This window comes from Salvia splendens, chromosome 5 (genome assembly GCF_004379255.2).
Source record: "Salvia splendens isolate huo1 chromosome 5, SspV2, whole genome shotgun sequence".
Classification (NCBI taxonomy): Eukaryota; Viridiplantae; Streptophyta; class Magnoliopsida; order Lamiales; family Lamiaceae; genus Salvia; species Salvia splendens.
Genome location: NC_056036.1, coordinates 35,629,316 through 35,700,556, shown reverse-complemented (window position 1 = coordinate 35,700,556; position 71,241 = coordinate 35,629,316). Strand labels below are relative to the sequence as shown.

The 71,241-nt window shown below is 38.0% G+C and overlaps 7 protein-coding genes across 9 annotated transcripts in view; 3 read left to right on the top strand and 4 right to left on the bottom strand.

The window, feature by feature from the left end:
• Positions 1 to 6,529: 6,529 nt before the first annotated feature.
• On the top strand, positions 6,530 to 11,574 carry LOC121805638 (vacuolar-sorting receptor 3-like). The gene is made up of 12 exons (XM_042205580.1): positions 6,530 to 7,274; positions 7,723 to 8,415; positions 8,492 to 8,580; positions 8,685 to 8,754; positions 8,829 to 8,912; positions 8,987 to 9,063; positions 9,135 to 9,216; positions 9,867 to 9,949; positions 10,033 to 10,099; positions 10,706 to 10,834; positions 10,916 to 11,025; positions 11,196 to 11,574. Exons 1-12 carry the CDS (start codon positions 6,965 to 6,967, stop codon positions 11,292 to 11,294), a joined length of 1,893 nt encoding a protein of 630 aa, XP_042061514.1. The 5' UTR covers positions 6,530 to 6,964; the 3' UTR covers positions 11,295 to 11,574.
• Positions 11,575 to 13,031: 1,457 nt separating this feature from the next.
• Positions 13,032 to 28,540, bottom strand: LOC121803003 (RNA polymerase I-specific transcription initiation factor RRN3-like). 2 transcript variants are annotated; one of them, XM_042202703.1, is made up of 16 exons: positions 28,299 to 28,540; positions 28,137 to 28,220; positions 27,978 to 28,049; positions 27,838 to 27,898; positions 24,640 to 24,650; positions 22,311 to 22,538; positions 16,116 to 16,226; positions 15,928 to 16,041; positions 15,691 to 15,813; positions 15,538 to 15,606; positions 15,304 to 15,407; positions 14,536 to 14,619; positions 14,346 to 14,433; positions 14,034 to 14,153; positions 13,675 to 13,859; positions 13,032 to 13,547 (listed from the first exon to the last, which is right to left on the bottom strand). In XM_042202703.1, the coding sequence occupies exons 1-16, from the start codon at positions 28,383 to 28,385 to the stop codon at positions 13,292 to 13,294; spliced, it is 1,797 nt and encodes a 598-aa protein (XP_042058637.1). In that variant the 5' UTR covers positions 28,386 to 28,540; the 3' UTR covers positions 13,032 to 13,291. The 2 variants fall into 2 exon arrangements, with proteins under 2 accessions (XP_042058637.1, XP_042058636.1); XM_042202702.1 differs by lacking the exon at positions 24,640 to 24,650 and having other exon boundaries at positions 27,829 to 27,898; positions 28,137 to 28,153.
• A 6,339-nt stretch (positions 28,541 to 34,879) lies between these two features.
• On the bottom strand, positions 34,880 to 36,057 carry LOC121803004. Of its 2 annotated transcripts, XM_042202705.1 has the most exons (6): positions 35,816 to 36,057; positions 35,654 to 35,737; positions 35,495 to 35,566; positions 35,346 to 35,415; positions 35,225 to 35,269; positions 34,880 to 35,112 (listed from the first exon to the last, which is right to left on the bottom strand). In XM_042202705.1, exons 1-5 carry the CDS (start codon positions 35,900 to 35,902, stop codon positions 35,244 to 35,246), a joined length of 339 nt encoding a protein of 112 aa, XP_042058639.1. In that variant the 5' UTR covers positions 35,903 to 36,057; the 3' UTR covers positions 34,880 to 35,112; positions 35,225 to 35,243. The 2 variants fall into 2 exon arrangements, with proteins under 2 accessions (XP_042058639.1, XP_042058638.1); XM_042202704.1 differs by having other exon boundaries at positions 34,880 to 35,269.
• An 8,245-nt stretch (positions 36,058 to 44,302) lies between these two features.
• On the bottom strand, positions 44,303 to 45,762 carry LOC121804201 (transcription factor bHLH84-like). Its single transcript, XM_042203730.1, has 5 exons — positions 45,472 to 45,762; positions 45,131 to 45,397; positions 44,676 to 44,741; positions 44,537 to 44,602; positions 44,303 to 44,435 (listed from the first exon to the last, which is right to left on the bottom strand). Exons 1-5 carry the CDS (start codon positions 45,760 to 45,762, stop codon positions 44,346 to 44,348), a joined length of 780 nt encoding a protein of 259 aa, XP_042059664.1. The 3' UTR covers positions 44,303 to 44,345.
• A 12,031-nt stretch (positions 45,763 to 57,793) lies between these two features.
• On the top strand, positions 57,794 to 59,131 carry LOC121804200. The gene is made up of 2 exons (XM_042203729.1): positions 57,794 to 58,655; positions 58,875 to 59,131. The coding sequence occupies exons 1-2, from the start codon at positions 57,794 to 57,796 to the stop codon at positions 59,129 to 59,131; spliced, it is 1,119 nt and encodes a 372-aa protein (XP_042059663.1).
• Positions 59,132 to 59,146: 15 nt separating this feature from the next.
• LOC121804199 lies at positions 59,147 to 69,874 on the top strand. The gene is made up of 2 exons (XM_042203728.1): positions 59,147 to 59,639; positions 69,708 to 69,874. The coding sequence occupies exons 1-2, from the start codon at positions 59,147 to 59,149 to the stop codon at positions 69,872 to 69,874; spliced, it is 660 nt and encodes a 219-aa protein (XP_042059662.1).
• A 1,224-nt stretch (positions 69,875 to 71,098) lies between these two features.
• The window catches only part of LOC121804198 (xyloglucan galactosyltransferase XLT2-like), a 1,350-nt gene continuing 1,207 nt past the window's right edge, over positions 71,099 to 71,241 (bottom strand). The window contains exon 1 of the mRNA XM_042203726.1: positions 71,099 to 71,241. This exon is cut by the window's right edge and continues 1,207 nt beyond it. Coding sequence (XP_042059660.1) covers positions 71,099 to 71,241 — 143 coding nt within the window.

Sequence of the window (71,241 nt, the reverse complement as noted above, 5' to 3'; positions counted from 1 at the left end):
GGCCGAAAATCCAAATAAAAAAATGATTTATAGCGAAATCCGAACAAAAGTATGCCACGTGTATGCATATACAACTAAAAGGTTAGAAATTTTAATAATTGCGTAATAATTAATTAGAAAAAGTTTTGTGAGAAATAGAAATAACAGAAAATAAGAAAATACAGTAAGAAAGGAAAGTTTCGAATTTATATTTGGTTAACAATTATAAGTACAAGTACAAAAGGTAGATCTCCTGAAATCAGTGCCACAAAATGCAGCAACAAAATTGGATCCTCCAAGACCACTTTTCTTGCACACATTTATACATGAATTTGGATCTTTTATATTACAAGGAGCGGTCAAATCAAACGAACAAATTTTCCCCCCACGAGTCAAACAACCTGCGGTCAACAAATATATTTAATTTAATTTAATTTAATTTAATTTAATTTAATTTAATTTAATTTAATTTAATTTAATTTTAACTACGTATTTTGGTGTCTTGAAAATAATTGATCACTCATAGGATACAAATATACTCGTATAAGTTTCACTTACAGAATAATACAAAGAAATATTTACAGTAAGACTCATTAATATAATAAAATGAGATTTCTAATGCGAGACGAAGAGAGTACACGAAAAAAATTTGATTCTTAGTAGGCAAAAACATGTGTATTACATGAATGCACGGTACATCCACCTCGGTTAGGATTCACCAATTTTCAATATATAATTTACTATAATTAAAATGTACTCCAATATACATATATTCTTCCAAAAGTAATTAATAATAAACTTGTACCTGTAATAAGAGTGAAGCAAATGATAAGTGCGAAGAAAGATGCCTCGAGCCTTGCCATTTGTATGTTGAAATCAATCTGTCTAGTATTTTGGTTTCATGTGTGTGTATATATAGTAGTGACCATTAATTGATTATTATCATATAAAATAGTTTCTTGGCATGCATATGATCATTTATTTAAATTATTTCTATATCTGTAAATACCACACCATGAATTCATGGTTATAATTGATAGAAATCCATAAATTCCATGATTCTATCCAAAAATTAATTGATGATCGAAAATCATTTCAGTTTTCAGTATTTTGCTTTCATGTGTAAATATATAATAATGACCATTAATTGATTATTAACATATAAAAAAATCTCTTGCCATGCATTAAGATCATTTATTTAAATTATTCCTATATCTTCTTTAAATATTCCACATGCCACAATCATGGATTCTTGGTTATAACTCACGGATTTCCATGAATTTCATGACTGGTCTATAATATTTATATAATAATTTCAGTTTTATCTTAATATTAATATAAAATAATTATAAGTATGTTACTTTTTTAATTTCAATAGGACCAGCTACCCAAATTTAAGCTCAGATATATTATTGGGACAATCACTTTTTATTATTATTTCAATCCTAATATATTATTGGGTCAGTTAAAACTAGCATATACCATGATAAAAATATATGTGTTACATCCTAATTAAATCAATCGGTGATAGAAGAAATGACTCATAGTTTCAGTTTTCTTTTGATTTTGATATGAGATAGTTATATGTTAGCTAGTATCTTCTAGTTTTAATTACCAAACAATATCTTATAACAATTCATTTTATAACTTTACTGAAATTCGGTTTTTTAACTAATGAGTCTTTTGTACTTTCATAACTTTTAGTCTATTATTCTCAATTTTATTTATCTTAATTAATGTAAACTAGATTTGTAGATCGTTAAAAACTTATACTACGAACGCGCGCGCCAATGACAATGTAACTACTACAGTCGTTATTTAATTAATTTGAACAAGGCAATGAAACTGTACTCGGTTAATTTCTTAATTATATATGAAATTATTAATCACATACGAGATAAAGAAATTTCCATAATTCGTATTAATATTCCATTTTGTCACTGTAAAGACATTTGTGATCCATATAAATTTAATTTTACGCACATCATTTCACTCAAATAGAATCATGGAAGGAAATATTGGAAGATTATTTCAATAATACTCTTTTTCCACTCAAAAAGTGAAATATTTTTTTTCGTTATTAGATTATGCTAGAAATGTTATTGAATTTTTTTTTATACTCCATATATCAAGTCAACAAAATTAAAACGGGTGGAGAACGTGATTTCCCCTCTCAACGTCCACCGCCACGTAAGCCCTCATAAGTGGTCACAGTGAGCTAGCAAAAGAGATAAGGTGGAGTATCATTTTATAATTTTTATTTTTAATTAAAATTACAAATGAAGACACCATTAGCATTAGCAATGGGGCGCCCTAAGGGACGCCCTAAAGCCCACCCTATGCACTGCTACGTCAGTATTTTCTCTTCCTACCCTTCCACCTGCAGTGGGGCGCCCTATAAGCCGCCCTATAGGTTTCACTATTGTTTTGTTAATTAATTTAAAAGTTTTCAAATATGTCAATGCAAAATAAGTAAAAAAATACCACGATTAATTAAAAACGGCAAATCCTACATTGATTAAAATTTGTTTTTTACACGAGTTAGAAATGAAAAAAAAGTTGACTACTCTACAAAAGTCTCAACTTGCGGCGCAGCTCTTCGATCATCCCCTGGAGGTATTCGGCTTTGGCCGGGTCCTGACATTGCATGAGGGCGTTGTGCGTGTCCAACAACGTCCTCCGGTTGGCGGCCACTGCCAACTCCGCATAGGCAAGTGCCGCCGGGGTCGGGATCGGTCGGGGTCGGGATCGGCGATGGGGGGCAGCCGCGGCTTGCGAGGAGGATGTCGCCTTCGTATTCCCCTTGTTCTTCGCAGTCTTGACGCCAATGGGATGTCGGGAAGACACCGGTGTGACGGAACTCTCCTCCTCCCCGTACATCGTCCGATTGAGGTCCACCGGATATGCGCCGCTTTTGCTGCTTGTGTAAGCACCGGCTTCGGTGGTCCACGTCCTCTTTGGCGCAGCCGATGGCAGAATCCCGCCTTGGAATTTCTGCTTGTCATTCAAGAGCGCCCAGATGTTGAAATGCTTGAAATCGCCGTACATTGACTGGTACGACAACAGCGCTCTATCGCGCACATCGCTCAAGCTCTCGCCGCTTCCCTGCTCCCTCGAGCACTTCTCGTACTCCGCCGAGAACAGGTTGAATTGCTTCTTCACCTGATCTCAGTGCTTGCGGAGCTGCTCCCTATGGCGCTTGTACGCGCTCGGCGGCTTCGCCTCATTGTAGCGCTCGGCGATGCGCTCCCAGTACGCAACCTGCTTTTGGTTGTTCGCGAATACCGGGTCCTCTGAAATATCCACCCAACACCTCGCCAAGATGAGGGTTTCATCCGGTTGGTAGTTCGTCCTCCTGGGGGCGTACTCTTCATTCGTTTCAGGAGGTGGCACCTTGTACGCCCGGTGCCGGTTCCGCTTCTTTCTGGCGGGGGTGGGGGCGGAGGAGGGCGCGGCGGGGCGAGTTGGAGACGGCTCCATGTCAAACAGACTACGAATCCGTGCTGAATTCGGGATCGTACTGCGTGTTGGAGTCGAACGGCCGATATTCGTCAGGGTCTGTACTCGGCCAACGTGCACCACCCCAAAACATCGGACTATTCGGACATGGGCATTCACCGGAATCCATTTTATATTGTAATTTGAGTGTGGAAAAGTGAATGGAAAGGTTACAAATGGAGGTGGGCTAGGGGGTATTTATATAAATAAATTTTTCGGAATTAAAAATAAAAACGTTTTGCATCGTCCGCGTCACCCGAGGTATCGGGCGGCCTATCGTCCGCCCCATTGCGGATACTCTTAAGGGTTTGAGATAAAATTAATGAGATTTTTCTTTCACATTTGTTAATAGATTGGTTCATCGAGGGTATGTTACGGAAGCCTCGACGTATATAAAATTTCATGTTTTAGTTGTTCTGTAGAAAGTGTGATTCAATATTATTTTTGTTATCATTATTGCTAGATTTTTTTCCAATAATCCTATCATTCTAATGAGATATGAATTAATCAAAAGTTGAATCATCATATCAAGAACAAATGAATACATATTCTATAGTACTAATATACTCAAATAGTCTATACAATTAATAAGGGTTTAATGTATAGTATTACATGGTGTGAATGTGACATTAACGAATTTTACTTAACTAATATTGTTCGATAATTAGAGTGCAGCACACCAACAATATTTTATACTAGTAATATTTTCACAGATCTTGTAAAATTGTTTTAACCACGTCAATTCATAACTGATTTTGAAATTTTCCCAAGACAGAGACACGAGTCACACGACCGACACGTAACGAGAAACACGTTGAAACAATTAATTATAAAAATGTAGATAATATATTAAATCCTCGACCATACGATTTATTGGGTATAATATGCTTGAACATTATTATATTTTTAGGGTTTTGAATATTAATTCAGTCGGTATCTTTAAGACTTCTATTGGTCCCGTCGAACAATTATGTACAAGGATGGGCCCATTTCTTTTCTTTTTATTATTATTATTATTATTATTATTATTATTATTAGTATTATTATTATTATTATCATTAATATTAATTTAAGCGGTTTGTTTGATTCAAAAATATAAATTCAACTACTAAATCTCATATGATTTGTGTTTTCAAAGTAGTCAAATAATAATAATAATCAATCAGGAATAAGGAATGCTCTAAAATAGCTACCGCCTAACAGTAATGCAAAAGCAGTTTTTTTACACATCATAGTAGTTCTATATAGTCACCTATACTATTGCTTATTTACAAAAATAAAACTTAAGTGAAATCACTAATATACTTTAAAAAAATCAATAGGAACAACATAAAATCAGTACTGCTACACTTGTGTAATGGGTGGTTACTGGTTAAGGTATAATAGACTTTTTTTTTATTTAATTAGGGTACATAGTAGTACTATAATATAAGCCCTCGACCAAACAAAATCCAATTAATTAACAACTCCATAAAATTAGAATTAGATGTGATGGGGACCACACTATTACCCCAAATCATTTATTTAGATAAAAATTTATAGAAATGCGTCTCTTATTTTTCCATTTCTATTCGTGGTGTTTGAATTGATGATATATTATCTATAGGCTTAATATCACACGCTTGGTTGTTATTTAAAGCCAAACTATAGTAGTAAATTCTAAAACTATATATGACTTTTTCTATATATATTTCCAAGGCCGATGGCTCTATTAGTAAATTTCACGTAATTTAAGATTAATATAATGTTGCACATATTATTATCACTCAATTTTTCATGATAATAAAACACCATTTTTCAGCCTTAATACAACGGGCCCTTGCTCATTGAGCGAGCCACACAAAAAATTTAATCATATATCAAATATACTAGATTGGACCATTAAATACACTTTAAATGTATCTACCAATTCAAAGGCAGAGTTGTGATCATATGATAAACCCTAAATCACGTAATAACCCTATAACCAAATCTGAACCACACATATTTTCTAATCTTGTGGTTGAGATTCAAACTTAGATTTACTTCATAAAAAAAGCGCGGGGGTAAATATGTCATATCCCTCATTTAATTTCTGAATTTCGCCAAATATCACGTAAAATGATAAAATGATATATGTTAGGTTTATTGCATAGAATGATAGTTTTGCCGGATAGAATGATACTCTGAGTTGATAAAATGATACTTTTGACTGACTGATAAAATGATAAAATGATATATGTTAGGTTTATTGCATAGAATGATAGTTTTGCCGAATAGAATGATACTCTGAGTTGATAAAATGATACTTTTGACTGACTAATAAAATGATAAAATGATATATGTTAGGTTTATTGCATAGAATGATAGTTTTGCCGAATAGAATGATACTCTGAGTTGATAAAATGATACTTTTGACTGACTGATAAAATGATATATGTTCGGTTTATTGCATAGAATGATAGTTTTGCCGGATAGAATGATACTCTGAGTTGATAAAATGATACTTTTGACTGACTGATAAAATGATATATGTTAGGTTTATTGCATAGAATGATAGTTTTGCCGGATAGAATGATACTCTGAGTTGATAAAATGATACTTTTGACTGATAAAATGATACTTAAATAAGATTTTACGTATTTAAATGAGCGAAATTTGTATATCATGGGAAATAAGATTTTACGTATAACTGAACCTCATACATACGTGTAACTGAACCTCATAGATCTATATATCATGGGAAATAAGATTTTACGTATTTAAATGAGCGAAATTTGGATACGTAAATTTTATCATGAGCGAAATTCAGAAATTAAATAAGCGAAATGACATATTTACCCTCTGCACCTTTTTTATGAAGGAAAGCTAAGTTTGAATCTAGATCACGTGATTTTAAAAATGTGTGGTCCAGATTTAGTTATAGGGTTATTACGGAAATTGGGGTTATCATTATAATGCACCCCTTCAAAGACATCCTTAATTTTAGGTGAAATGAAATTGTATTTTTATTCATCACAAATAAATAAGTAAAGCTTTAGAAAAAAAAATCTTATGTCGTCGGTCATCACCTGTCACACATTCACGATATTCTGCTAATTTCCCTTTGTTTCCGCTTCTATATTTTCACTTTGTTTCTTCTGATGAAGAAAATCGATAATGATGTACTAGGAGTATTATTTTCTTGATCAAAATGCTTAAAAATTCTTTGGTGATAAGATATTATGTGCAGCACAAAAACGTTTTATGTATTTTCAAGAAAGAAGAAATAGACAACTCCAGCATATAGGAGTAATAAAATATCGTCAAATTCGTTTCAAATTGTACTCTTAACACTTTCTGAAATCACTGCTCAGACTTGCACCATTTTCAAGTCTCAACACCATAGAAATCCCACGCATAATACTCACTGCACTGCGTGTTTTAGTTGAAGCAAGAAATCTAGCAAAATTTCCTTCCAAAGGAAAGAGCTGAACCAAAATCTTGGCCTTCTTGCTTGTTGAAGGAAATGGGGCGTTGTGGAACATCGAAAGTTGCAATCTTGCTGCCTTTTCTAGTGCTGATTTGGGTGGAATTAGTGGCGGGTAAGTTTTTGGTGGAGAAGAACAGTCTGAGAGTGTTTACACCGGAGAGCATTAAAGGAAATTACGATAGTGCCATCGGCAACTTTGGGATTCCACAATATGGTGGAACCATGGCTGGAGCTGTGGTGTATCCAAAGGAGAATACAAAGGGCTGTCAGAAATTTGAAGCTTCTGGGATTTCCTTCAAGAGCAAGCCTGGAGCTTTACCCACCTTTGTGCTTGTTGATCGTGGAGGTACTTTTCTGTGTGTGTGTGTGTAATATTATTTATTTAGGTAGTAGAGAGGATAAGCTTGCTCTAGATTTGATATTGCATTGTGATGTGCTTTTACGGGATCTTTCTTAATTAAGGCTGGGTTTGTTAATGATCATGTATGCCTCCTTTAAATTCGATTTAATTGGGGGGATGGGGAATTGCATTTGCATATGAATTTTAATTTTGCGCCTGACGGTTTAAATTAGGTAATTTATTTTATTTCCTAATCTACCCTTGTGATTGTTGGGATAATTTCTGTGTCAAGCTGCTTGTGATTGTTGGGACATTCTTGTTTTTTCTGTTGAGAACTTTCTTAATTTAGAAGGTTTTTCTAGCTAAGTTAGCTTAAGGGTAAAGGAGTTGGAGAGTTTATTATGTCTGTCAGTTTCTTCGAAGATAACACTTGCATCTATCATCTATGTTGCAGATTGCTTTTTTTCTTTAAAAGTGTGGAATGCCCAGAATGCTGGTGCAGCTGCTGTTCTAGTGGCTGATCACCGTGATGAACCGTTGATCACGATGGACTCACCTGAAGAGGGTCATGCATCTGCAGAATATATTGAAAATATAACAATACCTTCTGCGCTGGTTGATAAAAAATTTGGTGAGAAACTAAAGAATGCGCTGAGTAAAGGAGATATGGTGAATGTAAACCTCGACTGGAGGGAAGCCGTCCCCCACCCGGATGATCGAGTGGAATATGAACTGTGGACTAACAGCAATGATGAGTGTGGGGTTAAGTGTGATATGTTGATGGAGTTTTTGAAGGATTTTAAGGGTGCAGCCCTAATGCTTGAGCAAGGTGGCTATACCCAGTTTACTCCGCACTATATAACGTGGTACTGCCCTGAGGCATTCACCGTGAGCAAACAATGTAAGTCCCAGTGCCTCAACCATGGGAGATACTGTGCTCCGGACCCGGAGCAAGATTTCACCTCTGGTTATGATGGAAAAGATGTGGTGCTTGAGAACTTGAGACAACTATGTGTTTTCAGAGTGGCCAATGAGACCCGAAAGCCGTGGGTCTGGTGGGACTATGTAACTGATTTCCATATCAGATGCCCCATGAAGGAGAAGAAATACGGCAAAGAATGTGCTGAGGAGGTTATCAAATCTTTAGGTAGATTTTACTCTTTCTTCATAAACATGTTGGTTTAGCACAACATGAAAGTATTATATGGTTGCTCTCATGCCAGGTCTTGATCTGAGTAAAATCGAAAAGTGCATGGGCGACCCTGATGCTGATGCTGACAATCCAGTTCTGAAAGAAGAGCAAGAAGCTCAAGTGAGTATTTGAACTTCTTTTTGGGGGAAAAATGTTTGTATTCTTTCATTTATGTTATGGTTTGTTAACAGTCATTTCAAATGCCTAAAATGTGAATTTTGTAGATTGGTAAAGGATCGCGTGGTGATGTGACCATTTTGCCTACGCTTGTCGTGAATAACCGCCAATATCGAGGTCTGTTTGCTGCCTTATGTTGAAATGCATCATAGTATTCAAATGTCAACTTCCCATAACATGTCTACTTTCAGGAAAATTGGAGAAGGGTGCTGTCTCAAAGGCTATATGTGCTGGTTTTGAAGAAACTACAGAGCCATCTGTTTGTTTAAATGGCGGTATGCTTTTTCTGAGTAATTAAAAGGTTGAGTGTAATAACTATAAACTCGTAACTGATACTCTCTAGCTGCAGAAGTAGAAACGAATGAGTGCTTGCACAATAATGGTGGCTGCTGGCAAGACATGGTAGCAAATATTACAGCTTGCAAGGTGAGGATTTTTTTAAACAAACACTATTTTGTGTCAACGTTTATCCTTTTCTTACTTTTTTTGGAGTTCAGGACACATTTCGAGGAAGAGTGTGCGAATGTCCAATAGTTAATGGTGTGCAATTGAAGGGAGATGGTTACAGATCTTGTTCTGGTATGCCGTATGCTGAGGATTTTATGTGTTAATTTGTTTACCAAGTAGTTTGGGATGGGATAAAGATCTCTTAACTTTTAGAACATTGAAAACTATTTTTATCTTGGCCACGATGGTGGTTGAGATCTGAAAGGAAAGTCAAGAAACGTAAGCATCCGTACGAGACATTGTTCAACTCATTCTTAAGGTTCCAAGAAAGTAGACCACTAAAATTCCTCAGTCACAATGACAAGTGGTAGCCTAAAGTAAGCATGTTTTACTGCGGTTACATAGGCACAGATCACCCTTTAAATGTCTGATATTGGGGATGGATTTCTGCTCATCTACTAATAAAACTTTGCCATTGTTTTGTTGTCATTCCTTGCAACCATTTTCATTCTAAATTAATAGTTCAAAAACACATCGCAATTTGCTACATATTCTTCAATATATTCTCTAACACGTGTTTCACGTAGCCTGTATAACCGCTGCTATTTGGATGTAATAGGGGAAATCTTAAATTTTAAGTTATCTATCTTGTCTCATACCTTTGTAGCATAAAATGGGAGTAGTATTTAAATTCCTTAGTTTTTCAGCTGGAACGAGTATGTTGGTTAAGCCATTGAGGTAGTGTTATTAGAATATTATTCAGATTCATTCTGCATGTGCAGCAAGTGGCCCTGGGCGATGCAGAATACATAACGGAGGCTGCTGGCATGAAAAGAGGGATGGGGTCACTTTCTCTGCTTGTTTGGTCAGTGAATCTTAAAACTTTGTGTCCTCATCCAAAGCTTAAACTTGGATACGAATGAAATTGTTCAATATGTTTTTTAACAGGATAGCGAAGATGGAAAATGCACATGTCCTCCAGGATTTACAGGTGACGGTGTTAAAAATTGTGAAGGTACAGAACTTTCTGCACAACATTCTTTTATAGCTTTGAAGCTCAGTTACCATGGTAGACGTTTCTGTTACCTGATACAACTATGCGATACAAAATGGATAAAGAATTTACAGTATTTGCTAAAAATTGCAATCTTTCAGAATATATGATGGCTTCAATATTGTTCAAGGTGAGATCAATGGAGGTTCTCCCTTTATCATGTCAAGCACTCAGATGAACATCCTTTACAAAATCTGAGCAATATGTTTTATTTGAAAACTTGACTACCTGGTGATGCCAAAATAATAATATTTGTGAGTATCTAACAAATAGTAGTAATATATAAAAGAAAGATGTGAATTGGTGAGTCGCGTTTTAAAAGACTTGGCGTGCTAGATTGCTAGAAATCATTATTCATCTCTTTGTATGCTGTTTTGAGCAATTTTGATTTTGTTTTTCATGTTATTCTTCAAATATTCAACCCGTATTGTGAGTTAATCTATCATGTAAAGTAAACGGCCTCTAACAAGATATTGTCCTTTTTTTTGCTCTTTGAAAAGATGCGAAAATGGAGCCAAAAGATTATTGTGTAGCATGTATAACCTTGGTTTACCTTTTAACATTCAGATATTAATGAATGTAAGGAGAAGAAAGCTTGTCAATGCAACGAATGCAACTGCAGAAACACATGGGGCAGTTACGAGTGTACTTGTAGCAGCGGCCAGCTGTATATGAGGGACCATGATACCTGCATCGGTTAGTTCAACTTCAAGATTTGTTCTTACGATTTATCTGTATGAATTTTCCTTATTTTATTCGTATTCTATTGTTGTGCAGGTCACAGTGCTTCAGAGGTGAAGTATGGTTGGGGTGCTGTTTGGCTTGTTCTGATTGTATTAGGTTTGGCTGGTGGTGGTGGCTATCTCGTGTACAAACAGAGGTTGAGGGTAAGTTTTCGATCTGTACATCAGTAGTACGAATCTCTCGTTGAAATACATGTTGGAGAGGTTCAGTTTCATACAAATTCCTGCTTCATGCTTAGAACTATATAGTTGAAACATATATTGAATCTCAACTCGTTACCATCATAACAATTTTCCCATAATTGCGTTTTCAGTCGTATATGGACTCAGAGATTAGGGCTATAATGGCTCAATACATGCCTCTGGACAGCCAGAATGAAGTAGCAAATCACGTAGATGAAAATCGTGTTTGACTAGAGATTCTCAATGCAACGGTGCTGTGGGGGCTCGTGTACCTCACCTTGGATAGAATGAGAATCAACATGATGTCTTTAAATATGCGACATGCCTGTGACAGGGGTGCTGCATAAAATATTAGTCGGAAACATGGACATTGTTGTAGCCTGTTACTGGCTGTGCCCAGAAACTGCATTTGATCTTTTTTATTTTTTTTCGATTCTGCAACGTGTATCTTCATCGTTTCTTGATGCAAGGAGAGTGGAACCATATATTATTTCTAGCATTAGTTGATAATGGTATGTTACCATATGCCACGGATTAAATCAATGTTTTAAAAACCGGACCGGCCGGTTCGACCGGTTCAACCGCGAACCGGTAGGTGGTCCGGTCCGGTAGCACTATAAAACCAGTGACATGTTCAACCGCCGAAACCGGCCGGCCGGACCGGTCAAGCTGGGAACCGGAAACCGGTGCAAATGCTTTTCAAAATTTTATTCTAAAATTTTGGCCTTGATAGGAGTCGAACTCAAGACCTCCCGGTGAACTTACCGACAATTCTACCACTACGCTACAAGGACTTCTTGATAGTAATATGAACATAAGTTATTTTCATATGTTAAACACGAAATATTTTATCTATATAAACTAATAATTCGTGTTTAATACGTATATATGTATATTAAGAATATGTGATTAATTATATTAAAAGTTTACTACTATTTGATTATATACTAGGAGTATTTACTAAATACTCCCTCCGTCCCCTAATAGGAGTCGTTGTTTGACCGGGTACGAGTTTTAAGAAATGTAAAGAAAAGTTGGTTGAAAAAGTTAGTGGAAGGTGGGACCCACTTTTTTATATTGATTTTATAATAAAATGTGAGTGGAGTGAGTTAGTGAAATGTGGGACCTACTACCATTTATGGTAAAAATGAAGAGTGACTCTTAATGGGGGACGGCCCAAAAAGGAAATTAGCGACTCTTATTCGGGGACGGAGGGAGTATATGTTTTTAATTTATGCTTATTCATATATCTTTGTGTATAATATTATTTTGCCGCATTACTTTTTGAAAATAATACTATGAACTTATTTATTTTTATACATAAATATTAAATTTTTTATTTACAATAACTTACTACTAGTATAATTTATATTTTTAATTATATTTGTTGATAAAAAATTAATAAAATTCTATCATTCACTAAAACTATATTCTTTTTAATTTTATATTCTTTTAAGAAAATTCATTTTAATTTTATATATTCTTTTAAGAAATTGTTAATTATAATATATTTCTTATATTTTAATTATACTTTTACAATCACTAATGTTTTATAATATAGGAGTTTATAATTATACATAGAGTTTAATACTAGTTTTTAATATTGTGTATTATAATTTATTATTGTATTTAAACTTAACTTCATTAAATATTCTAATATACCAGTAATGACGCCGGTTCGCTTGCCGGTCCGGTTTTTAAAACATTGGATTAAATGGTGTTGGGTATGAATATGATTTTATTTGATGAAATAACGTTCTAAGTATTGTTGCTATTGGGGAAGCGACTTGCTGTAGATATAGTGAATATAATGGTGTCATTCTGCTTATTTTGATTTTTTTTTTATCAATGTGATGTGTAATTGACCTGAATTTCTGACTTGTGCACAAAATCGGCCGAATCCAGTAATCTTTGTGAACAAAATAGTAGTAGCAGTAGCAGCAGCAGCATAAAATAATGTAGGCTGATTGATTACAATTATGCTAATATTTGAATATAAAAATTCACACACATTCAACATATTTCGCTCATGTCCATCCAGTTCCTAAAATCAGACATGAGAGAGAGAGAGAGAGAGAGAGATGGGCTACCAATAATTGTTTGAAGACATTACATTCATCAATATTCAATAGTGGATGAATATACCAAGCACCATTATTATATTGCCTACACTAGATAACAAAAACATTATGGTGTTGTTTGAGGAGGAGCTCAGAGTAGAGCTGAATCACAACGACTCGGGACTCATCGAAGGTCTGATCTTCGAGGGCATTCGGCCCCCAAATCTGTGACTTGAATCCCTAGGGGTAATTGACATCTTTTCAAAACCAGGAATAAACTCATCAGCATCAGATTCTTCCTCATCTGGAATACTCATTCCATCTTCACGATCATAGGCATCAGCAACATCTTCATCACTAGTGCCTTCCTCATCATAACTACTTCTCACCATTGACCAGTAAACATAATTTGGTCGAATGTATCTACAAACCAATACAAAGAAAATAAACTCCTAGTTCAACATGCTCATAAACGGTATTTCCTCAAAATATATAGCCATATTTGTAGAGCAAGAAGGGGAAAAAAGAATCAAATAAGACAGGAACGTACCTGTCACAATTTGCCAATAGGATGGGATCAAATGGGAAAAACATTCCCTGTTTTTCTATCCCACCAAATACAGTAGAATGTTCTGATTCCAGGAAATCTTGGTCAGCAAGCCTTTCAGGAAGAAAACATACGCGATTTTCTTTCACCTGCCGTAGAAATTCATCTACAATTGATGGCAGGCATACCTATACGGGAAACATAAGTGTGAAAAACCAAAGTCACAAAACACATGAAAAAGAATAGATGCAGAATAGATGGATAAAAATAAATTTTCCATACAAAATCCTTCATCCCCAAAGGGAATAAATTCATACAAATTGGCAGAGTATTTTAAAAACTAAGAAAATGCAACTTTTAACCTGAAGTGGTTTCAAAGGATGCCCAAGGATATCATCAATCTGCATGAGCTTTAGTTGGGACTTCAGCCGAGGAAGAGCAAGCATTTGTTTCATGCGGAAACAAAGCACATACATCGTGGCCTGTGGAACAGTATCTGATCATTAATAAAGGTCCTACTGGCACATTGTATGGCAAAATAAGTGAAACAATAAGCGGTAGGAATAACTGAAGAACTGACGTGCAGCCTATGAAAACATAATCAGTTGTCAATAAATGACAAACCTATAAAGAAGAGTTCATAAATAAAAGAGAAAAAAATACAAGCATCATACCTGGCATCCAGCATAGAATACTTTATGAGCTTTTGGATTAATGTCACTGCCCCGGTTTTTGCAATATTTGGAACACCAGTCCACTACACTGAAACATGAAATAATAACACCGATAAATAAAGATGGAAATGTTTTCAGTACATTCTTCTTAATTTTAGTTGAATATCAACAAAATGAGATGCAGAACAACCGTTCCAGCATTGTAGCAATCAAAGGGATAGGAAGAAATTTGGCACGAGCCAGATAACTTGCAAGGTATGCCACAGCACTCATTCTGCAATACAAGTAATAAAGTTAATTCAGTAAAGATCTTCAGCAAAGTGATTGGACAAACATGCTAAACATGGAACTACAAATCACAAAAATAAGAAGTAAAGAAGGCGAAGGGGGAATATATTCCAGCCATCCCATAGTTGGCAGTAGAAATTGCAACAATTATTACCTCTGGGAAAACTGAACACTTAGAATAAAGCAGTCGCAAGACTAATATAGTTCAGGGCAGCTTAAATTAGTACATGATTTTGCTATGAGACTAGGGAAAAGAATAATTATTCATGAAAGCTTAGTATCTTAACAAGATGAAGAAAGTAGAGCCCCCCCCCCCCCCCCCCAAAAAAAATACTCCCTCCGCCCACGAAAAATAGTCCCATTTTGCTATTTTGAGATGTCCACAAAAAATGGTCTCAATTCTAAAAATGGAAAGCTTCTCTCTTATACGTTATCCACTTTTTCTCCCTTCTCTCCTACTCTACCTCTCTCTCTCTCTCACTTTACCAGTTTACCCACTTTTCTCCTTCTCTCTCTTACTTTACCAATTTCTCATTAAAACCCATGCCGTCCACAAATGGGACAATTTATTGTGGACGGGGGGGAGTATGTACAAAAAATCAATCTCTAACTAAAAATATACAGCACAAAGAGTTACAAATTAAACCTTACAAAATCCTTGTGTATTTACCTCCATTCAGGATGGACGCCATTCACAAAGATATCTGCAAGTGCATCGGCAAATAACTTTCCACAGTTTTCAGGATCCAGTGAGCAAGCATAGAACATGACAAACTACAAAAACAGGTGGGAATAACATGCCAGTTAGTAAAAGTGAGAGCAATAAGAAGAAAAATGTCACACCAAGCAATAAAAAGAGCAAAAACACATCTATTCTTTTGCACAAATACAAATGTCACAATACCTGAGCGAATTTTGATTTGTACGCGGTCAAAACTGTTATCCGAAATGATTGGAGGAGGATCTCAAAAACCTAAAGCACCATTAGAACATAAGCAAATCAAGAGACTCACAAGTACATCACAAACCAGAACAAAAGGCAGAATGAACATTTTACCTGAACCAGACGACCGGTCTCATAACAGCATTGAAGGTGTTCAAAAGTAAGCACCATCAAACTATCTAACTTTTCTGCATGGTTTCCCGTACAAAACCTTTGCATTGACGCTTCTCTAGTATACTGGAAAAATGAGTTGTGTTACCAAATATAAGATGAAGACGAAATTCCCTAAACTAGCAAGCTTTACTCTTTATTTAATCTTATGAAATAACTATAGGTAAACATATAACACACGTCTTTGTTTTCTTGATTGAAATTATCTGCAGGTCCCGCAAGGTCTTCTAGTTCAAAATCAAAGACATCCTTTTGGAAGTCATCCTCCAAAATATCCTTCCATGCAATTTCCACCTACAAGACAAGAATATGAAACCTGGACAGGATGCATAAAGTCTTGACAAATACAAACTCTAATAGTAACTTACATCCAATTCTATTAGTTTATCCATTAACACAATCAGAGCCATGCTTCCAACAAGTTCACCCATAGCACCGCTCTCCAATCTCAGCATACTCTCCACATACATCACAATGGGCTGCACAGATAATGAGTAACATCAAAACAAGTTCTACATTAAAATTTAAATCATGCACCTTTAACTTTTTAGATCCAAAGTTTAAGAAGACAGTTTTATTGCATGCTAAAAGAAGAGTAATGAAGTAGTATCTTATAATGCACACACAAGATAGAGAACACTAAACATCTCTTGCTTGAAAAACAATGCATCTTATGTGTTATGCAAAGCTTTCTGACAAAACATAATCCTCGTGATGATGGTATATAATTCATACTGAGAATACAGCATAAGCACAAGTCACAACTACACTCATAGGGTCCCTCAATTACATAAGAGACTTCTCATGCCTTATCACAAAGAGGCACATAATGGCAGAGCCAACCCAAGAGGAGGGGGAATGGGCATATATGATATTAGTGACCAATCACAACATTGTAACACGCCACATGAATGGAAAAAGTACACTTCTGAAAGGAGCTGTGTTGAGAAAAGGGGAAGTATCAATAAGCATTAAAGAAGAATAGAGTTCCAAGAATGGAGTTCCAAGAAGCATTGAAGATGTGCATGCATTGTTCCAATAGTAGTGTAGTTCCATGAATATACATTTATTGTAGGATCTCAAAAGTCACCAACATCCCTATAAATATATGGGTGTTGAGTACCATTTCATCATTCAATCAAAATACAATAATCTTCTCTCATTGCTTTCTTCTCTAAATATGTTGTCTATACCATTTAACATGGTATCAGAGCGGGTTTGGACTCAGATAAGGTATCATCATCGTCCTTTATACCTTTCTCGGCCACTTCCCGTTTTTTTGTTTTTCCTTTTTCCGCTGTACCTATAACCATAAGCCAAAATGTCAAATGACAACTATATAGTAACCGAAACCTCAGATTCATCTATGGCAGATGAATTTGCCCGGCAATTTGCCAACTTTATGCGCAATAGTTTTGCGATGAACCAACCAAATCCACCAGAAACAGCTGCCATGCCATTCAGAATTGACACGCAGCCCCTCCACATTGGTGGGAATAAGTTGAATGGAGAAAATTACGCCCTTTGGTCCGTATTGATGAAGACAGCAATAAGCGGTCGGGGAATGGTATCTCACGTCACCGGAGTGCCTCCTTCCCCACCGCGAACCGATCCAGCCTTCATACAATGGGAACAAGCCGATCACTGTGTGATCACTTGGTTAATACAAAACATTGAGCCTCGACTGGTCAGTCGAGTTTTACAACATCCGACGGCAAAGCATATATGGGATGCGTTGGCCGTCACATATGGGAGCGGAAGAGATAAAATCCAGGTGTATGATCTTCAGTTCAAAGCAACCACACTGAGACAAGGAAGCAGTTCATTGGAAGAAATATGGAGCCGGTTGGGAGAGATCTGGATTTCAATCGACCAAAAACAGACGAACCCAATGAAATGTCCAGAGGATATGGAGATTCATAACAAATTCATACAAGATCAGAGAGTATGTCAGTTTCTCTATGCAATTGATAGCAAATATGAAACAACCAAGAGGGATATACTGAAAATGGACCCGCTTCCCTCCGTCGACTATGCGTACAACCTGATTCAGCAGGAGGAGACACGACTCCGAGTGTTACAACAGGCAAACACCGGTGGAGCAGCTGCCATGGATGGAATTGGAACTGGCCTCGCCATCCGAGGGTGGCAGAACCCTACCGGCGGCTCTCGGGGTGGCGGTCGCGGCAGCAACGGTGGTGGTCGCGGCAGCAACAGTGCTGGTCGCGGTAGTGGCAATGATAGAAATCGGCAAAGTGATGAAGAAGACAAGTCAAAATTGGTGTGTTCCTACTGCAAACGGAAAAGACACACAAAAGATTCATGTTTTGAACTAGTTGGATATCCAGATTGGTGGGAAGAGAAGCACGGCAAGCCGCCGCAACCGCAAACACCCTGGAACCGTGGCGGGCACGCCGCCGCAGCAGTTGGAGGCGACGGAGGCAACGCCGTGCAGGGGGTCGCGCAAACTGCCGGTGCTGTCCAGCCAGGAGGAAGGACCAGAAATGAAGCTGCTCAGCCGGCGAATACAACCGGGGCAGCAAACTTCGTTGCCAGCGGAAGTGGGAGTGTAATTCACGATTGGAGTGAAGAATTGATGAGGGGAGAGGCGGCGCCCGATTCAGGTAGATTAGGGTTAGGGGGCTCTTTTATTGGAAACCCCCAAATCTTTGGGAAATTGCAGGTTTTACCCCACCAAAATTCTCAGTCACAATTAGCCCCCAAATCTTCTGAAAATTCCATAATTTCCCAAACCACTTGCCAAAATCGATTTCAGCCTCTCGAGAAGCTTGGAGTTGTGTGTGCAGTATCTAATGGCCATGAGAAAAATGATAAATGGAATTTTGACTGTGGGGCAACCGATACCATAACATATGATGCCTCAGACCTTACCAACCTTCAGAAACCTCTAAAATCTCATATCCAAACTGCCAATGGGGAATTTACGGTGGTTGAGGGGGCTGGAACCGTTAACATTTCCCCAACTTTGCAGTTATCAAATTGTCTATATATTCCTTCGATGTCTCATAAGTTATTATCCATTAGTCATGTCACAAAGGAATTGAATTGTACGTTACTAATGCAGCCACAATTTTGTCTGTTGCAGGATATCCGAACCGGAGAGATAATTGGGCGTGGCACTGAACGTGATGGGCTTTATTATGTGGATGAGATAGCTCAAAAAGGGACTGCCATGTTAACTCACGGATCAGCTGACCGGAAAGCTTGGTTTTGGCATCGGTGCTTGGGTCATCCATCTATCGGTTACTTAAAATTGTTATTTCCTAGTATTATTCCTAAGCATGACATGTACTGTGAAACTTGTCTTTTATCCAAAAGTCATCGGAACTCTTACCCATTAAGTAATACTCGTGTTGAAACCCCATTTGCCTTAGTACACTCTGATGTTTGGGGGCCCGCACCAGTTATTGGAGGGATATTTATTAGTTTTTGTGGATGATTGCACTCGCATGACCTGGATATGTTTCATGAAACAAAAATCTGAAGTTTTGTCACACTTTACCCATTTCTATAACCTTATCCAAACTCAGTTTCACAAAACCATTCAGGTCCTTCGGTCAGATAATGGGGGGGGGGGAGTTCGTTAATTCTACCATGAAACAACTCTTCCAAAACAAAGGCATTATACACCATACCACATGTGCTCATACTCCCGAACAAAATGGTGTGGCTGAAAGAAAAAAACCAACTCTCCTCGAAATGACTCGTTCTATGCTTATAGAGTCAAAAGCCCCGAAACACTTCTGGCCAGAAGCCATTGCCACCTCAGCCTATGTCTTAAACCGATTGCCCACAAGTATTCTCAAACACAAAACTCCTCTACAAGTCTTGTCCACCTTCACAAAAATTCCTCCGCCCTTGACTCTTGAACCTCGTGTCTTCGGATGCTCCGTTTTTGTCCACATTCCTAAACATGAAAGAACTAAACTATCCCCATGCGCTATCAAATGCGTTTTTGTAGGATATGGGGTAAATCAAAAGGGGTATAGGTGTTTCGATCCAAAGTCCAACCGGGTGTTTGTTACAATGAACTGTAACTTTCTTGAAACTGAGTACTTCTTTACCCATCTTAGCGGTCAGGGGGAGAGTAATGTTAGGGATAACAATGATACGGACCCGCTAAGTTGGATCTCAATGCCACTGCCAACGCCAAGCAATCCTGATGCGGATCTATCAGAGAAAACAGTAAGTAATTCCGCTGAGCAAGTCTCTGATGTGGTACAGTCCATCGTAGAAAGTGGCATCGCCTCAAATATTTCTCCGTTAAGGTTATCCAATGTAAGTAATCCTGTGGATACAAGAATTGTTTGGCTAACACTGTAAGTGCAGAAGAAAATTCAATTGAGGCCGAAGAAAGGGAAATTGAGGAAGTCGAGGTCGAAGGAGTTGACCCTGACACTGGGAGGTACATACTTCCACCAAGGTCAAACAGAGGAGTTCCACCCAAAAGGTATACGCCAGAGAGGATTGACAAGAAAAAACGGTACTCTGTTGTGAACCTAGCCAAAGGCCATTTATCAGAGATGGCTCGGGCTTTCGAGAATGCACTATATGAGGAAGAAGAAATACCACATACATGGGAAGAAGCTATGAAATACAAGCATTGGAGGGAAGCAATGAAGAAAGAGATTGATGCACTGATTCGAAACCACACATGGGAGAAATGTGCTCTACCAGAAGGGAAGCGACCAGTGGGTTGTCAATGGGTCTTCACTATCAAAAGAAGACCTGATGGCTCGATAGAAAGGTACAAGGCACGACTTGTCGCAAAAGGCTATACTCAGACATATGGAGTTGACTATTCTGAGACCTTCTCTCCAGTAGCTAAGATGAACACAATTCGGGTGTTGTTATCCATTGCTGCTAATAGGGACTGGCCATTACACCAGTTTGATGTGACGAATGCCTTCCTACATGGAGAGTTGAAGAAGGAAGAAGAAGTTTACATGGAGGCACCCCCAGGTTTTGCAACAGATTTTAAAGCAGGTGAAGGGTGCCGATTGAGGAAGACCTTGTATGGATTGAAGCAATCTCCAAGAGTATGGTTTGGGAAGTTTGCTGGGGCAATGATTAGCTATGGACATACACAGAGCAATTCAGACCATACGCTATTTTTTAAGAAACATGGTGATAAGATCACATGTTTAATCATATATGTTGATGACATGATTATTACAGGTGACGACCTAGAAGAGATTGAGGAATTAAAGAAAAATCTTTTTCAGGAATTTGAGATGAAGGACTTGGGGAATCTCAAGTACTTTCTTGGGATTGAAGTGCTAAGCTCAACCAAAGGAATTTTTCTGCGACAAAGGAATTATATCTTGGACATCCTAGCAGACACTGGCCTACTGGAATGTAAACCAGCAGACACTCATCTGGCAGTTAATCACGGATTACAAATCAGAGAAGGAGCCAAGTTGGCTGACCGTAGTCGATATCAGTGACTAGTCGGAAAACTCATATATCTCTCGCACACTAGGCCAGATATTGCCTATGCAGTTGGGGTCGTAAGTCAGTTCATGCATAAGCCGCAGACAGATCACATGGAGGCAGCACTTAGGATTTGTCGGTATTTGAAGGGAACTCCAGGGCATGGAGTGTTGTTCGCTAAAAATGGGCATCTTGAGATTCATGGTTATACAGATGCTGACTGGGCAGGGAACCCAAACGATAGGAAGTCTACAGCAGGCTACTTTACCTTTGTTGGAGGTAATTTGGTAACATGGAGAAGTAAGAAGCAGAAGGTGGTGGCTCTTTCGAGTGCCGAAGCAGAATTTCGTGGGATTAAAAGTGGGTTGACCGAGATTTTATGGTTAAGGAGAATGATGAAATAGATTAATCTCCCTCCAAGCAAGTGCCAGTTGTATTGTGATAACAAAGCCGCTATAAGCATCTCACAAAATCCAGTACAACATGATCGAACGAAGCATGTGGAGGTTGACAGACACTTCATCAAAGAAAACATTGAGAATGGGATTGTCGAACTCCTTTTTGTTCGCTCTGAGGATCAACTTGCCGACATCCTAACTAAAGCAGTCAACTCAAGGAGCTTTGAAGATGTGCTTTCCAAATTGAGTTTTGGAGATCCCACCACTCAATTTGAGGGGGAGTGTTGAGAAAAGGGGAAGTATCAATAAGCATTAAAGAAGAATAGAGTTCCAAGAATGGAGTTCCAAGAAGCATTGAAGATGTGCATGCATTGTTCCAATAGTAGTGTAGTTCCATGAATATACATTTATTGTAGGATCTCAAAAGTCACCAACATCCCTATAAATATATGGGTGTTGAGTACCATTTCATCATTCAATCAAAATACAATAATCTTCTCCCATTGCTTTCTTCTCTAAATATGTTGTCTATACCATTTAACAAGCTGAACATGTGGTATTGATAAGTAGAGAAACAAAACACATTTGAGGATTTTGAATTACCTCTAATGGTTCCAATCTTTTATAAGTTGTACTGAAGAAGAAGGATAATATGCACACTTAACATACCAATTTTCTTAAAAGAACCAAAACCCCAAGATATGATCCTACCTGTTCTTTTACGTATACATGGGGCATTTTATCTCTTACTAACTTCTCGAGTATCATCGGTGAAAGAGGAACTACATTTGCAATGTCAATTAAAGTTGAATGAACACGATCAAGAACTTCACTCTTTTTAGATGGACCTCTGTGTTTCTCAAAGTATGCAGATGGAGGCACGAAATTGCTTACAAGCATCTCCAAGCACAAATTAACATGTTCCCCATTTGATGAAGCCTGTATAACCAAGGTTTAAGGAGAGGAGGGTGTTAGAAGAAATCACGGAAGATCACAATTAGAAGATACTGATTTATTCTATACCATATTTAGAAGATATCAAATCATGTAATTATGATAATTAGGTTTTCCTTATGTGGATATTCCTAATTCTATATAAACCCTGTACCTATGTAAATCAAAGTAAGAAAATAAAAGATAAAAACCTTCTTCTCGATTTTGATCTCTTTATCATGGCATCAAGAGCAGGTTTCGAATCCGATTAGGGCTCAGAAAAAGCTCATCACCGCCCAAATACCAATCCCGACCAAACGGCATAGATCAAGCCAGAAAACCAAACTCCTATCAAAACCAACCAGCAAAGATCAATAGAAACCATGGCAGAAGATGCTAAAAATGATCCAGAACGGCCAACAAGGTTGAAAGATAGCAAGAATGTCGTTGTGGCATTCAAACTCGACGGAAAGAATTACCCACTATGGTCAAGACTTATGAAAGTCAAGATCGGAGGCCGAGGAGCCTATTCGCATATCAAAACTGAACCCCCTGCACTGGGGAGCAAAGGATACGACGACTGGGAAGAAGACGATCTGGTGGTGTTTTCCTGGATCGTTGACAACATGGAGAACGAAATCATCGCTGATTTCGCTCATCACCAGACATCAAAGGCACTCTGGGACAGTCTCGCGGTGACGTTCGAGAACAAGGCGGACAAGTACCTGATTTATGACCTGGAAGAAAAGGCAATCGAGTTAAAACAGGGGAACCTAGACTTGGAAACATACTACCGACGGATCCAAGGGCTGTGGATCAACATCGATCGCTGCCAGAAGCAACCCATTACGTGCTGCGACAAAGGAGTTAATCAATACAGAGCACATTCAAATGAGAAGAGATTGATTAAATTTCTAACCGGACTCAATCGAGAGTATGACTCGATCAAACGTGACATCCTCAAGGAAGACCCCTACCCATCAGTTGAATCGGCCTACGGGTGGGTGAAGACGGAGGCAGCTCGACGTCAAATCATGCCACCGGCATCGCCTCTGCCCACCGTAGACACCACCGGCGATAACACCGGGAATTCATCACTTGGGGAAATCGGACTTGGTCTCGCCGCCCAGAGCAGTCGTCCGCCGCACCGGAGCAGACCACCTCAGCACCCCGCCACTACCAACCGACCGGGAAATCGCCCCGATACATCCAAACTGTGGTGTTCCCATTGCGGGAAACAAAAACACACTCGGGAAACATGCTTTCAGAGGGTAGGATACCCTGAATGGTGGGAAGAAAGACAGAAGGCGAGAGAGGCGATGGCAAAAATCGCCATCGCTGACGGAGCAGGACAACCACAGCCGTGTCAAATCGCAGCCGGGAACAGAGGGCCAACCAATGGGGAACGCAATTCCGGTGGGGGCAGCGTGCGGGGTGCCGAAAATTTGGCCGAGAGAACGGAGATGATGACCGAAGGAGCTGCGATGGGAGAACCCTCTCAAAGGGGGGTAAACGGCGAAAGAGGTATAGGGTTTGGTTATCAACCAGATAACCAAACCCTAAGTCAATTTTTGCAATTCGGTCCCCTAGTATGCTTAAATCCCAATTGTTACCCCATTATATGAATATCCGACCCCCAGACTTCCAGAAATTTGAAATTGAACCCCAGACTCTTGAAAAACGTAAATTAGCCCCTAGGTTGAGTATATTTGAGTCAAACAACCCCTTTGCACCACTAGAACATTTTTCCGCTGCACTTCATGTTCAAACCGGGGTTGAGGGCACTAATAGGGGGTGGATTTTTGACTGTGGGGCTACTGATACTATGACTCCGTATAAAACTGATTTTAATAGCCTGGGTGGAATCACAAAATCATATATTAGAACTGCAAGTGGAGATTTGATCCCAGTAGAGAGGTCGGGCACCGTCGAAATATCCCCCACTCTAAAACTCTCGAATTGTTTATATGTCCCGACCTTGTCACAAAGATTGTTGTCTATTAGCCATGTAACGAGGGAATTGAATTGTACACTTCTAATGCAACCCAATTTCTGCATTCTACAGGATATTCAGACGAGGAGGATTATTGGGCGTGGCACTGAGAACCAAGGACTCTACTACGTGGACGAGATAGCTCAAAATGGTACTGCAATGCTGGCTCACGGATCCACGAGACAAGAGACTTGGCTGTGGCACCGAAGACTAGGACACCCCTCTCCTGGTTACTTTAAGCTTCTTTTTCCAAAACTTTCTATTCCTTCTGATTTTTGTTGTGAAACATGTGTTTTGGCTAAGAGCCACAGACAATCCTTTAAACTCACAAACACCCGTATGAATTCCATATTCTCTTTAGTGCATGCTGATGTGTGGGGACCTGCACCTATTATTGGGGGGAATGGCTTTCGTTATTTCGTAATTTTTGTTGATGATTGCACAAGAATGACATGGATATATTTCTTGAAACATAAATCAGAAGTAGTTGATAGGTTTATCCATTTCTTTAAATTGATCCAGACACAATTTCACACCACAATCAAAACACTCAGATCTGATAATGGGAGGGAATTTGTGAACAGTACTATGACCGATTTCTTTAAGGAGAAAGGCTTAATCCACCAAACCTCTTGTGCCTACACACCCGAACAGAATGGGGTAGCTGAACGGAAAAATAGGACAATCCTAGAAATGACCCGTGCCCTTATGATTGAATCCCATGTGCCCAAACATTTTTGGCCTGAAGCTGTTGCTACCTCCATCTACCTCATGAATTGACTACCCACAAAAATCTTGAACAAAAAGACCCCTCTCGATACCTTATCTAAAATGGCCAAAATTCCTGATCACCTAAACCTCTCACCCAAAGTCTTTGGATGTACAGTATACGTCCACATTCCAAAACATGAACGATCCAAACTATCCCCGTGTGCAACAAAATGTGTGTTTGTTGGGTATGGGCAAAACCAGAAAGGATACCGCTGCTATGACCCTGTCACTCGAAAAATCATCACCACCATGAACTGCAATTTTTTGGAAACCGAATTCTTTTACCTCACCCACCTTAGTAGTCAGGGGGAGAGTGATTCAGGTAGTTCTGCGGATTATCTAAGTTGGGTCGTGCCATTGCCAAGTCCCTCTATCGAGGAACCAACCGAGCCAGTGGTCGTCACTACCGCCGAGCATGTCTCATCTCCACCTGAGTCATCTCATCCATCACCCACCGATCCTCCTCAGACGATATCCGAGGTAACTCTAGACTCAATCTCTGGTGAGAATTCAGTTTCCACTAATCTTGTTGGCACAGAAGAAGACAACACTATTGATAGTGATACAGGACAGTACAGACTCCCACATAGGACGACTCGGGGAGTGCCACCAAAACGGTACTCACCTGAGAAGATCGGAAAGAAAAGCAGATACGGGGTGGCACACTTTGTACAAGGAAATCTGACCAAGATGGCCCGAGCCTTTGAGGCGGCACTATATGAAGATGAGGAGATCCCACAGACAGCAGAGGAAGCCACGAGGCACAAGCATTGGAGAGAGGCGATGTTTACTGAAATGAAGGCCTTGTTGAAAAATGTTACATGGGTGAAAAGCAAGCTACCAGATGATGCAAAGACTGTGGGATGTAGATGGGTCTTCACGATCAAACGGAGACCAGATGGCACTATAGATCGCTACAAAGCCAGACTCGTGGCGAAGGGGTACACTCAGACATACGGCGTAGACTATGCCGAAACTTTCTCACCAGTAGCAAAGATAAACACAGTGAGGGTCCTGTTCTCCATTGCAGCCAACAAGGAATGGCCGCTGCATCAGTTCGATGTAACTAATGCCTTTTTACACGGAGAGCTGCCAAAGCCAGTATATATGGAACCTCCGCCTGGGTTTACGGAAGAGTTTCAGGATGGGGAAGTCTGTCAGCTGAAGAGAACATTGTATGGTTTGAAACAATCTCCGAGAGCATGGTTTGGGAGATTCACTGAAGTAATGAAGAAGTATGAGTACAAGCAGAGCAACTCAGATCATACCTTGTTCCTCAAGAAAAGGGATGGCAAGATTACTTGTTTGATCATCTATGTAGATGACATGATTATCACTGGAGATGATGAAGAGGAGATAGCTGAGCTAAGGAAAAATCTTTTTAGAGAATTTGAGATGAAGGATTTAGGGCAGCTTAAGTACTTCCTAGGGATTGAAGTCCTGAGATCTAAGAAGGGAATCTTCATCAATCAGAAGAAATATGTACTTGATCTTTTGGCAGAAATAGGGATGCTGGATTGCAAACCCGCAGAGACTCCAATGGTACAAAATCATGGACTTCAAATTCGCGAAGGAGGAAAGTTGGCGGACAGGGGGAGATATCAAAGGCTGGTAGGGAAATTGATCTATTTATCTCACACGAGACCCGACATTGCCTATGCCGTAGGGGTAGTGAGTCAGTTCATGCACCTGCCTCAAGAAGAACATTGGGAAGCTGTCCTAAGGATTGTCCGGTATCTAAAGGGGACGGCAGAACATGGGTTACTGTTTGAGAAACATGGTCATATGGAGATACATGGTTACACAGATGCTGACTGGGCAGGAAATCCGGTTGATAGGAAATCGACTGCCGGATACTTCACCTTTGTTGGAGGAAACCTTGTTACATGGAGAAGCAAGAAACAAAAAGTGGTAGCCCTATCCAGTGCTGAGGCTGAATTTCGAGGAATCCGAAGTGGACTGACAGAAATACTATGGCTAAGAAGACTGATGACAGAACTAGATCTCCGCTCGACACAATCGTGCCGACTCTTTTGTGATAATAAGGCAGCAATCAGCATCTCAGAGAACCCAGTGCAACATGATCGAACCAAGCATGTGGAGGTGGACAGGCATTTCATTAAGGAAAATATTGAAGCAAAAGTGGTGGAGATACCATTTGTGAAATCCGAAGATCAACTGGCTGATATTTTGACAAAGGCTGTGAACTCAAAGTCCTTTCAAGAAGTACTGTGCAAGTTATGTATCGGTAATCCCGTTACTTAACTTGAGGGGGAGTGTTAGAAGAAATCACGGAAGATCACAATTAGAAGATACTGATTTATTCTATACCATACTTAGAAGATATCAAATCATGTAATTATGATAATTAGGTTTTCCTTATGTGGATATTCCTAATTCTATATAAACCCTGTACCTATGTAAATCAAAGTAAGAAAATAAAAGATAAAAACCTTCTTCTTGATTTTGATCTCTTTATCAGAGGGGATATCGAATCAATAAATAAGGAGCATAAAATATAGCAGCACATACCAAGGCAACGAGCATCAGTCAATGCATCCATAACATCAGTTCCATAATCCCACAGACTCATTCTTAATATCTGTGATGTCAAAAAAAAGCCTTAAAACAAAAATGGAAATAATGAAATAACAAATTCAGTGAAATGGCTTGTTACTAACTGCAGCAAGTAGGGACTTATGATGACTGATATCTATACAAGATACTGCTCCAGTCAATGCTTTCAAACACGTCTGCAAAGTTAGAACACAAAAAATCAAGATTAAGCAAATTACTGGATAAAGTAGTGATAAACTTAGTAGCGAAAAGCCACAACATACCACAAGAAGGGCGACGTCTGCAGCAGAAAGACGCTCTTTACGATGCATCACAGCCACAAGTTGATTGTAAAAGTCGCAGTCACCCTTGAAATCAGGAAAACAAAAAAGTGTGCAGAAGTTCATCCATACGAGCTAATAATGATTGCTAAAATGCCTAATTACCTGAATAGCAGATTTGAGCGCATCCTTAACATAATAGTGGAGCTGAGAATCAGTGAAACTGAGTTCATCCATGTCAGGCACGCCCATTGAAATCTGAATTTGAAGAGCGACCTAATTAATCTTCTCCTAAGGTGGTAGAAGCTCAAAGCATAGGACGGAGTTAATGTTCGGTGCAGAGCAGCTACTACCGACGCTAGTAGCTGCCTCAATATACCGTCGTGAATGGAGGATCGGTGGTGGAGGGAGGGAGGGATGGAGGCGCTGGTTAGGGTTCCAATCTCTAAGAGTGTCCACAGTGGTTGCCCTTGAAGGCCACCAAATATGGTCCGGTCACCATTCGTGGCTCTCATGTGGCCCTCCAAAATAATAAAGTAAAAAAATTAACAAAATTAACAAGGGCATGTGGCCCTCTATAAAAATATTTAAATTTGTTTTCCTTTTTTAATGTTATTTTTAATTTAACTATATTAAATTTTATTAGACTTTAAATTTATGATATTTATAAGTTAATTAAAATAAAATAATTTGGATTGTAAATAAAAAAATTCACAACCTAAAACCAAAATGTAACAAGAACTTCGTTGTATTATATTAAAATAGGAAAATTATACAACGAAAGTTTTCTAATTTAAAAACAACAACCTGAAAACCCATATCACTCTGCGGCGCCCCTTCTACGGTTCCAGACCTCTTCAACCATATCAGCCTGCAGTGATATATGCGATATTTGGCTCTGCATATCGGTGTACCGCTGGATCAAGTATTCATTACTACGTGGTACACCCATCTGCAGGGGCTCCATGGAAATACCCGAGCTCGAACTAGCACCATCTTCCGGTGTCCATCGCTCTGCAGCAACTCCTTCGTCATCTATTATCATATTGTGCAATATGATACATGCAGTCATGATGTCTGCGACATCATTTCCGTGCCATTGTCGAGCCGGACACCGTATAATGGTCCCTCAATTACATAAGAGACTTCTCATGCCTTATCACAAAGATGCACATAATGGCAGAGCCAACCCAAGAGGAGGGGAAATGGGCTTATATGATATTAGTGACCAATCACAACATTGTAACACGCCACATGAATGGAAAAAGTACACTTCTGAAAGGAGCTGTGTTGAGAAAAGAGGAAGTATCAATAAGCATTAAAGAAGAATAGAGTTCCAAGAATGGAGTTCCAAGAAGCATTGAAGATGTGCATGCATTGTTCCAATAGTAGTGTAGTTCCATGAATATACATTTATTGTAGGATCTCAAAAGTCACCAACATCCCTATAAATATATGGGTGTTGAGTACCATTTCATCATTCAATCAAAATACAATAATCTTCTCTCATTGCTTTCTTCTCTAAATATGTTGTCTATTCCATTTAACATGGTATCAGAGCGGGTTTGGACTCAGATAAGGTATCATCATCGTCCTTGATACCTTTCTCGGCCCCTTCCCGTTTTTTTGTTTTTCCTTTTTCCGCTGTACCTATAACCATAAGCCAAAATGTCAAATGACAACTATATAGTAACCGAAACCTCAGATTCATCTATGGCAGATGAATTTGCCCGGCAATTTGCCAACTTTATGCGCAATAGTTTTGCGATGAACCAACCAAATCCACCAGAAACAGCTGCCATGCCATTCAGAATTGACACGCAGCCCCTCCACATTGGTGGGAATAAGTTGAATGGAGAAAATTACGCCCTTTGGTCCGTATTGATGAAGACAGCAATAAGCGGTCGGGGAATGGTATCTCACGTCACCGGAGTGCCTCCTTCCCCACCGCGAACCGATCCAGCCTTCATACAATGGGAACAAGCCGATCACTGTGTGATCACTTGGTTAATACAAAACATTGAGCCTCGACTGGTCAGTCGAGTTTTACAACATCCGACGGCAAAGCATATATGGGATGCGTTGGCCGTCACATATGGGAGCGGAAGAGATAAAATCCAGGTGTATGATCTTCAGTTCAAAGCAACCACACTGAGACAAGGAAGCAGTTCATTGGAAGAAATATGGAGCCGGTTGGGAGAGATCTGGATTTCAATCGACCAAAAACAGACGAACCCAATGAAATGTCCAGAGGATATGGAGATTCATAACAAATTCATACAAGATCAGAGAGTATGTCAGTTTCTCTATGCAATTGATAGCAAATATGAAACAACCAAGAGGGATATACTGAAAATGGACCCGCTTCCCTCCGTCGACTATGCGTACAACCTGATTCAGCAGGAGGAGACACGACTCCGAGTGTTACAACAGGCAAACACCGGTGGAGCAGCTGCCATGGATGGAATTGGAACTGGCCTCGCCATCCGAGGGTGGCAGAACCCTACCGGCGGCTCTCGGGGTGGCGGTCGCGGCAGCAACGGTGGTGGTCGCGGCAGCAACAGTGCTGGTCGCGGTAGTGGCAATGATAGAAATCGGCAAAGTGATGAAGAAGACAAGTCAAAATTGGTGTGTTCCTACTGCAAACGGAAAAGACACACAAAAGATTCATGTTTTGAACTAGTTGGATATCCAGATTGGTGGGAAGAGAAGCACGGCAAGCCACCGCAACCGCAAACACCCTGGAACCGTGGCGGGCACGCCGCCGCAGCAGTTGGAGGCGACGGAGGCAACGCCGTGCAGGGGGTCGCGCAAACTGCCGGTGCTGTCCAGCCAGGAGGAAGGACCAGAAATGAAGCTGCTCAGCCGGCGAACACAACCGGGGCAGCAAACTTCATTGCCAGCGGAAGTGGGAGTGTAATTCACGATTGGAGTGAAGAATTGATGAGGGGAGAGGCGGCGCCCGATTCAGGTAGATTAGGGTTAGGGGGCTCTTTTATTGGAAACCCCCAAATCTTTGGGAAATTGCAGGTTTTACCCCACCAAAATTCTCAGTCACAATTAGCCCCCAAATCTTCTGAAAATTCCATAATTTCCCAAACCACTTGCCAAAATCGATTTCAGCCTCTCGAGAAGCTTGGAGTTGTGTGTGCAGTATCTAATGGCCATGAGAAAAATGATAAATGGAATTTTGACTGTGGGGCAACCGATACCATAACATATGATGCCTCAGACCTTACCAACCTTTAGAAACCTCTAAAATCTCATATCCAAACTGCCAATGGGGAATTTACGGTGGTTGAGGGGGCTGGAACCGTTAACATTTCCCCAACTTTGCAGTTATCAAATTGTCTATATATTCCTTCGATGTCTCATAAGTTATTATCCATTAGTCATGTCACAAAGGAATTGAATTGTACGTTACTAATGCAGCCACAATTTTGTCTGTTGCAGGATATCCGAACCGGAGAGATAATTGGGCGTGGCACTGAACGTGATGGGCTTTACTATGTGGATGAGATAGCTCAAAAAGGGACTGCCATGTTAACTCACGGATCAGCTGACCGGAAAGCTTGGTTTTGGCATCGGTGCTTGGGTCATCCATCTATCGGTTACTTAAAATTGTTATTTCCTAGTATTATTCCTAAGCATGACATGTACTGTGAAACTTGTCTTTTATCCAAAAGTCATCGGAACTCTTACCCATTAAGTAATACTCGTGTTGAAACCCCATTTGCCTTAGTACACTCTGATGTTTGGGGGCCCGCACCAGTTATTGGGGGGGATATTTCTTAGTTTTTGTGGATGATTGCACTCGCATGACCTGGATATGTTTCATGAAACAAAAATCTGAAGTTTTGTCACACTTTACCCATTTCTATAACCTTATCCAAACTCAGTTTCACAAAACCATTCAGGTCCTTCGGTCAGATAATGGGGGGGGAGTTCGTTAATTCTACCATGAAACAACTCTTCCAAAACAAAGGCCTTATACACCAAACCACATGTGCTCATACTCCCGAACAAAACGGTGTGGCTGAAAGGAAAAATCGATCTCTCCTCGAAATGACTCGTTATATGCTTATAGAGTCAAAAGCCCCGAAACACTTCTGGCCAGAAGCCATTGCCACCTCCGCCTATCTCTTAAACCGATTGCCCACAAGTATTCTCAAACACAAAACTCCTCTACAAGTCTTGTCCACCTTCACAAAAATTCCTCCGCCCTTGACTCTTGAACCTCGCGTCTTCGGATGCTCCGTTTTTGTCCACATTCCTAAACATGAAAGAACTAAACTATCCCCTTGCGCTATCAAATGCGTTTTTGTAGGATATGGGGTAAATCAAAAGGGGTATAGGTGTTTCGATCCAAAGTCCAACCGGATGTTTGTTACAATGAACTGCAACTTTCTTGAAACTGAGTACTTCTTTACCCATCTTAGCGGTCAGGGGGAGAGTAATGTTAGGGATAACAATGATACGGACCCGCTAAGTTGGATCTCAATGCCACTGCCAACGCCAAGCAATCCTGATGCGGATCTATCAGAGAAAACAGTAAGTAATTCCGCTGAGCAAGTCTCTGATGTGGTAGAGTCCATCGTAGAAAGTGGCATCGCCTCAAATATTTCTCCGTTAAGGTTATCCAATGTAAGTAATCCTGTGGATACAAGAATTGTTTGGCTAACACTGTAAGTGCAGAAGAAAATTCAATTGAGGCCGAAGAAAGGGAAATTGAGGAAGTCGAGGTCGAAGGAGTTGACCCTGACACTGGGAGGTACATACTTCCACCAAGGTCAAACAGAGGAGTTCCACCCAAAAGGTATACGCCAGAGAGGATTGACAAGAAAAAACGGTACTCTGTTGTGAACCTAGCCAAAGGCCATTTATCAGAGATGGCTCGGGCTTTCGAGAATGCACTATATGAGGAAGAAGAAATACCACATACATGGGAAGAAGCTATGAAATACAAGCATTGGAGGGAAGCAATGAAGAAAGAGATTGATGCACTGATTCGAAACCACACATGGGAGAAATGTGCTCTACCAGAAGGGAAGCGACCAGTGGGTTGTCGATGGGTCTTCACTATCAAAAGAAGACCTGATGGCTCGATAGAAAGGTACAAGGCACGACTTGTCGCAAAAGGCTATACTCAGACATATGGAGTTGACTATTCTGAGACCTTCTCTCCAGTAGCTAAGATGAACACAATTCGGGTGTTGTTATCCATTGCTGCTAATAGGGACTGGCCATTACACCAGTTTGATGTGACGAATGCCTTCCTACATGGAGAGTTGAAGAAGGAAGAAGAAGTTTACATGGAGGCACCCCCAGGTTTTGCAACAGATTTTAAAGCAGGTGAAGGGTGCCGATTGAGGAAGACCTTGTATGGATTGAAGCAATCTCCAAGAGTATGGTTTGGGAAGTTTGCTGGGGCAATGATTAGCTATGGACATACACAGAGCAATTCAGACCATACGCTATTTTTTAAGAAACATGGTGATAAGATCACATGTTTAATCATATATGTTGATGACATGATTATTACAGGTGACGACCTAGAAGAGATTGAGGAATTAAAGAAAAATCTTTTTCAGGAATTTGAGATGAAGGACTTGGGGAATCTCAAGTACTTTCTTGGGATTGAAGTGCTAAGGTCAACCAAAGGAATTTTTCTGCGACAAAGGAATTATATCTTGGACATCCTAGCAGAGACTGGCCTACTGGAATGTAAACCAGCAGACACTCATCTGGCAGTTAATCACGGATTACAAATCAGAGAAGGAGCCAAGTTGGCTGACCGTAGTCGATATCAGTGACTAGTCGGAAAACTCATATATCTCTCGCACACTAGGCCAGATATTGCCTATGCAGTTGGGGTCGTAAGTCAGTTCATGCATAAGCCGCAGACAGATCACATGGAGGCAGCACTTAGGATTTGTCGGTATTTGAAGGGAACTCCAGGGCATGGAGTGTTGTTCGCTAAAAATGGGCATCTTGAGATTCATGGTTATACAGATGCTGACTGGGCAGGGAACCCAAACGATAGGAAGTCTACAGCAGGCTACTTTACCTTTGTTGGAGGTAATTTGGTAACATGGAGAAGTAAGAAGCAGAAGGTGGTGGCTCTTTCGAGTGCCGAAGCAGAATTTCGTGGGATTAAAAGTGGGTTGACCGAGATTTTATGGTTAAGGAGAATGATGAAATAGATTAATCTCCCTCCAAGCAAGTGCCAGTTGTATTGTGATAACAAAGCCGCTATAAGCATCTCACAAAATCCAGTACAACATGATCGAACGAAGCATGTGGAGGTTGACAGACACTTCATCAAAGAAAACATTGAGAATGGGATTGTCGAACTCCTTTTTGTTCGCTCTGAGGATCAACTTGCCGACATCCTAACTAAAGCAGTCAACTCAAGGAGCTTTGAAGATGTGCTTTCCAAATTGAGTTTTGGAGATCCCACCACTCAATTTGAGGGGGAGTGTTGAGAAAAGGGGAAGTATCAATAAGCATTAAAGAAGAATAGAGTTCCAAGAATGGAGTTCCAAGAAGCATTGAAGATGTGCATGCATTGTTCCAATAGTAGTGTAGTTCCATGAATATACATTTATTGTAGGATCTCAAAAGTCACCAACATCCCTATAAATATATGGGTGTTGAGTACCATTTCATCATTCAATCAAAATACAATAATCTTCTCCCATTGCTTTCTTCTCTAAATATGTTGTCTATACCATTTAACAAGCTGAACATGTGGTATTGATAAGTAGAGAAACAAAACACATTTGAGGATTTTGAATTACCTCTAATGGTTCCAATCTTTTATAAGTTGTACTGAAGAAGAAGGATAATATGCACACTTAACATACCAATTTTCTTAAAAGAACCAAAACCCCAAGATATGATCCTACCTGTTCTTTTACGTATACATGGGGCATTTTATCTCTTACTAACTTCTCGAGTATCATCGGTGAAAGAGGAACTACATTTGCAATGTCAATTAAAGTTGAATGAACACGATCAAGAACTTCACTCTTTTTAGATGGACCTCTGTGTTTCTCAAAGTATGCAGATGGAGGCACGAAATTGCTTACAAGCATCTCCAAGCAGAAATTAACATGTTCCCCATTTGATGAAGCCTGTATAACCAAGGTTTAAGGAGAGGAGGGGATATCGAATCAATAAATAAGGAGCATAAAATATAGCAGCACATACCAAGGCAACGAGCATCAGTCAATGCATCCATAACATCAGTTCCATAATCCCACAGACTCATTCTTAATATCTGTGATGTCAAAAAAAAGCCTTAAAACAAAAATGGAAATAATGAAATAACAAATTCAGTGAAATGGCTTGTTACTAACTGCAGCAAGTAGGGACTTATGATGACTGATATCTATACAAGATACTGCTCCAGTCAATGCTTTCAAACACGTCTGCAAAGTTAGAACACAAAAAATCAAGATTAAGCAAATTACTGGATAAAGTAGTGATAAACTTAGTAGCGAAAAGCCACAACATACCACAAGAAGGGCGACGTCTGCAGCAGAAAGACGCTCTTTACGATGCATCACAGCCACAAGTTGATTGTAAAAGTCGCAGTCACCCTTGAAATCAGGAAAACAAAAAAGTGTGCAGAAGTTCATCCATACGAGCTAATAATGATTGCTAAAATGCCTAATTACCTGAATAGCAGATTTGAGCGCATCCTTAACATAATAGTGGAGCTGAGAATCAGTGAAACTGAGTTCATCCATGTCAGGCACGCCCATTGAAATCTGAATTTGAAGAGCGACCTAATTAATCTTCTCCTAAGGTGGTAGAAGCTCAAAGCATAGGACGGAGTTAATGTTCGGTGCAGAGCAGCTACTACCGACGCTAGTAGCTGCCTCAATATACCGTCGTGAATGGAGGATCGGTGGTGGAGGGAGGGAGGGATGGAGGCGCTGGTTAGGGTTCCAATCTCTAAGAGTGTCCACAGTGGTTGCCCTTGAAGGCCACCAAATATGGTCCGGCCACCATTCGTGGCTCTCATGTGGCCTCCGCAATGGTAAAGTAAAAAAATTAACAAAATTAACAAGGGCATGTGGCCCTCTATAAAAATATTTAAATTTGTTTTCCTTTTTTAATGTTATTTTTAATTTAACTATATTAAATTTTATTAGACTTTAAATTTATGATATTTATAAGTTAATTAAAATAAAATAATTTGGATTGTAAATAAAAAAATTCACAACCTAAAACCAAAATGTAACAAGAACTTCGTTGTATTATATTAAAATAGGAAAATTATACAACGAAAGTTTTCTAATTTAAAAACAACAACCTGAAAACCCATATCACTCTGCGGTGCCCCTTCTACGGTTCCAGACCTCTTCAACCATATCAGCCTGCACTGATATATGCGATATTTGGCTTTGCATATCGGTGTACCGCTGGATCAAGTATTCATTACTATGTGGTACACCCATCTGCAGGTGCTCCATGGAAATACCCGAGCTCGAACTAGCACCATCTTCCGGTGTCCATCGCTCTGCAGCAACTCCTTCGTCATCTATTATCATATTGTGCAATATGATACATGCAGTCATGATGTCTGCGACATCATTTCCGTGCCATTGTCGAGCCGGACACCGTATAATGGCCCATCGCGCTTGGAGTACACCAAAAGCTCGCTCAACATCCTACTTAGCACCCTCTTGTTTTTTCGCGAAGTAGGTTTGCTTCGGCCCAACCGGTTGTCGGGTCGTCTTCACAAACACCGGCCAGCGAGGGTATATCCCATCGGCCAAATAGTACCCCTTACTGTACTGAGTGCCGTTGGCCATGAATCTAACTTGCAGACCCTCACCCCGGCTCTCGTCATTGAACAGGTGTGACGATCGTAGAACGTTGATGTCGTTGTTCGATCCAGCGACCCCAAAATATGCATGCCAGATTCGCAAGCGGTAATCAGCAATGGCTTCCAGAATCATCGTGGGATGTCTGCCTTTGAAACCAGAAGTAAACTGTCCCTTCCAAGCCACCAGACAGTTCCTCCACTCCCAGTGCATGCAATCGATACTCCGCCGCATCTTCCGCCTCGTCGGCTTCACGTTGCACCGCTGCAACAAGGTTTTGGAACTCCAGATCTACCGCTTGTTGGAATTGTTCATCGTCGGACCGCTTGTTGCAAGGTTGAATCGAAATTGGAAGGAAATATTGGAGGAAAATGGAAGTAAAATGGAGTTGGAAAAATGGAATGGAAATGTAGTATTTTATAAATAATTTTCGAAATTTAAAAAAAATTAAATTAAATTCCGCGGCCCAGCCGCGAATGGCGGCCTGCTGCAGTGGAGGGCCGCGGGTCGCCCTCGGCTCTCGGCCCTGCGCCCCGACTCTCGGCTCTCTGCAATGGGGGGCCGCGCACCGAGCCACGGGCCGCGGCTCCCCCATTGTGGACACTCTAATAAACTGCCAATTTTATTATAAAGTAAATGCCAAAACTGGTCCTGAACATATGCTCATTTTACAATTTTGGTCATAAACTTTATCTTTTGATTTTTTGCATCCCGAACATTTCAACTCGGATCACAATTGGCCCTACACTAACAGTTTCGTCTATTTTTTAAGAGCTTCAGCAGTGGAGCGGAATTCCCGGCAGAATTCCACGCGGGATTCCCTAAAACACCTCCTGCCACGTCATACGGACTTCCCACTGCCCTGCCACGTCATACGGAATTCCCTGCGGAATTCCCGACGGGATTCCCACATTAAAAAAAATCACAAATTAGACAATTTCCGGAATTAAACAATTTACGGAATTAAAATTTCGACGTGAATACGGAGAAAATGTAACCACTTTATTTTAAAAAAAAACCATACTTCATTAAAAAAAATACATAATTATTATAAAAAGTACATCATTATAAAAATAAAACCGGCTTCTCACTCCTGGAATTCCTCATCGCCAGTCCTCTCGCCATCGGCGCCGCCGCCCCCCTCGCTGTCATCGTCCGACATCCCGTCGAACCCCAAATCGCAGTGCATACTGTCGAGGAGGGGCTTGAGCTTCCGCTTGTAATGGGGGTAGGTCGCTTGGCGCCATTCAACCATCGCACGTAACAAGGTTTCATGTGCAGCGATGCGGGCGAATGAGGGGTGGTTCTCGGGATCGTTTTGGGGGGTGCTGCCGATTGAGCCTCGGCGGATCCGCTGGTGCTTCCCCTGGACATCCGCGCCGTGGACTTTTGCCCAACCGGGTGACGGCGGCGGGCCGACGATGTGGGTGTGGGGAACTCTGCCTCGGCCGGGGGAAGTTCCGCGGAACAAGCACTGCTACTGTACTCTCCGGAGGCGCTGATCTTCGTCCGCTTCGGCCAGCCAGATTCAACACCCGCAGTGAACTTGGGCGAAGACTGCACCACAAGAAACACCGGCTAACACTTGAATTCCCCGAAGCCCTTCTCAGCGTCAGGGAACTGCTGATGAGCCAACAGCTTCACTTCCTCGGCAGACATGCCGCTGGTTGCCGAGCGAAGGTTGTTTGTGTAAATGCCGGCAAATCGGCTGAGCTGCCTCTTCAACCGTTCCCACTGTTTCCGGCATTGCTCCGCGTTGTGTTCCTTCCCCCCTTGTGGTTTGAACTGGAGGTAGCTTTGGCTAATGCGCCACCACATCCAGTCGATGTGCTGGTTCGCCCCGACGTTTGGATCCTCCTCTACACTGATTCACGCCTTCGCCAGCGCGGCGCACTCGTCCATGCTCCAGACGGTCCTCTTGTTCCCGCTGGATCCCTCCCCCACCTCGCCTCCGTACACCCGGACGCCCCGTCCCCTGCCCTCATTTGCTCGGTCTTCCCTGCCCTCCCCTTCACCGGTGGTGCGCTGGCGGGAGTATCCCAGACCGGAGAAAGCCCCAACTCCTCGAACGAGAACATGTCGACGCCAGCGAACTGAGTCTCGAGAGGAGAGCTCGTCGGGTTGTCCGTCTACAGTAAATCTATAAAAGGCCGATAGACGTTGTCCACCGGAGATTGGGGGACCCCCTGCCTACTCCCCCCGCAGTGACATGCGACCCATGCATCTGGGGCATCATCCCCGTACTCGCCCCGGGCATCTGGGGCATCATCCCATACCACTATGGGTACATGTTGTAGTACCCGGACATCATTCCCGGTGGCATTTGAGACTGGGGCATCATCCCCGGCATTTGAGGTATCGCAGCGGACATCGACGTACTCCCTCCGATGGGAAAATGGGGCACCGGTGACTCGCTCGAAGCGGGGGAATCGCTGTCGTGGTGCTCCATTGTTGATTCGAAAGAAAGGTCTTTTTAAAGAGAGAGAGAAACTTGTTAATGCAAGTGGTGCAAATGAAATGAAGTTCAACGGGATGTATATATAGAAATCGAAAAAAAACATTTAATGAAAAAAGCGGAATTCTGCGGGCGTCAACGCAATGGCGAACGTCCGCACGGAATTCCCCGCAGAATTCGGCGGAACGCCTCGGAACTGCGAATTCCTTCACGGAATTCCGTATCTGTGCCTGGGACGCGCAATGGAGGACGTCCGCCACTGAATTCCCGCACGCCGGTGGGAATTCCACGTGGACATCCCCCATTGCTGATGCTCTCACGGTAAACGATTTTAACCCGATTTTGAACAATTAAAGCAGTTAATTATGGTTACTTACACCCTAATTATATCCTTAATAAATACAATCTTGAATTTGTTGTTTACCACAAACAAAAGTCAGCTTGTGGATCCAAGAATAAGAATAGATATAGAAGTAGTTTTATATAATACTAGGTTAATAGGGGGCGGGGGAGCTAGTGACCGCCAGCGGCGGGGAGGGGAACGCGGCCGCCGTTGGGCGAAGGGTTTGTCTCATTCACACAACCCTTGCGTCGGAGTGCCCGGGCAAGGGTGACTGCGCGGTTTCCTCTTAGTAAAGCCATGATCGTCGACAACGTGTTACCCCAGGGTTTTACCCCACACTGCTAAAAAAGGCTAATTGTTACTTGAAACTTCTCATAATTGGGATTTTTATGATTTGGTGAAAGAGTGAGAAAAGAGAAAGGTGGGAATGGTTTTGAAATTGTAAAATTTGACAATTGGATTCTTGAATTTGTAATGGAATCGGGCAGCCTATGAGAGGCCTAGAAGATTGCCGAGAATAGAGTGGGACCGGTACTGGCACCAAGTAGATGCCGTTGAGATAGAACAGAGCGAGCCGACGGGAGAAGACAGAGGCCATCATGAAGAGCTCATAATTAAAGATTGTATTTATTAAGGACATAATTAGGGTGTAAGTAATTATAATTAACTGCTTTAATTGGTCAAAATTGGGTTTAAATCGTTGACCGTTAAAAAATTGACGGAACTGTTAGTGTAGGACCGATTGTGATCCGAGTTGAAATGTTTAGGATGTAAAAAATCAAAAGATAAAGTTTAGGACCAAAATAGTAAAATAGACATATTTTTGGATTCGTACACTGGATTTCAATTCTACTTCTCTTTATTAGTATATTAGTATATACTAGTATAATGTTTTAAATTGGAGTAACCGTGTGTATTGGTTTACTAAAATAATTCTGTAAAATATTTTTTATTTCTTATTCTATATAGTATTTTTTCATAATTATATTGTTTTAATCATTAATACTCCTCATATCATAAAACAATGTCATATTTTTTTATTGCACTTGTTTTAAAAAATGATATAGTAAATAGTTAAAGCGATAAAATTATAATAGACAAAATAAGTTAAATTTAGAAAAAATATTACTCTCTTCGTCCCTGAAATTTTGTCACATTTTTTCATTTTCGTTCGTCCTACAAAATTTGTCACATTTCACTTTTACCATTCTTGGTAATGGACCTCACATTCCACTAATTTATTCTCACTCACATTTTATTATAAAACTAATACTACCTCCGTCTCATAAAAATATATGCACTTTCCATTTTCGTATGTCCCACAAAAATATATGCATTCCATTTTTGGAAAGTTATATCTATTTAATAATGTAGGTCTCACTATCCACTAACACTACTTTACCTACCATTTTCATCATCTCTCTTACTTTACTATACCATTCTCATTCCCTCTCTTACTTTACCAATTTTTTCTTAATTCCTGTGCTGTCCCAAATGCACATACTCCTATTTTTTTGGATGGAGGGAGTACTTTATAAGTAGGAGCCACATCCTACCTGTTGGGGTTTGCACAACGGAAATTGCAAATTAAATAAATCCACAAGAGAATCTATTTAGGAGATTATGTGGATCAATTCAATTTCATGCTAGAACATGTAGAGACATATTATTACGCAATTAATCACATAATTTAAAAATAAATTAGATGTTTAATACTTACAATTATGATTCTCCAAAGAATGAAGTGGCTCACTACTTCTCCACGTGTAGATCTTGAAGCTTGATTGCAAGACCAATGATCTTCTAACCTATGACCTAACTCTAGATCTAATTTCCTTGAGGGAGGAATCTATTAGAAATAATAAGGATCTTGAAAGAGAAGACAAGAACGCCAAGAACACACAAAGAGGAATTTCGAATTCCTCTATTAGAGAGAGGGGGCCGAAAATTCCAAGTGTGAAGGCTAGGGTTTCCACTTCTTGTGTTGTGTATCATGTATATTTGTCACACCTCCTTCATCCCTATTTATAGAGTTTGTGATGGCCTAGGTTAGGGATCTATGGGGCTTGGATTGAGCCTCCCCTATTGGACTTTATTTACTAATTAAATTATAACACATAATTCAATATAAGGCCAATGGAATATTTCTTGTGCCGCTATAGAAGAAATATTGACTGCCCGTCCAATCTGTGATTACAAGCAATCCGGGTTAACCTCTTTAATATATTATTCCCCGTGTTTAAGACTTTCTATATCCATTAATTAATTTGTAGTCTGCTATGGACTTTAAATTAATTAATATTTTATTTTCAAGAGTTTGTCTAGTACGAGATGTATATTAAAATAATATACTTTGCTTTTCTAATTATTATTGGATTAAATCCAAACCGGTCGGGTTTCCGAATAATAGAACTTCTCTCGAACACCTCTTGGGGATATAGTCAAACCGCGAAAGCACACGATTCAATATAATAATAAAACTGACACCATACTAGTTATTAATTACTACTACCCAAGATATCATAAATATTTAGTTGCGAAAAACCCGCACCTATTGATAAGTCAAAGCAGCGTATGATTAAATAACGTGTGTCCTATATTATTACAAAGATTAAGAAATATTAAATCTCCAAGACATTGTCTTACAGTAGATAGCAATAAAGACGTGTCTATATATTTTAGATCCTTTTAATGCTATACCACACCAGTGTCACTAGTCATTTTCAAGGTAAAGATGACTTTCAGATGGACACTGTAACCTTTCGCGATAGGTAGCCAAAGCCTATCTAGGTTGTGAAAAATGTTTTACTTCTACAAGGTTCCAGCTGGGCCACCTATTGTGAAGACCTGTTCCATGACCCAACCTTCAACGTAGAAGACTTAGACTGATTTTACTTTCCGGTGTTTTAATTATATAATTAAATATATAATTAAAAATGTTCAATGCCCATTAAAGTAAAATACACAACATGAAGAAAACATTTATTATTCTCATTAAATAAGGAGAGTTTATAATATACAAGCAATTTATCAAATTTATAATAAACTCAAAAAATGCTTTTTAGCATATATGTTCCAACACTACCAACTTTTCAACCCACTTTCCATCACATTTCTTAAAACCCGTGTCCGGTCAAACTATGAAAAAATTTGGGGGACGGAGGGAGTACATACTACTAGTCTAATTTTTTAGATTAATAAAATACTAAATATTACTATCTCAGTCTTTTAAAAATAGCAATTATTTATATTTTGGTATGTCCCTTTAAAATAGAAACATTCTAAACTTTCTATTTTAGGAAGTGTATTCTACAATCCACTAACACTACTTTCACGATTTTTTTCTCTTTCTTTTTACTACTCCATCCGTTTCATAGAAGTAGAGACATTTCTTTTCGGCATGCGATTTAAGAAAAATTGTGTTAAGTGAGCTGAGTAAAGGTAGAATAAATTAGGAAATGAAAAAGGTAGAAAGATGAAAAGAGAATAACGTAAGAGATATTAAAGTAATTGAGAAGAAATATATTGAGTTTTACTAAAAAAGGAAATGACTTCACTAACGTACAAAAATGGTAAAATGATTCAAAGTACTATGGAAGCCAACAAGAAAGCCAAGAAATGACCTCGTAACTAGCCATTTATGGCCAGGTAAACACACCCAGTGTCAAACATATCATATGCGTTGTAGCCTGTAGGAGTACAAGTTTTAAAATATACTGTCAAACATATCATTAGCAATATAATGCGTTGTAGGAGTACAAAGTTTAAAAAAAAGGAAAAACTAGTCTAGTTTTGATGGTCGTACCAAATTGATAAAATAGGACATTTTTTAAGATTAAGAAAATACTAAATAGTATACCTTTGTAGATTTTAAAAATAGTATAGTAACCATTTTGTATGTTTCTTAAAAATAGAAATTTTATAAAATTTTTATTTTTGAAAGTGGATATCATAATCCACTACCACACTACTTCTACTACTTTTTTCTCCTTCCTTTTTCTTTATTTTATTCATTTTTCTTTTCCTCTCATTTTACCAATTCTTCTCTCTTACTCTACTAATTGTATATTAACATTCGCACCGTTTCAAAAGGTTTATTTTTTTAAAGACGGAAGCAGTACTAGCCCATGAAATTATTTATTCGCACATAATCATCAAGCACTAGGTTTAGGATAGAAATCACGAGAAAGTGAAATTTTAATACTATGTGTGAAACTTCTCTTTATTAGAGAACAACTTGCAATACTTTGGCAAATAATATTTTTTATGGACGATTATTTAGATGATTATATGATTAATTGTTTTCATATTAATTAAAATAGTTAATTGTTTATTTAAAATGCAAATAAATCACCTAAAATAATTAAAAGAACAAAAACTGAACCTTAATTACAATAAAGTAACAATTTAATACAAAAAATGTGTCACATTTAATTACACAAATAATCCCAATGTATAATCATAACCTATACAATTTTATCTTCATTCATGGATCTCATTAGAAGAACATAATAATAATTGTAATAATGATAATAAAAACAATGTCTCATTCATCAAATTCTAGGTATGGTATTTATTCACGAAGACTGTGATCTGAAATCGAGTCCAATGTCCATGCCGTTGTAGGCAATCGGAGCATACATCCATAGATCATCAGAGCTCAACATCTGCATAAAAAATAATTAAATGTTAGAAATCAAAACAAAAATCGTCTTTTTAAATTGACAAAACTCCTTAATTAATATCAGAATTAGGATTTTAACGATACCTTAATCTGGAGTTGCAAGAACTTCACATACTCAACCGCCTCTTCTAGCATTGTGCTAATGTCAACCTACAATAATAATGAGACTTTTCTTTTTAGAGTAATTTCCTTGAAAATGAAGAATATATTTTTCAATTCTTACTTTAGTTCCATTTGGGACGAGGGTTTGCAAGATCCTGAGCCTCTCGTTGATTCTCTCTCTTCTTTTCTGCACGACTCAATCAAACTCTATGTTAGCTAATATGCACTAATATATCTAATACTCCGTATTTTTTTTATTGTGGCTGTGAATTTTGCGATAAATAATTACATAACACAAAAAATTTACAATATGATATATAGCCAAAACATAAGGCCGACACTTAAATGTCCGTAGCCATATTGTTTCATATATTCTCTCAATCCAAGTTTATAAGTTGATTTCATTTTCCAATCATATCGATCTAAACATGAATTTTGAAGTAACACAAGCTCAAAAATGTATTTCTACTTTGAACATACCCTAAAAATTAGACACATAAATAAAATCAATAATTACAACAATTTATCTCTTTGTGAATAATTCACAAGTAAAAAAAGCCTCGTGGTTATGATTACCCTTGCATAGAGGCTTTGTGGATCGGTTGCAGAACCCCTACTCGCACGTGTTCTAGCGTTCGGGTTGGGGGGCCGTCTTCCGTTGGAGCTCGAGCACGATGTTGTTCCTATCAGCTCATTTGACTTATCTTCCAAACAGCAGCTACTTGATCTTGACATCTTCTGCCTGTGAAAGTGAAGCGCTGCACTTTTGTTACGATCTTCGTCGCTGTTGTCAACCTTTCCACACTTGCTGCATTTCATTCTTCTCTGGTTGCTGATTGGAATCTGCCATTGCATCAAATTTAATGAAACAAAAATACTAGTATGATCTCATAGTAACAAAATTGAGGTGCACTTACTTGACAAGGAATCAGACATCGTTTCTTGGACTCTTCTTCCCTTTGCACAGTACAGGAATCCATTGTGGTGAAATTGTTGTTAGGCAGAGGAGGATGATGAGAGAGATGAGTGGAAAATGGGAGATGATCAAAGCCACTAAATGAAGACATTGATGAATGCATGAATGCGTTAGAAGAGTCGTCGTTTGGGAGAGAGCAGTTGCCTAGTAACTGTGCCATGAACTCAGCCTCCTCATGTGAACTCATTATTCCACCCCACTCTCCTTGAGGAATTTCTCCAAAGTCTTCCATATTCTAGAATGAATATCAGTTTTATGTTATGTATCTATATACAACTTGCTTTGATCACAAACTTGACGATCTATTTATACTCTTAGGCCCTTGCTACCCAATTAATGGTAAGGTATATACTCCCTCCATCCCCAAAGAGTATGAACATTTGGTTCGGCATGTGTTTTAATGCATAATTAGAAAAATAAGAGAGAGATAGAACGAAAAAGTTTTTAAAGTATTGTTAGTGGAGTATGAGTCTCATCTCTATAAAGAGGAATGAGTTTCCAAAATAAGAAAGTTCATACTTTTCGGGACCGGACTAAAAAGGAAATAGTTCATACTTTTCAGGGACGGATGAAGTATATAATATATGTGGCATACAAATAGTTTATAAGAAGAAGAAAAATGAATTTGAAGAAATAGACATGTGACAACTCAGAGGAATTTTGATTCAAGGCTTCAAGCAATAATAAAGAGAACTATGCAACCTTTGGGGCACCTATATTGTACATTGGTTAATTTTTTGATTTATCAAAGAAAAAAATTAAAATTATAATACAATTTTATATTAAATACTTAATTATATATACTAATCAAAGAATTTGGAATTAAATTAAATTAAATTATTATAACTTCAACTTCAATTTCATACAACTGCAAATATAACACAATTTCAATTCTACACTCTTACATATCAGGATATTTAAGTTCATGTTTCTCTATGCTTGTTAATACAATATCATATTTTACACACATACATAATTCAATAAACTAAGTCAAAGATGATAATCGACACAATATATTTAAAAACTGTTTTAACCAACTCTAATTGCCGCGTTGCCATGACTCTGACCTAATTAAATATCCCTATATATAATACTATTTGTTATATAGATTTGATCATGTTGATTGGTCGAATATTCTAAATAAGCTTGCTTTTTTGTTTTAACTTTTAAATATGTTATGCGTAACTAATGAATGGTATATGTTGTCATGCGGTAGAAACTAGCTACTTAAATGTGTTAATTTAATATTGTTAAAACCTGATTGCCTTGGGTAAAACCATATTAATGTTACGAGTCTTCGTTTAGGAGTTACAATAGTTGCATGATTGCATTTCATTCACATTTGTATAATTATATTAGTGTATACATATCTTACAATCTTTAGAATTTGACAACTAATTTGAAAAATTAGAATAAATTAGTTGAGCGGTAGATAACGGAATAACATATATTGGCTTGTTTATTTTTGGTATATTTGTCCCTATACTATGTCAACCACTAGGGCATGATAAAACACAGAACTGCATAAACAGAGGGATATGAAATACTAGGGGTATTATTTTTATTAATTTAAAAATGGTTGACATTTACAATTTCAAATACTAAAATAATTTTGACAAAACCAAATCGGCCACACGATTTGGGATGTAGGAAAAAATTTATTTAATCCATCAAATTATGCCATTTCCAATTTGAGGGATACAAATGTCAAAATTCAAAGCCAAACCGGCCACACGATATGTTCATAATTATTAAATTTCAAATGATATGAGATGAACAATATATATTAGATATATTTGAATCATGCAATCTGGAGACATATTACAAAAATTGATGATGGACATTAAATAATTTTTTTTTATCATACATGGTAAGTAAAAGTCAAACAATTAAAAACCAAAGAAATGACGGAATCAATGATCTCACACCTCCTAAACTGATTGAAAATATCAAGGAAATAGTATTATATTTATGTAAAATGGAGTTAAATAATTAGTAAAACGTAGTATCAAATTAATTGTGTTGCTAAATAAGACCTACAAATCGTTGGTGATCCGTTGATAAAATCATTCATCTCTGATAGAAATCCATGTGTTCCATCTTAAAACAAATTGGTGATAAGAGGAGAGACCCATGAGAATTATATAGTGGATTAAGCTCTTTGTATACACCGATGTGAGATATTATTATATTCATTTTTATGTTTCAATTGCCAACACCCTCCCTCAAACCCTTCAAGGTGAATCTTGAAGGGGTTGGACTTTTTTTATGATCGATTGGACAATCGGCCCAATTTTTTTTCGATCAGTTGGACCATTGGCCCAAATTTTCAGCCCAGTTATACTGCTGGGTCAGTCATTTTTTTCGGTTTCAGCCCAGATATACTGCTGGGTTAGTTAAATATGACCCACAGTCGGCGACCCGCTCTGATACCATGATAGAAATCCATGGGTTCCATCTTAAAACCAATTGGTGATAAGAGGAGAGACCCATGAGAATTATATAGTGGATTAAGCTCTTTGTGTACACCGATGTGAGATATTATTATATTCATTTTTATGTTTCAATTGCCAACAATCTCCGATCAATAGTTCGGTCAGAGCTCACTTTAGGACATTTAATCTTGATAATTTTTTTATCTTTGGCATCTATAATGTTAACAATCCTTTTCTCTTTTATAGATAATTTTTATAAAGAAAATAAACTTTTTCCCTTATTTGAAGTGGCACAATGAAAGTTCAGTTAGGAATTTCAATATATATAAGTTTGATATTTTATTCATTTCTATAAAAAAATATGGTAACAATCATGATTTGTTTGATATAATTTTTGTGGAAGAAACTAATGTAGTGTAACTGAGTGTAGAAAATGAGTAAAAGTTGGGTCACAGGCTTTTTTAAATATAATATATTTATTCCTATGTCTCCACCACTAAGGCATGAAACAAAATGACTACATAAACAGAAAGGAATATCCTGTTTTAATTAATTTTAAAATAGTTGACATTGGCAATTTCAAATACTACTAAAATAGTTTGGACAAAACCAAATTGACTTGCGCGATAATTCCAAATTGACTTGCGCGATAATTCCATATCCCATTTGACAATAAAAAATGCCTATTAATGTAGCATAGCATTCACGGGTTTTCGGGCTGCACTGAAAAATAATGATAGTTTGAGATAAATTTTGCTACCTACAAACATTATTATCTCTTTTTGATTCATACCCTTTTGAAATAATAGCATAGCTTAATTTCTACCTTTTCCATTTTCATAGCATTTGTTATAAATTTACAATCTCTTCTCCCTCATGGTAGATGAACTTCTTTAATTTCGCAATTGGAAACTTTAAAACGATTTTATAATTTAGCATTTTGAAACATTAAAAAAAAACAATTTTGTTTTGATAGCTATATGAGATAGACAAAAAGTTGCCATAAAATAAACAATTTAAACAATAAACTAACTACAAACCAACAGAACGATAAATATATAGAACCCGGAATTTGAAAGTGGATAATAAATAGGGGATGGATGAAAGGAGTAAAAGTGGACAAAAAATTGGAGTAATTATTTTCTTGGGCCATTCAAATGCTAAAGTACCTATTGAATGTGAATCAAACATAGAGAAAAGCCCAGCCCACGTGTCCTCCCTTTATTTATGGGCTCTACACTTTACTTATTTAGCTGTACTCGTCACTACAAAAAAAAGGGGCTATTTGCAACCAAATACTCCCTCCGTCCCGCACTACTTGCACTTATTTTCTTTCTGGGCGTCCCAAGTTATTTGCACTCTTTCCATTTTTAGTAACAATTTATACCTACAGCCGTAATTGTTGACTTTGTCTATCACTCATTCCTTAATCTCCGTGCCCAAAAGGAAATGTGCGAGTAGTGCGGGACGGAGGGAGTATTTGCTAGCATAGAATAGTGCTCGCAAATTACTAAATATTTCCGGGCACAATTGCGAGCATAGATGGAAATAACGACCATTTTTCAAAATATTAAGTGGTATTGCGAGCACTAACATGTGCTAGCAAAATTATCCACTAATCAAATTTCCTTCCGATTGCGAGCCCTCGTATGTGCTCGAAATTTTTAGTTCATGAAAAAAGGAAATTTAATCCTTTTCCAACGATAGTTTGCGAGGGGGAGTAAATGTGCTATAGCTAATTTGCGAGCACAACTACAGGTGCTCCCAAAATCTTATGCAGAGCCGATTTCTTCATTTTCCTCCATTTCCAAAGATGAATGGCGTGTTAATTTGTCTAACTTAATCACTTTTGTAGAAAGACCTAAAACTACCGAGCCTCCGCCGCCTGTGAGCAAGTACACCATTGAATTCCCCTAATTCTCATTTCTCCCCTCTCCGCCGCCAGCCTCCAGCCACTGATCAGCACCTCTTGGAACAGGTGATGACTACTGGAGTGAAGAAGAGCCGGCGACCGTTGAGGTGAAGATGAGCTGGCAATTATAGCCGTTGGAGTTAGTTGGAAGATATTTTTTTGTTAGTTAGTTTCTTAGCTGGCTAGTACGTAATGTGAGCTCTCTTTTTCTAGTCTCTACATCAAGTATAAATAGATAGCTGCGATGTAAAATCAGATTCAAGTTTTGTATCAAATAAAATTTCTATTCTCAAGTTCTCTCTGTTTGGTTTGTGTATGTTTTGAGTGTATTGTATGGTTGTTGATATTTGATGTTTGAAGTTGATATCTTCAGTTTCTACATGGTATCAGTGACAAACTAGTGATTCCACTGTTTCTCTCCTCTCTATTCTCTCATTATGAATCGTCCTCCTCGAGGAAATCGTGGTGGTGAAGCTATTGTTCCGATCAAAGACAACACTAGTCCATATTATCTTCATGCTAGTGATAATCCGAGTCTTCAACTTGTTCCTCAGCTGTTGATCGGCTCCAATTACATCAATTGGAGCAGATTTGTGGTCACGGCCTTGATCGCCAAAAATAAACTTCAGTTTGTGAATGGATCATTGCCTCGTCCACCGATTGATGTTCTTCTATCTCCTTCCTGGATTAGATGCAACAGCGTGGTGATTTCATGGCTTCGAAACTCTGTATCTCCTCAGATCTGTTCAAGTATTATGTATATTGATGATGCTTATGAGTTATGGTTGGATCTACGTGATCGGTTTTCTCAGATAGATTGAGCACGTTCCTATCAACTCAAACAACAACTCATGTTCCTTACACAAGGTAATTCTGATGTAAACACCTATTTCACAAATTTAAGGATTGTTTGGGATGAGTTTAAACATTCACAACCGATTGCTTGGTGCACTTGCAACACATGCCGTTGTGATAGTGCTTCAAAGTGGCATAAATACCAAGAAGATGACTGCACAATGCAGTTCCTCATAGGTTTGAATCCTTCATTCTCTCAGATTAGATCAAGTATTTTGTCTACAATTCCACTTCCTTCTTTGTCGAAGGTCTTCTCTATGGTAGTTCAAGAGGAGAGGCTGAAGAGTATTGAGGGGTACTTGCCATCTCCTACTGTTACATCAAGTGAACAACCCTATGCCAATGCAGCTTCAGTGAATTTTGGCAGAGGAAAATCGATGTGTTCTCACTGTGGTAGAAATAATCACATAGTGGATAGGTGCTTCTCTTTGCACGGTTTTCCACAAAGTTATGGCAGAGGCTGGGGAAGCCTCCTTTTAAGGCTTTTAATTAGTCAAAGTCTGTGAATGATGTGGATGATCATATACCTGATCACATTGATAAAGCAGCTTCTTCTATTTTAGGACCTATTGTTGTACCTTCATCTGATCAATGTCAGCAACTCATCTCTCTGTTACAGTCTCAGCTTGCTGCCATGTCAACTCCATCTGCATCTTCTCCATCCACTCCTTCAGCCGCACAAATCAATTCATCCGCACAAATCACCTCAACTTCTACTTCCACTCAAATTCCTTTTACTGGTACACCTATTTTCTCTCCTTTTATTGCATCCATTTCAGCCTCTACTCCTTTATGGTTGCTTGATACTGTTGAGAAAATGGGAAGTATCAATAAGCATTAAAGAAGAATAGAGTTCCAAGAAGCATTGAAGATGTGCATGCATTGTTCCAATAGTAGTGTAGTTCCATGAATATATATTTATTGTAGGATCTCAAAAGTCACCAACATCCCTATAAATATATGGGTGTTGAGTACCATTTTATCATTCAATCAAAATACAATAATCTTCTCCCATTGCTTTCTTCTCTAAATATGTTGTCTATACCATTTAACAGATACATGTGCTACTCACCATGTGTGTTGTGATATTAATCTTTTTACATCATCCTCACCTGTTGATAATGCTTCTGTGAATTTACCAAATGGAGCTAAGGCAACAGTCACACACATAGGATCTATTTGCCTCACTCCTGCTATCACTCTTCATTATGTTCTTTGTGTCCCCACTTTCACTTTCAATCTTATATATGTCAGTTCCCTCACTTCATCCTTATCATGCGTTGTTCATTTCACTCATGATTCCATACAAATTCAGGGAACTTCCCAGGGGGTTGTGATTGGGAAGGGTAGTAGAATTAGAAACCTCTACATTCTTGATGTTGAGTCTGATTCAAACTCAGGTTCTACTCTTTTTGCTTGTATCAATTCCGCAGTTTCTGTTGATCTTTGGCACAGAAGACTTGGGCATTTGTCTTTTAATAAACTCAAGTCTATGTCTTCTTTCCTACCTTTCTCAAACAAGACTCACTCTCTTTGTGAAATCTGTCCATTAGCAAAACAGAAACATTTACCTTTTTCTATTTCAGATTCTGCAGCTAATGAAATATTTGATCTCATTCATTGTGACATATGGGGTCCCTTTTCACCTTGCACTGCACAAGGATACTCATACTTCTTGACAATTGTAGATGATAAATCTAGGTTTGTGTGGACTTTTTTGATGCAACACAAATCTGATGTGAAGAATGTGTTAACTCAGTTTTTTAACACTATTCACACACAATTTTCAAAGAAGATAAAAGCTATCAGATCTGATAATGGTCATGAATTCCATCTACCACATCTATACTCTTCTTTTGGAACCATTACACAACATTCTTGTATGGAAACACCACAACAAAATGCTCGGGTAGAAAGGAAACACCAGCATTTGCTAAATGTAGGCAGAAGCCTTCTCTTTCAGTCTCATTTGCCTAACACCTTTTGGGGGGATTGCATCCTTACAGCTTCCTATCTCATTAACAGAACACCTTCTTCTGTTTTACCCAATAATATCTCTCCTTTTCAAGCTCTCTTCCAAAAATCACCATCTTATTCTCACCTCAAAGTGTTTGGATCCCTCTGCTATGCATCAACTCTAAGCAGACACAAGGATAAATTATCCCCTAGAGCATCTAGATGTGTCTTTTTGGGATATCCTTCAGGGTACAAGGGGTACAAACTACTTGAACTTGACTCCATGCAAGAGATGATTACCAGGAATGTTGTATTTCATGAAGACACATTCCCTTTTGATCACTTAACCCCTTCTGATTTCCCTATCCAACATACCTCTGATTTGATACAGATCACTCGACCTTCCACCTCTGAAGCTCCACAAACTCACTCTCCTTCTGAAACTCCTATCATTCCTCACACTCAGCCTCCTTCCAATCAACTTACTCGAGCTGGCAGACAAACAAAAGCCCCAGCTCATCTCACTGATTATCTCTACAATTATGTATCCTCTTCCACTCCGTATCCTATCTCAGCTTACTTTTCTCTCTCCAAACTCTCCCCGCCTCATCTCAAATATGTTGTCTTAATGACTGCCATCTTTGAGCCTAAATCCTATAATAAAGCTGCTCAATTCTCAGAATGGCAGAAAGCAATACAAGAAGAGCTTTCTGCTCTTATTCAGAATGGCACATGGAAAATTCTTCCACTTCATGAAGGGAAGATTCCCATTGATTACAAGTGGGTCTTCAAAGTGAAATTCAAGCCAGATGCTACTGTTGAAAGATACAAAGCTCGATTGGTAGCTAAGGGTTTTACACAACTTGAAGGTATTGACTTTCTTGACACTTTCTCACCCGTAGCCAAGCTTACTACTGTTAAGTTTATTCTTGCTTTGGCTGCTATACATGGTTTGTCTTTGTATCACCTTGACATCAACAATGCCTTCTTGTATGAAGATTTGAAAGAGGAGATCTATATGAATATTCCTTCTTGTATCAAGGCAATAGTATTTGAAGCTCACTGAAGTATTAGCAAATTTTGGTCTTCAACAATCAGCCTCAGACCACTCTTTCTTCTTCAAACATGATGATTCAGTCTTCTTTGGTGTTGTGGTGTATGTAGATGATTTAATGGCAGCTACAAACAAACCTGAGCTAATGGAGAACTTCAAGGATTTTCTGAGTCAGTTTTTAAAGTTCAAAGACTTAGGATCTCCAAAATACTTTCTTGGATTAGAGATAGCCAAAAGTGAGAAGGGAATTATGGTTTCTCAAAGAAAATATGCTATGGATTTGATCAGAGATGCAGGATTACATGGGTACAAACCATCTCATGTTCCCATGGATCCTTCAAAACAGCTGCAACAAGAGGCAGGAGATGTGATGGAAGACTCATCTAAATACAGAAGACACATAGGCAGACTTCTATATCTCTGCATCACTAGGCCAGACATTACATTTGCGGTGCACAAATTAAGTCAGTATGTGTCAAGGCCATGTACTGAGCATTGAGAATCAAGTGAGAAAATATTGAGATATTTGAAGTCCACACCAGGCCATGGACTGTTCTATTCGAGCAAAGCCACACCAATGCTTAGCATTTTCTCAGATGCTGACTGGGCAGCTTGCCCTGATACTAGAAAGTCCATGACTGGATATTGCTTGTTTCTTAGATCATCTTTGGTGTCATGGAAGTCTAAGAAGCAGCAGACTATTTCAAGATCTTTAGCAGAAGCTGAATACCGAGCAATGGCTAAAGCAACATGTGAAGTGGTCTGGGCCATTGCATTGTTGAAAGACTTTGGAATTAAGATAGAAAAAGCTGTCCCTCTTTTCTGTGATAATCAGGCCACGGTGCATATTAGTGTGAACCCGGTATTTCATGAACGTACCAAGCATATTGAGATTGATTGTCACACAGTTAGAGAAAAATATTTGGAAGGAATCATCAAACCAATGCACATCAAGAATGATTGGCAGCTAGCAGACATTTCACAAAACCACTTGGAACTACAAGATTCGAAAGGATCTTGAGCAAGATGAACTTTTGCAGTTTATACACTCCATCTTGAGGGGGTGTTGGAACAGCTGATGACTACTGGAGTGAAGAAGAGCCGGCGACCGTTGAGGTGAAGATGAGCTGGAAATTATAGCCGTTGGAGTTAGTTGGAAGAAATATTTTTGTTAGTTAGTTTCTTAGCTGGCTAGTATGTAATGTGAGTTCTCTTTTTCTAGTTTCTAGATCAAGTATAAATAGATAGCTGCGATGTAAAATCAGATTCAAGTTTTGTATCAAATAAAATTTATATTCTCAAGTTCTCTCTATTTGGTTTGTGTAAGTTTTGAGTGTATTGTTTGGTTGTTGATATTTGATGTTTGAAGTTGATATCTTCAGTTTCTACAGCACCGATCAATTCTCTCCGCCACCAACCACCGACAAGTCTCTCTCTCAAATTAAGGAACAACAAAATTCAGCGAAGATCTCTAAAAATCCAAAGCTATGTCTTCCTCTCCTTTTTTTTGAAATTCTATCTGTTCGATTGCATCGGAGCTGCGCAATGCATGCTATATTTTAGTTCATCTACCGATGCATGCTATTGTTTTAATAATCGGACTGATTTGCATAGTTAGGGATAATGGAGTCAATTTTACTGTTTCCATTTCGTGGAGAGCTAAATCTGGTGTCATTGAGTCACTTTTGCTTTGTAATATACTAATTTTAGTTCATCTACCGATGCATGCTATTGTATCATATATTTGTTGGTCGGTTGATTGGTGCACACTGCATGTTCCAAAGTCCTACTTGCGAGTTGATGTAAATCAAATAATATTAATTCTACTCAAAGATTTCTCCTAATTTATATATGAAAATCATCTATCAATTAATTATTGAAGTTTAATTATTATATATTAATTGATGTATTTACATGTAGAGTGGAATACGTATGATACAAAGTTTAAATATTGGAAGACTAATTTTGAGTTTTATTTGTTTTGGGCAGCAAACTAGATAAGTGGGCCTATCAACTATTAAAAAAACATGAAAAGAAGCCCAATGACTTGAAGGAGGCGTGACCTATTAAGGAAAGAAGAAGAAAAAGATATAAAAAGGGGAGAAAAAGGGACGCAGAGAAGGCAGCAGATAGCGGCAGATAAGACCAGAGACGCCATTTCTTTTGGAGAAAAACTGCATAGAGAAATAGAAAGGAGAAAATTCCAGCCATCATCTACTCCAAATTCACTCCATGGTTCCTAGGGTTTTATCTCCATTTATCATGGTTCTTGGTTTAATTATGTTAGACTAAGAATCTTGTGTTGCTCCAAACATGTTGTTAGACAAGTTAATTTCATGATTTATTCTATGCTCGTTTTTATCTCATATTCGTTATTACTACTTATTCAATTGAATGAATTTATTACTTTAGGTGCATCTTTAGTGATAATTCTATAGTCTTGATTTAATGCCTCTTTAGCTTGAATTGGGATGGATTGTGGTGGTAATGAATTATCAATTGGAATTGTTTAGATGACAAGTTGATAATGGATTTTGATCTTAATTGCAATTAAACTTTGAATCTCGTGCTTCCGTAGGATTCTTAGGATTATTGAATTTAGTTTAAAGAGTAAGTGTTTAGCTATTCTTTGACTAGTTGATGCTTAGCATGTTTAGTGCTTGCAGGGTGAATAATTTTAAATTGTCCCGAACGTATGAGATAGAATTGAATGCACATGATTAATCCGTGTCTTGTTTACAAGTGTTTGGAGTAACAATTGTCTCACTTGTGTTAATTTGAATTCAACTTTATTTTTCATTATTTTCAGAAAACAAACTTCAAACAAAAACCTTCACCTTTACTGTTATTTTTATTTATTTGGAGTTAAAAGAACTTACCTTCCCTGTGGACCGACACCTTAAATTACTACATACGAAGTTGTACTCTTGTAGTGAAGTGGTAATATTAGGGATAACTTTGTAAACTTGTGTGCATATCTATTCTGATTTAAAAAGACCTAAAATTACGCATCAAGTTTTGGCGCCGTTGCCGGGGAAGGCAATAGGTTGTTTAACTTTCTGTTTTATTTTTATTTTTATTTAATCTTTTTAATTTTATGTTATAGGTACTTAATTCGTGTTCTTACGGGTGATAGCCATCTACCACGTCTGGACTCGAAGACGAATGAGTGTTTTATTTGTGGTAGTATCTTTCTAACTCCTTGTGTTTTTTTTTTCTTCTTTTTTTCTTCTTCTTTTTTTTCTTTTAAAGTTTGCTAGTACACATTCCAGCACACACTTTTTCTAAGACTAACCCCGAAGTTGTCGAGATGTCTCGCTTTCAGTAGAATTGGTATATTTGAGTTGTGCTTGGTTTCTTTTCTATTGTGTAGGTGTTCTAGAAAATTGAAACCTGAAAAATAAAAAACAGTGGATGCAAACCAGATCTAAGGGTACACCGCAATTTGGGTTATTGATACATCATAGAAGAGGACAGAATTCAGCTGTGATCGATACACATCAGGACTATCAGAGTCCAGTGAGAGAAAATTAAATTGTTGAGACAAATTTTGAGAGTAGTAGCAGTGATTCAGAAGCTGAGTCGATGGCCGAAAACAATAACAATGCTCCTCCTGTGGAAAAGTTTGGCGATACTGTCAGATCAGGAGTTGATCACCCGAGAAATTTCGCATATGCTACGGATAACATAAGCATCCCACCTCACTACATCAGCTTGGTGAATGGTGGCACCTTGTTCCATGGTCGTGAAGACGAAGAGCCCATAAGCCACCTCAGTGCATTCTATGAGTTGACCATGAACCACAGACCTGCGAATGTGCCACATGATAATATCAAGAGAGCTCTCTTTCCTTTTTCGTTGAGAGACAAAGCACGAGAGTGGTACGACTCACTTCCGGGGTACAATGTGGCGACCTTTGAAGATCTGAAATCCAAGTTTCTCCTGGAATATAATTCACCAATGAAGATCGAGAGATTGAGGGATGCCATCACATCTTTTCGGCAGCAAGATGATGAATCTTTTCGCTAAAGCATGGAAAAGGTTTACTGAGATGTTGAGAAAGTGTCCCAGCCATGGTCTTGCTCCTGGTCGTGATCTTGTCAAATTTTACCAAGGCTTAAACAATGAAAGCATGAGACTTATAAATGCAAGTACTGATGGAGATCTTGATAATAAGACACATGAGGAAGTGAGGACCTTATTTCAAAAACTAGCAGATAATCAAAGAAACTGGTACAATCCAAGGAGAGTGGTTGAGAAGAAAGGAAATACCTTCGGAGCTTCAGTAGAATCTGAAAGAATGGCAGCGGTTGAGGCACAACTAGCTAATATTAGCACCCAAATGACATCGGTGGTTAAAGCAGTATCTTCCATGCAGCTGAACCCACAACCTCAAATTGTTGCAATGGTTAAATGTGGACTGTGTCAAGGTGGGCATCACACAGATCAATGTGAAATGATCCAATCCCAAGAAACAGTTGAAAATGTGAATTACATAGGCAATAACCGCCAAGGTTTTAGCCAAGGGGGTCAATTCAATAACAATCATCAGAACTGGACGCCTCAACAACAAGGGAATTGGAACCAATGGCGAAACAACTCCCAACCCCCTGGTTTTGATAAGAAACCTTCACAAGAAGATCAGATGGAACAGATATTCACTTTCATGTCAAAGAGTAAAAAAGAGAATGATTTCTTCAAAGAGAAAACAATTGAGAAGTTTGGACAACTCGAGGCTTCTATGAGGAATTTGGAAACACAAATAGGGCAGCTTGCTGCAGCTTCTCATACAAGAACTCCCGGCACCATTCCAAGTGATACAGTGCCCAACCCCAAGGGAAATGAACATTTCAAAGCAGTCACCCTGAGAAGCGGAAGAAATTTAGATTCAAAGCTTTTAATGGACGACCAAGGTACTTCCGGCATCTCGCACGTAGAGGCGGACGAGATGTTAGGCTTGCATTCCTCGCACGCAGGGGCGGACGAGGCATGTAAGGAAAGTCCCACGTTGGTGTAGGATGCCCAACATGGTCAAGAACAGGCTGCATCCGACAGCAAGGAACAAGGCGATGAATCTAAGTTAAATGGAAGACTTACAACATGAGAGAAAGACAAAAAGGTCAATGAGACAGAACCTAAGAAGAGCAAGTCCAGTATTCCTAACGACATTCCACCACCTCCATATCCACTCACGAGAAAGAAGCGAGTGCGGCCAGAAAAGAGTTTTGAGTGGATGATGAATGTGATTAGAAAGGTGAATGTAGACATCTCATTGGTGGATCTTTTCACCAATTTCCTGAGATTCTCCAAGTTCTTCAAAGACATAATGGTGAACAAGGAGAAACTTCAGGATGAGGGGATTGTGGCATTGAGCACGAATTGCTCATAGCTGATATCTGGAATCATGCCGACGAAGAGAAGAGATCCAGGAGGTTGCATCATACCATGTGAAATTGGTAACACGATTTTCACAAAGTGTTTATTGGACCAAGGTTCAGGGATCTCACTGATGACATTGAAAACTGCTCGTGCCATTGGTTTGGGGGAAAGAATGGAGCCTATCGACATCACTCTACAATTGGCTGACCACTCCATAGTAAAGCCCACTGGAATTGTTGAGGATATCTTGGTTAAAATCGATAAGTTCATCATTCACGTTGATTTTATTGTGCTCGACATGCCAGAAGATAGAGAAGTGCCAATTTTGTTTGGTAGACCATTTCTAGCAACGGAAGATGTATTGCTTGGAGCAAAGGATAACTCTGTTACATTCAGAATTAATGGTGAGCAACTGACCATCAATGTTGAGAAGGCCTATGTTGGTGGTGATAGTGGTAAGAAAGCAAGAGAGGTGGTCACACTAGAGAGTCCGAAAGTGTGGAACGAGGATGAAGAAGGTTGAGCCAACGACTATAAAAAAGGCGCTGATTGGGAGACAACCCAAGTCTTTTATTGTTCTTTTGTTTTTGCTTTCATATATTGGGGGTTTTGTTTGCTCAATTCTTTCCCTCAATATTTATTTTGAATTAACCATTTTTTATTTTTTATTTTTGTTTTTTTTGTGTAGGAGTGAAGATGGAGGTCGTATCTCTGCTGTTGGAAAAGAGTCGCCCAACCCACCCACCCATGAGCTTCACAATGACAGGGGAGTATCATATACCCACCTTATATTTGACTTCTACCTTGGGGACAATGTAGAATTTAAGTTTGGGGGAGGGTTGAAATTTTGAATTCTGTGTGTGCATGTTAGAATGATTTCCTATGGATTGTTACTTGCTTATACTAGTTGGGAGTCACTAAGTGGACTTTGCTTTTCCTGTGAACTTGTGCAATGAACTTAGTTGTCACTTACTTGCTTCTGGAGAACAAGGAGTCTTACTTGTTAATTTAGGAAAGAGTAGTGTTCTTTGGTGTCCGATTTCTTGAGCTAAGGAGAGAGAACTATTTCGGTTTTGAAAAATGAGTAAAAAAAATCTATATGGTTAATTTGCTTAATTTGAGGAGGACTTGAATATATTTTGTTGATGTCGATGCACAAAATTTATCTAGGCATTAGGACTAAAAGCCTCATTGCAAAAATATCACATGCCTGACCCTACATAAACCCCTAGCGAGCCAGTTTGAACCTTATAGCCTAATTTCTTTGTTAAAATTTTGAAGTCACTATACTCGCCTACATGATATATCCTTTTGTTAGCCCTTCTTTTCAGTCCTTGCCACTAAAATTGAGGTGCTAGCACATCTTTGGGTAGTTGCTGTTGGTGGCAAGAAAAAAGGTCATAAGTTTAGATGCTTGTTATGTAATATCCAATTTATGCTTGAGAAATAAAGTGCAAAGTTGCTAAGTGAAAAAAAAGAAGGCAGCCTGTTCATAGAGAAAAAGCCAAGGCAAAAAAAAAAGAAAAAAAACTCAAATTAGTGCTCGAAAGAAAGAAAAAAAAGTAGTAGCTTGATTTGTTATGTTGAAAAAATCTTAAGTTCGGGGGTGGTGAGCTGTGAAAATTTCATGCTTAATTAGTATGAAGCTTTGGGAGACATGGGCGGACCCATGTATACAATGGGTAGGGCTAAAGCCCTTACTAAAATTGTATTTTGAGTTTTTTTCTTTCATAAATTTTTATAATTTATCCAAATTTAAGATAAATTATCATGTAAAAGCCCGTATAAAATATTTAAAACGCTCAAAGATATAATTTAAAATAAAATTTAGAAATCACAACCCTTATAGTTATTTATTTCTGCGTCCGCCCTTGTTGGGAGATGTTGTCCTATGGGATGTGCTAGTATTCTTGATTTTGGTGGAATGAGCTACTAACCAACTTTGATATCCCACCTTAACCAAAAGCCCCATTACAACCACAAATAAAGACCTTTTGATTTGTGCAAAGGTATTCACTTTTTGTTGATTAGTTCTGCTTTGAGTTTTGTGAACCAGATAGATTTAAAATAGAGAATAACCGAATGAACTTCTTTTGACGATTTAACAACGATGGTTTGAGACACTAGAGTCATTGCTTGGACTTGAATTGCTTGTTGGATAAATAGATCTTAGGGAGCTGGTTTGTGTTCATACTTTCATTCAAAGTCATGTTCAAAGGAGAATGTGAAGTTAGCTTAGGTAATCTCTTGACTCGTGAGAGTTTTTATGATATGAATTTGGGGATTTCATGAGTCTCGTCATGATTTGAAAACCCTTGTGCTTGATTGCTTAACTTGCTCGAGGACGAGCAAAACTTAAGTTTGGGGGTATTTGATGTAAATCAAATAATATTAATTCTACTCAAAGATTTCTCCTAATTTATATATGAAAATCATCTATCAATTAATTATTGAAGTTTAATTATTATATATTAATTGATGTATTTACATGTAGAGTGGATTACGTGTGGTACAAAGTTTAAATATTGGAAGACTAATTTTGTGTTTTATTTGTTTTGGGCAGCAAACTAGATAAGTGGGCCTATAACTATTAAAAAAAGGAAAAGAAGCCCAATGACTGAAGGAGGCGTGACCTATTAAGGAAAGAAGAAGAAAAAGATATAAAAAGGGGAGAAAAAGGGACGCCACAGGGGGAGAGAGGACACATAGAGATATTTGTTGAGAAGACTAGAGACGCCATTTTTTTTTGGAGAAAAACTGCATAGAGAAATAGAAAGGAGAAAATTCCAGCCATCATCTACTCCAAATTTACTCCATGGTTTCTAGGGTTTTATCTCCATTTATCATGGTTCTTGGTTTAATTATGTTAGGCTAAGAATCTTGTGTTGCTCCAAACATGTTGTTAGACAAGTTAATTTCATGATTTATTCTATGCTCGTTTTTATCTCATGTTCGTTATTACTACTTATTTAATTGAATGAATTTATTACTTTAAGTGCATCTTTAGTGATAATTCTATAGTCTTGATTTAATGCCTCTTTAGCTTGAATTGAGATGGATTGTGGTGGTAATGAATTATCAATTGGAATTGTTTAGATGACAACTTGATAATGGATTTTGATCTTAATTGCAATTAAACTTTGAATCTTGTGCTTCCGTAGGATTCTTAGGATTATTGAATTTGGTTTAAAGAGTAAGTGTTTAGCTATTCTTTGACTAGTTGATGCTTAGCATGTTTAGTGCTTGCAGGGTGAATGATTTTAAATTGTCCCGAACTTATGAGATAAAATTGAATGCATAGGATTAATCCGTGTCTTGTTTACAAGTGTTTGGAGTAACAATTGTCTCACTTGTGTTAATTTGAATTCAACTTTATTTTTCATTATTTTCAGAAAACAAACTTCAAACAAAAACCTTCATCTTTACTGTTATTTTTATTTATTTGGAGTTAAACGAACTTACCTTCCCTGTGGATCGACACCTTAAATTACTACATACGAAGTTGTACTCTTGCAGTGAAGTGGTAATATTAGGGATAATATTGTGAACTTGTGTGCCTATCTATTCTGATTTAAAAAGACCTAAAATTACACATCACGAGTGAATGCGGTGTCCATCCAATAAGTTTTGAGGACTTGTGTGGGTCGAAGTGATGTGAGAAGAATGATCATAGAGGTCTAGAGAGTGTTTGATATTGACTTGCTCGGGATGAGCAATGCTTGAGTTTGGGGGTAATTGATGTGAATCAAATCGTAGTCCTTTATTGTATTATTTTAACACACATTTTTAGGTGAAAAATGGACTCATTTTGATATATTGTAGGAAAAAAGACCAAGCTCTAAAAGAGAGAGAAGAAAGAAAAAAGGTCTGAATGATCAGTATTCATCCCTTCAAGATTAATTTAAAATGCTTCTACAAGTCCATCATTGCATTCACCTTCGAAAGAGCTACGCGTGGATACCTTGCACGCCTCAATCGGAGTCCAGATGAAGAAGATACGATTGTTTTACGAAGACTGCGCAATGTAGTGCAAAACACGCGACCGGGCGTTCAAAACGCCCGACCTATTCGAGAGTCGGACAAAATGCCCGACCGGGCATTTTGCACTGCGCAGATCGCCCGACCGGGCAAATGGTACTAGGCTTGTTTTTTAAGCCCTAACTATTTAAATAGCTAGGGCACAACTCCCAAGGCATCTTTTGGCGGCTGGGTGCGATTTTTAGAGGGAGAAAGAGGCTTGGAGTCCATTTTTGGGAAGAAGAAGCTTGAGGCTAATTCTTCTCTAATCTTGCCCATATGTTAGCATTTATTTGTTTTCTTGTATTGTTGCCCACTATGAGTTGCTAGATTTTAGGGATTACTCCTAGTTAGTTAGGGAAACTTGTAAATATGAATCCATGATTGTGTTTTGATTGATTTCCGTATTTTGGTTCTTGTCTATGTGTTTACTTCTATCATTGTTGGGTTTTGTTAGCAAACTTAATCCAGTAATGGCCTTAACTTCAATGTCTCTTTAACTTGGAGTAGGGAGCTAACATAGATAAGAAACCCTAGGCTAAAACTGATTAGGGGATTGTCCGGGGTGGATCTTGTGTGTTGAACGTTCGTAGAAGCCAATCCCGAGCTTACTATGCGACTGTAGGAGTGAGGGGTTGGTGAGTAGAGCCTAGGAGACATGATCAGCTTATCCTAGGTGTAAAATTCCACGATCAGTGATCAGCTGCGTGAGAACGTAAAATCAACACAATCCCGATAAATAATGGAAAGTAATTAGACTTTAGGATTCATGTGAACAAGCAATCCGAAACAAGCTAGGAGTAGTCTTCCATCTTTATCGTGATTCCCTGGTATTTTTCCTTCTCGTCGTCCTTCACTCGCCTCTTGATCAAAAACCTAAAATTAAACTATTTTACTGCTTTTTAGTTAGGTTTACTAGTTTTAGCAATTAATCTCCTCTATGTGGGTTCGACACCTTTTATACTGCATTGCACGTTCGTATACTTGCAGAGATAGTATTTTTAGGGATCTATTACTTGTTTTGTGTACTTAAATTACACCCTAAAAACCACAAGAAACATGTCAACAGATACATAATAACCTCTCTTATACCGTAAAAAGGTACTAACAAACCTCTCTTATGCTTTGAGTTTTTTACTTTGAATTTATTGCAATGTTTAAGCTATATTGATAAAAAAATTTTGTTATGTGTTTATAGTTTTGAACTTATTTGCAATCTTGTAGAATTATTTGAGAAGCATAGACGAACTGACCCCTGGTCTTGCATAAGCTGGAGCTTTGGTCAGGATTCTATCTGCATAGTCTACGACAGGATAATTTAGTTGATAAAGATTGAAGCATTTGGTAGGTTGGTGAGAATTTTGGTGTGTATTTGTGCAATCATTTTTATCAGTTTCTCAATGCCTCTTTCCTGCTTTGCGAATCCCAACTGAAACTAAAGAATGCTACTGTATTACATATTTTGCCTGCGTGGGATATTCTGTCTCGGTTTATCAAATTCATTTCCAATGAGTAGTGTTTTGAGTCGTATCCTCTTTTTCCATGGTCTTTTTCACTAGCTATCATAAGTAATCATATATTCCATCATCACTCAACATTACTCGTTGCTTGTAATTGAAATGTGGGTTCAGGTTTTTCTTCTATTTTTGCATAATTTTATAACATAGAGCAGTTTCTCGAGAGACCTAGATGCATATGTTCTTTCTTGTGGGCTTGTTAGTGGTGAAAATGAGTATATTATGTATTGAGAAACTCTATATTCCTTTGGTTTGTAGAAATGCCTTGTGGAGGATTTACAGGACGCAGAGCCTCAGCCACCATTGGCCCTCCAGCTCGGTAAGGAACACGGTTCAGCTACCTGAAATATTGGGTCTTTTATACATTTTTTATAATTTTTTGAAGTTACTAACCCTATATTGATTTGCAGTTTGCACCCTTCGAAAGATGTGGCAAACGTATTGTGAGATTGTTTTCAGAATATAGTACTCCCGCATGCGTTCTTACAAAGTAAACTTACTGATAAAGGCGTTGAAACATATTGACTTGAATTTAAGGTAATTGTATAAACCATTAGCATAAAGAATGGTCAAGGTTTTACATATATTCTGATTGCATCTTAGAATTTCTTGATGTAACTGTATTCTTTTCTTTATCAACATTGGTTGGATAGTCTTAGAATTTTAACAGGGATATGAAAGGTTCCGCCTACATATGCTAACGGATGTGTTTCATTTGACGTCACTGTTGAAAGAATGGTAAAACTTGCATTTTCTAGTTTTACTTGTTTACAGTTTGTAATTATTGTTAATCTTTTTGAATATTGTTTGCAGACCAAAGAGAACAATGGGACGTTCGCTAAATTTATAGAATTTTATAAAAGAACTCACATGCTAAAAGGCAGAGATTTAGCAGGGGAGTTGTGTTCACAGCGCGTCATAGAAACAATGGTAGTTTCATATTCATATTAATTTGCATGCTAATTTATTAGTCTACAATTATTTTTTGAGTGACAACTGCTGGAATATTTACTAATATCAAATATCAAAGAAGATGCGAAGCATTTCTTGATCTTGCATTTGGAATTTTAAATAAGAAAATGGAAACTGCCTTGCATCTATGCTATGCTTCTATGGTTAATTCTATGTGAGCAGTTTTAGAAAAACCAAGGCAGTGTTGAAGGAGTGAACTCATGGTGGTGGTATGGTTTTCATCTACCAAAATAAGTCCCTAACTATAGAAATACAGACCATATATGGACCGTCAGATTTGGAGATTAATGGCCAGGATCTGGATTGACTCATCGTTTTATTTGGATCATAATAAGATGGATTTGTGTCATGTGAGGGGTAAATTGAGAATCGAGAAAATAAAGAATTGTCATTCCGATTTATAAGAGCGGATTAAATGGGAGTAATTACTCCACACGCTAAGTTGGTGTTTGGGTTCCCCATTCAATTTCACTCTATTTCACCAAAAAATCATCCCCTTTCCATCAAATCCACAAAATTGGTGCTTGAACATAAACCCTAATCTACATAATCAACGAAGAAGAAATCCTACTTGAAGATTCTAAAATCGACGACGACGGTAAACCAAACGCCTTTTTCAACAATGGTCGACACGCGAGCTTCTGGAACGGCGACACATAACAGAAAAGGTTAGTAAGATTTTGTACACCGATTGAGTGAAATCTGACCAAATCTAACCAAAATTTCACGAGAATTGGTTGGATGTAACGTAGTATATCAAAGAACGACAGTGAAGAAGAAGGTACCGCCAAAACCAAAAGCACAGAAAGGTATGTCGACTACATTTTATAGGTTTTGAATGAATGTAGTTTTGATTCTTTTTGGGAACTCTGGTATTTAATTGTGTTTTTTTGTATAAGCAAAAGGTCAAAGTTCCACACAAAACTCGACTAAACTATGGTGGCAAGAAATAATCTTTGCGCATTATTGAATAAAGAGGCGGCATCCAAACATTATGCAAAGGAGAGCAAGAAAACTCCGATCAACGTAGAAAAGATGATAGCAAACTACAGATCTTAATCAATGGTTATGTCATATCTAAAACTACTGAAACTTTTTGTTCATTTCTTTATAGATTACCACTATTTTAATTAAACGATGTTTAGACCTTGTAATTCTCATTTTTTAGACCATGTTTTATATATGTCAACTGGATGTTATTGTTACTATATATTATTTCATCTGTATTTATTTTTGGAGTGTATATGTATTAGTAATCCAGCTTATGCTGCAATTTACCAATTAGAGCTCTTCGCCTGTACAGTTATTATGTTGGTATCGACAAATTTAAAGATTAACCACACGATAATATGACCGAAAAATACAACAACAATGACCCAAACAACCCTTATCTTTTCTCCATCTAACGATATTATTATGACTGAAAATTGCACTTAAAATGACCTAAAGTTGTCCTTTTGAATAAAAAATTAGTCATTTGAGTAAAACTGCACTTACAATGACCTTGTAATGCTTTCCTCTTGTTTCTTGTAGACGATATACCATGTGATGCCGATTACTCGATACATTGGGTCATAATAAATGAATATTTGGGTCATAGCATCGTATGGTTAATTTGTGTCATAATAAACCAACATTCGAGTCATGACATAAAACTACTGAGTACCAGAATGCCTCATACAATTCTGATTGAAATGTTCGTATCAAACAAACTGAAGTAAAATACACGATTATTCTCATGTTTTTGACATATTAAAAAAACAAATATTAATACGACCGAAGAATACACAACCAATAACCCAAACGTCATCTATTTTTTGTGACATACTAAACGAATATTTAGGTCATGGAAACTTATTGGTAAATTGGGTCATAATAATCCAATATTCGAGTCATGACATAAAACTACTGAGTACCAGAGTGCCTCATACAAATCTGAACGAACTGAGTAATTTCAAACAACCTGACATTGCAAATAAAATGGAGTCCAAAAAAAACACTTAAACTGACGTTACTTCAAAAAAGAGAATATATGGTATCAAAATTCAGAATTTCTTCTAGACCGATGCTTTTCTTTCTCTTTGAATTTGTCGCAATTCCTTGAATCATGGTGACCCCACTCCTGACATATCTTGCATTGACGCAAAGACTTGCTCTTAAGCTTCAAAACCTTCTCCACTCTTGAGGGGACTCTACTAGGTCATTCAATAATACAAACATGTCATTCATTATATAAACTAGGTCATTCTTCTGCTGCAACGTGAACTCGTGACATATCTCAACATTTTTGCAGATGAAGGAGACGAATGAGACGACGAAGTATTAAAGGATATCAAACACCCGAAAATTCTGGCGTATAAGTAAATCACAAAGAACAAATCTTCAATATTTTTTCTTGAATAAGTATAATGGAAGATTGAAGGGATTGCCGATGAAGGAGATGGAGGAGTGGTGAAGAAGATGAAGTTGATGATATTGAATCAGTTATCTAATTAATCACGCACAAAGAATCTTAATTGACAGAAGAATAATGCAAGATTGTAGGGATTGCCATAACAAGATAGTTGACAAAATATCATTTCTATCCTTATACGATTTTTATGTTTAAAATAATAATACTTAAGAAATTAATGGATCCATTAGATCTTTTAATCTTAAGATCAGATCAGCTAATCCTATGGTCCAAAATCGGCCTGTATTTCTTGATTTAAAGGCATTTTTGTTTTGATCATTTCCCTATATATATATATATATAGGGATGTGATCATATGATAACCCATATTTATGGTGATAACCTAATAACCTATCATTCTATGGACGAAATATATCATTTTATAAAATAGAATATCATTTTATGGATTAAAAGTATCATTCTATGCATGCTGAAAAAATATCATTTTATAGTGTATAAATATCATTTTTAGTAAAAATGATATTTTTGACCCATAAAATGATAGGTTATCACCATAAATATGATTATCATTTTAACGCATATATATATATATAAAAAGGTCATTCGCAGCTTTTCAGTCCAATGTTCTTTTTAATCACAGCCCTTGGATCCTTGAATTGGATGGTTGTGATGATCTGCATTATTTAACGAAAAATTTGCATTATTAGTCGATGTGCATTATTCAACTAAAAATCTACATTATTACACTATAATGGTGCATTATTAGTAGGTGTGCATTATTCAACTGAAAATCTGCATTATTAAATGACACGTGGCATCAATCTAACCGTCGGATGACAAAATCGTGGGGCTGAGATTAAAAAGAACAATAGAACAAAAGATATAAAAAAGAAATGAATACATCCCTATATATATATATATATGTATATATATATATATATATGGATGTATATATGGTGATAAGCTGGGACTTTGGTGTTGGTTGTGATTCTTGACATATGCAAATCTGCACATACTTAATTTGTTGTAGATTTTGCATTTGGTTGTACCATAGCATCTACTCGTGAGATTGTAAGAGGCTGTCCCAAAATTTATAATCAGATATATTAAATGATTTGAGAACAAGAATATGCCTTTGGAAGTATTCAGCTAGAATAATTAGACTTGTAGGATTGTTGGTAAGGTTATGATGCTATAGGCTAATGCTACCGTTTGGAATATGTTGAAGTTAAGAAAAGTCAGAACTTAAATGTATTGCCAAAAGAGGGGTACTGATTTTGGGGTTTAACTCTGCCTGATTTTGCTTAAATTGAAGTTAGAAGATGACTCTTTTTCATAGCTACTGTCTGAAGAAATTGATAGGAATAACTAAACACACTCCAACTGTTAACTTGCATCCCAGCATGTGATATGATTCTTAGTTTTATGAGATTGTGTTTGTTTATATAGATCAAAGGATATTTTCAATGTGGATTGGAAAAGCATACTTATTTATTTCTGGACCTTGTAATTGTTTGTTCAGTTTGAGTCCCTCAATTTAGAAACTTATTGTGATGTTACTTCAATAAGTTTCTGGCTTATATAAACAGGATGGCTCCCAACATGAATACGCATTCCTAGCATAAAGGTGATAGTATGTCTTATGGTGAAGAATGGTGTTCTTGTAGGGTGGGAGGGGTACAAGCAATGCGAGCAAGTCACTATCGAGGTGTGCGAGGACTTGGAGAAGCAAAATGAGGCATTGCTCACCGAGTCGGAGAGGCAAAATGCAGCGCCTCGCGCTAAGTTAGTGAGGCAAAATGCGGAGTTGAGCGCGTATTTTGAGAAAAAGTGAGAGATTGTTAGAACAGATTATGAACCTTAGTGAACAAGTTAACGAATTGAGAAAAAACGTGTAAAACAATATTATTACTTTTATGTAATTTTTGAGTTTTTGTTATTCTTTATTTTATTTCATTATGATTTTATTTAATGAATTATCCAGATAATAATTTATAAAAATAATAATATTAAAATTTATAATAAAATATTGATTTGCTAGCACATAAGTGCTAGCAAAAGAGGCGAAATTCCAAGCACCGCAAACTTTCTAGCACAATGGAGGTACTCGCAAATTTGCGAGCACAACATAGCTAGGTCCCATCTTCGCCTTTTTGCTAGCACAAGGTGCTCACAACTTTGCGACGAGCGTTATAGCTAGCACACACTGTGCTCGCAATGTGCTAGCAAATTGAAATGGTGCGAGCACGTTTGAAAGCTTTTTGCTAGCATGAGGGTGCTAGCAAATGGCCGCATTTTTTTTTAGTGCATGTACTACTACTTTACATTAAAAATAGATTTGTATAGCAATGAAAAAAAATTATTCTACAAGTATTCACATTTATAAAATATTGATCATTTTATACACAATTTTTTGTTTGTAACTTTTTGAAAAATAAACGAGAAAGTTTCTGTATATAGAAATGTGATTAATTTTTTAAAAATGAAAAAAAGACACAATTTTCAGACATGGAAAAGGTATTACTACTACTTCCATCTACACACAGTTTTCTTTTTTCCTCATCCAAACTACTCGCACTATTTCTATTTTAAGTAAAAATTAAATAAATTAATAAAAACATTAGAGTTAATTAAATATTCTTGTGTTTTCTTATTACATTTAAAATACTAATTTAATTAAACTAATAACTCAATCCTTATTTTACAAACCAAAATGAAAGTGAAAGTAAAAAGGAATGGAGTAGTATAATATAGAGAAAACTGTCAATATAACCATGAAAGTTGGTCAAATTATAACTCGATTAGCCTACAATTTAAGTGGACTTGACCCAAAACTTGATGAACTATAACTAGACTAGTTAATCTTTTCGCACTTGATTAAACTAATGTATTAATTTAACAGCAGAATGCTCACATTTTGGGTACATGCTAATATGAGCGAACCAAAAATATATGATCAAGTATAATAATTCCCCAAATTGTAATAGTAATAACTATACAAGGCATAAGTATTAAATGTGATATATAACGATGAAAGAAAAGTTAAACGAAATAAAAATCAATGTTCTTTGTTTTCTTTGGAGGCATCCATTAATCTTGTTTGTTGCTCAAACCTTTTCAAGACTCCATCCATGGCAATGTCGAAAGCATCTTCAATTCCACCTAGATTGGCATTGGGTTTGGAATACAAGAATTTTGGCA

Excerpts from the sequence above, each read along its gene's own strand:
- LOC121805638 (XM_042205580.1), top strand. The coding sequence starts at position 6,965 with ATGGGGCGTTGTGGAACATCGAAAGTTGCAATCTTGCTGCCTTTTCTA. Across the intron at positions 8,913-8,986 it reads ATCTGTTTGTTTAAATGGCG|AAGTAGAAACGAATGAGTGC; the intron begins GTATGCTTTTTC and ends CTCTAGCTGCAG. Across the intron at positions 9,950-10,032 it reads TCACTTTCTCTGCTTGTTTG|GATAGCGAAGATGGAAAATG; the intron begins GTCAGTGAATCT and ends GTTTTTTAACAG.
- LOC121803003 (XM_042202703.1), bottom strand. The coding sequence starts at position 28,385 with ATGGGCGTGCCTGACATGGATGAACTCAGTTTCACTGATTCTCAGCTC. Across the intron at positions 14,434-14,535 it reads ATTGCTACAATGCTGGAACG|TGTAGTGGACTGGTGTTCCA; the intron begins GTTGTTCTGCAT and ends TTCATGTTTCAG. Across the intron at positions 14,154-14,345 it reads TATTCTATGCTGGATGCCAG|GCCACGATGTATGTGCTTTG; the intron begins GTATGATGCTTG and ends ACTGTTCCACAG.
- LOC121803004 (XM_042202704.1), bottom strand. The coding sequence starts at position 35,902 with ATGGGCGTGCCTGACATGGATGAACTCAGTTTCACTGATTCTCAGCTC. Across the intron at positions 35,567-35,653 it reads CAGACGTCGCCCTTCTTGTG|ACGTGTTTGAAAGCATTGAC; the intron begins GTATGTTGTGGC and ends CTAACTTTGCAG. Across the intron at positions 35,270-35,345 it reads GACTGATGCTCGTTGCCTTG|GCTTCATCAAATGGGGAACA; the intron begins GTATGTGCTGCT and ends TTGGTTATACAG.
- LOC121804201 (XM_042203730.1), bottom strand. The coding sequence starts at position 45,762 with ATGGAAGACTTTGGAGAAATTCCTCAAGGAGAGTGGGGTGGAATAATG. Across the intron at positions 45,398-45,471 it reads GATGTCTGATTCCTTGTCAA|ATTCCAATCAGCAACCAGAG; the intron begins GTAAGTGCACCT and ends ATGCAATGGCAG. Across the intron at positions 44,603-44,675 it reads TCGTCCCAAATGGAACTAAA|GTTGACATTAGCACAATGCT; the intron begins GTAAGAATTGAA and ends TTATTATTGTAG.
- LOC121804200 (XM_042203729.1), top strand. The coding sequence starts at position 57,794 with ATGTTGAGAAAGTGTCCCAGCCATGGTCTTGCTCCTGGTCGTGATCTT. Across the intron at positions 58,656-58,874 it reads GCTTTTAATGGACGACCAAG|AACCTAAGAAGAGCAAGTCC; the intron begins GTACTTCCGGCA and ends TCAATGAGACAG.
- LOC121804199 (XM_042203728.1), top strand. The coding sequence starts at position 59,147 with ATGCCGACGAAGAGAAGAGATCCAGGAGGTTGCATCATACCATGTGAA. Across the intron at positions 59,640-69,707 it reads GTGGAACGAGGATGAAGAAG|GGTGGGAGGGGTACAAGCAA; the intron begins GTTGAGCCAACG and ends GTGTTCTTGTAG.